General features: G+C 52.6%; 2 protein-coding genes and 1 long non-coding RNA gene across 4 annotated transcripts; 2 read left to right on the top strand and 1 right to left on the bottom strand.

Moving 5' to 3' along the window:
• Nucleotides 1-29,861: 29,861 nt before the first annotated feature.
• LOC147650280 (maestro heat-like repeat-containing protein family member 7) lies at nt 29,862-36,128 on the bottom strand. Of its 2 annotated transcripts, XM_086852769.1 has the most exons (15): nt 34,927-35,483; nt 34,596-34,660; nt 34,338-34,487; nt 34,016-34,164; nt 33,584-33,731; nt 33,154-33,341; nt 32,927-33,064; nt 32,541-32,655; nt 32,250-32,387; nt 31,871-32,047; nt 31,591-31,746; nt 31,331-31,432; nt 30,836-30,938; nt 30,516-30,572; nt 29,862-30,222 (listed from the first exon to the last, which is right to left on the bottom strand). In XM_086852769.1, the coding sequence occupies exons 1-15, from the start codon at nt 35,063-35,065 to the stop codon at nt 30,032-30,034; spliced, it is 2,016 nt and encodes a 671-aa protein (XP_086708895.1). In that variant the 5' UTR covers nt 35,066-35,483; the 3' UTR covers nt 29,862-30,031. The 2 variants fall into 2 exon arrangements, with proteins under 2 accessions (XP_086708895.1, XP_086708894.1); XM_086852768.1 differs by having other exon boundaries at nt 32,250-32,655; nt 34,927-36,128.
• Nucleotides 36,129-57,536: 21,408 nt separating this feature from the next.
• Nucleotides 57,537-58,839, top strand: LOC147650279 (uncharacterized). Its single transcript, XR_015277150.1, has 3 exons — nt 57,537-57,665; nt 57,844-58,098; nt 58,705-58,839. It is a non-coding gene; the product is annotated as an uncharacterized LOC147650279 (long non-coding RNA).
• A 275-nt stretch (nt 58,840-59,114) lies between these two features.
• On the top strand, nt 59,115-65,028 carry LOC147650278 (uncharacterized). Its single transcript, XM_086853498.1, has 6 exons — nt 59,115-59,260; nt 59,715-59,995; nt 61,993-62,152; nt 62,726-63,029; nt 63,643-63,775; nt 64,717-65,028. The coding sequence occupies exons 1-6, from the start codon at nt 59,219-59,221 to the stop codon at nt 64,745-64,747; spliced, it is 951 nt and encodes a 316-aa protein (XP_086709624.1). The 5' UTR covers nt 59,115-59,218; the 3' UTR covers nt 64,748-65,028.
• The last annotated feature ends 3,881 nt before the right edge of the window (nt 65,029-68,909 follow it).

Genomic DNA, 68,909 nt, shown 5'->3' with positions numbered 1-68,909 from the left:
AACGTCTCTTCCATGTTGACCAAACCTCTTCCCCTTGGAGCCTGGTTAGTCAGAAGAAAATTCTTCCTCTTCCCTAATGTCTTCATTGCAGGACTTTGTTAGGTTTGTATTCACTTTCCCAGCTCAAATAGAAGCTAGGCCATGAAGGCAGGAACTCCCTGTTCATTCAGGAACAAAAGCAGAGTGGGCACATTCTGGGCTGTGACTGCAGGGGGAACAAACAGCCAAGTTGTTTAGACAATCCTCATCGGACAGAGCTGTTTTCTCAGAGGTGGTTCAAGTCCTAGGAGTTTATAAAATGTGATACCATTAGTAATGAGTTGCATGCTTCCTTTCTAGGCTGATTCTGTCTCTGGAGGAAAAGAGCATGGATCTCAGAATGCTGGAACAAAGGAACCAGGTGCTGAACAATGAGCTGTCTCAGTTTCATTCTGCTCTTCAGCAGGCCGAACAACTCTCTTCAATTTGTGCAGGACAACTGAAGCAGCTCAACACCCAGGTAAGCTGGGCACTCCATCCTCTTCTCCAGGGACAGATAACACCACCTTTGGCATGCTAGTCCCAACCTCTTTCCCCTCCCAGCAGCATCCACATGTTCTTCCCAGGCCTGCTGCTGCTGCTGCACCCTCAGGCCAAGGCTGGATCTGGTGTCTGCTGCCAAAGTTTTCCCCCATTCTTTCCTGGGTCCCAGCAGGAAATGTGGGAGGAGAAGCAGCAGCACACTCCTCTGGAGCTTCTCTGTCCCTCTGTTAGCAGTGCTGTCCCTGACAGGATTGGTGCCTGTGCCAGGCACTGAGCAATGTGGGGACACAGACGTGGCTATGGCAGGCTGGGCAGGGCACTTCCACCACAGCCAGTTCAGCCTGTGTTCAGAGCTGCAGCCTCAAGGGTGCCCCTTGCCTCCCTTTCCCTGTTTTCTCTACCTTTGTCTCCACTGGAATCCTTGGTTCCACTGGAATGCCCTGGAATCCTGCACAGGCATCCCAGCTGCTTTGTCTCTCTTGGATTGCTCACTCTGCACAAGGCCAAGAGCAAACACACTTTGCTATTCCTCCGAACCTTGCCCCTGCCATTCCTGCTTTTTTCTCTGCTTGGAAGATTCCTTCACTTCTGTCAGCTTTGGAAGATTTTGTGGGCTTAAGACCAGGCAAACCCAGTCAGGCAGAGAAGACAGTGCTGTTGTCACTTTGCAGAGCCTCCCTCATCTCAAGGAGGACATTCATCTCCTCTCTGATGCCTTGGAGTTCTTCCTTGTGCCTTCTATGCACTGTAAGCATTTCATTGTGAGCTTCCTGCAGCTCAGCTTGCAGCTTTGCCTTGATGGTCTGGCTACAAAATGCAGAGTGACTTCCTGGGACCTGCCCTCAGGCTCAGATTTTTGCACTTGCTGTCTCCAAATCCCATTCCTTCAGCCACTTCTTGTGGCTTCTCAATGCAGCTCTGCTTGCACTGCAAGCCCTCCTTCCTGTGGCTGAGCTCTGGAGCTTACCAGGCTCTGTGCTCCCACAGCCTGAGGCAGCCCTTGCCTCCTCACTCCCAGGAGCTGCCTTTTGTGCCCTTGTCCCTGCCCTGCACTCCATCCCCTGCCTACTCAGACTTACCTGTCCCTTCTCTTGCTGCTCTTTCACCGCCTGCCTGAGCTGCTGGACCTGCTGGCACGCTTGGCTGAGCTGTCCCCGAGTTTGGAGCAGTGTCTCTGTTAAAGCCCTCTTCTCATTCTGCTCTTCCTGCAGCACCTGCACAGAAGCAAGGAGCAGAGGGTTTCACACTTGTCTGCAACATCTGTGTGGCAAGAGGCAAAGACGGATGGGCTCACGCGCCCTCAGAACACTTGGCTGCTGCTCCCCTGGGCCACTGTCTGCCCCGGGGAGCCACAGCTGCCCAGGAAGTGACTTAAAACACAGCCCAGAAGACATCTCTGGGTTCCTCTTCAGAAATACTCCAGATGAGTCGTTAAATAGATTTTTCTCATCCTTGTCAGCATTTCTGCTTCACACTCCCTGTGCCCACAAAAGTCCTATGTCGTGGTTTTAATCCAATTACTATGAAAATTACTTATTTCTTGTTGTGAGATATGGATTAGAACAAGAGCATAACAGGCATAAAACTTAAAAGGAAAAAAAAAAAAAAGTTTTTTGACAAACTACAATAATAAGAACACCAGAATAAACTTCCAGAAAAACCTTTTCATCCCCTATTCACCCACTATTCCCTTGTTCACATGACAACAGAGACAAAAACTTTGGAACTTTGATGGTTAAAACAGTCCCATTTCTTGCTACAGTCTTTTCACCAGTCGTAGTAGAGAAACAGAAGTTTCTTCCTGTTAATTTATGGAGTTTCTCACAAGAAAACTATTTTTGTTATAGTTTTCCATTGCCCTAATGTTAGCTGCCCAGAGCTGCTATTATTAGAGCTCACTCCTCCCATTTTCACATCACTCTGAAGTGTGTATGGGCCATGAGTCTAGGGATAGCATTTTTAAGGATAAGTTATTCAAAGGCAAAAAAGTCTTCTTCATCTGTTTCTGTGAGCTTCACTAGAAAACAGTTTTCTCATTGCCTCTCAAGGCTTCAAATCTCCCAGCACTTCACTATACCATAATTACTCTACTTTTTACTCCAATTTACACTTTGAACCCTATTATTCCTCCCTAGATACTGTATCATGAATTAAAGGAGTTCTTTTCAGGACTTCATTGTCCATCTCCATAGTTTTAACAGAAAGATATTTCAGCTTAATGAAAGCATCTTCTTAATTCTCTACCTCTTCTGAAGCTTCTTTTCTTTCCTGTCACTGGTAGTTTATAAAGTCTCTTTTCATGTTGATCACTCTCTTTTTCTCTCTCTGGATAAAAAGATTAATTCGCAAGTCTCATCTGGGTAATGAAAGAGTTAAAATCTTGCCCAGGCTTTTGTAGATGGTTCGGTGATCTCTGCCGAACAGGAGCTGGAGCCGTCTGCGATGGGAAGTTCTTCATAGCTGCTCTGGAGAGTGTGGTCGCTGTCTCTGCTTGCTGCAGGTCCAGAGCCTCTCTCCTTCTTCACTCAGCAGTTTCTAGTGAATTTAGTTACAGTAAAACCTGCAGCCGAGCCAGAGATCGGCCTGGCCCGGCCCGGGCCCGAGGAAAACCTTCCCCAGGCCCCCCATCTCCCGGGCAGGAGACGCGGCAGGCCCGGCCCCGGCCCCGCCCGGCCGCATGGCCTGGGCAGGGAACGGGAGGCCTGGAGCTCCGCCACCCTTCCAGCCAGGAAACAAAGAGAACCCAGAGAGCTCTGCTTTTACACTTTAAGGTAGGGTTCACAAGTTGATCCCACTTTTCAATGGCCTAAACTGCTGTCAATTCTCAGCAATGACCGATAATTGGTCAGGAGAAAAGACTCCAGGCAGTTCCCAGCAACTCCAACTCCCTTAAAGGTAAAGTAACTCCATGACACCCAGCTTGAGGAAATGAATGCAGAAGGAGGTGCAGAGTTGTTCAGAGAAGGTTTGGTGAAGATAAAACTAAGATAAAAAAGAGATTTGCTGCTTCTTTCTACCAAACTTCCAGTGTTTGGTGTGTTTGCAAAGCCCCTGCTTTGGTCAAGTGGCACATGACCATTTTCTCTCTCTCAAGATGGGTGCACAGGGGAAAGAGGTGCCTGTGTGGAAAATCTTGACATTTCCTGCAAAACAGTGAATTGCCTGGGTGTAAAAATAAACATCATAAACATAAACATAATATTATAATAGTTAATAATAATAACACTAATACTAATACTAATACTATGACTAATACTAATACTAATACTAATACTAATAATGATGGCAGGGTGGAGGCAAGGGCAGCCCTGCCCTGGGGAATCAGCTCCTAAATGCCCTGGATGCAGGTGTTTGGGGAAGGCTGGGGGGTCTGCAGTTTGGCCCTGTGGGACAGAGGGATGGAGTTCCCATGCCTGGGCAGTCCAGGGGAGGATGATCCAGAGCCTCATGGCTCTTGTCAAGTCTCTGTGTGAGGCAGATTTTCCCCAAGACCTCACTCCAGCCTTCCAGAAAGCAAATAGTTCTGTGTTCTGCTTCCCCAAACCTGTGTCTCCTCATCTGCTCCACCCTCTGAGTGCACTCACAGCCTGGCCAAAAAGAATTAAAAGTTTTTTGTGGCTGGCAATTCAAAAACTATGAAAGCTCACAGACAAATTCTGTGGGGTTGGTTGGAAAGACAGAGTGAGTTTTGGAGGGTCTTTGTTCTCTTTGCTCTTCATCTGCACAAGTCTTCACACTTTCCATTACAAGTCCCAGCCAGAGCTCCTGCTGGGGGAAGGAAAAGCTCCATAGCCATGAAGTGGAGCATTCCCTTCATTCCAGCAGCCCCTCATTGACCAGGAACTCCACAGGTCACCGTGAGGCAGTTCATTGCCAGATTTCACCAGGAGTAATTCATAACCAGGAAAAGGCATCCCTGGGACTCCCAGAACTCCTGAATAGTTCATTATCCAAGGCACAATGCCTTCTGAGCATCCTCCTAGCAGGGAGGCTCCCATGTGGATACACCAAAATCCTCTCCAGCATTCCCCAGCAAGGAATCCCTCAGCTGGCATCTGCTCATTGCTGCAATAGCTGAAATTTAATTTGATCGTAATAATTAAACCTCCAAATAACAGCTTTCACATGCCAGCTGAACCATTAAATTCCAGGAGTGGATGCAAGCCTTTTTGCAGTGAGTGGAGTTTACTCATGTGGAAATTTCCTGGTGTGCTACTGGACTTGTTATTGATGCAAATTTTGTGGCACTGAATAAAAATGTTTCTTTTCCCTTTCAGACGACGATAGAATCCGTGAGTTGTTTGGTTGGGTTGGTTTGGGTATTTTTAATGCACTTGGCACAAAGAAACTCCTCGTTGTTTGAGCTGTGCCTCAGTGCTGATGCACAGGACCTTTTCCAGAGCTGGTTTTAGAACTGGAGTCACTTTGCAGCAGCCTCAGCTGGAATCTGTGGGGGTAAAAATCAACAGTGGTGCCTCCAGAACCCCTCTGAGAGTCTTCTGCAGGGCCTTGTCCTGAGCCTCACCCTCCAGGACACACAAGCCAAGAAATGCAGTGGGACCACCATGGCACCAGCACTCCCTGATAGACTCAACCACAGGAAATTACACCAGAGGGTGTGAAATATCAGATTTTCTCTTGTCCCTTGCTCTACTCAGTGCCCGTGGCTGTACAACACAGCCAAACATCCATCCCTGAGCTTGGCTCAGGAATCCTGGCAGCTTTGGAAAAAACCACTTTGCCACCACACGTGTAAGGCCAGCAGAAAGGCTTCCCCCGAGCAGCTCCTCCTGGATTCCAACCACAGACCTCTTCTTAAACCTAAATAATTTAAAAGGCACAAGCAAGACCTCTCTAGCTGCTCCCCCACCCATATCTGAGTATCTTTACTCACCGAAAAAGTGCACTCATGAAATTGTAATGTACATGTTAATTAATGTACATATTTTCTCTGTAAATTTTGCACAGCTGTAAGTGGCCAAATAAATAATGAATGTCGTGGAATAATTTATGTGAGCTCTGTTTCTTACTGTACATGTTTTAATTACCGATATGGACGCATCTCGATGAATTATTGAAAGTCAAAGAATAAATAATATTAAAATTAAAAAGTACACGAGAAGCAAAGTTCAAATAGATATTTAATTCTACTAACACGTTGTGATGTAATCCTTGCCCCATAATTGGCAGCAGGAGAGGAAATGTTCCTCCTGGCCAGCTTGAGCTCCATTTCTTCTGGGGTTTTTTGTGCCTTTCAGTGTTGAAATTCATCAGCTGAAGCTACAGAGATGCTTTTCACCATTGGACCTTCAGAAGGAACTATGTTAGTTACATTAATTATGTCAATTCTTCCCTGTGAGGCTGCTGAGGCCCTGGCACAGGTTTCCTGTGGCTGCCCCTGGATGCCTGGAAATGTCCAAGGCCAGGCTGGATGGGGCTTGGAGCAGCCTGGGATAGGGGAAGGTGTCCAGGCTCCTTTGTGATGCCCCTGCACCAACTCAGGCAATATCAGCAGCTTGTCACACTCAGATCCTCCAGCAGAGAATCCCACAGCACTCAGGGGTTAATTGGGGAAGCTCCAAAATTCCCACGTGGAGCTACAAATTGTCATCCAACTTTTACACAGTCAGCCAAAGGCCAGGGCTGTTCTGGGCCTCCAAATGCAGCTGTTGCACACTGTGAGCTGGTTTTGCAGCTGGGACCAGAGGTGAGGAACAGCTGGGGGAAGTGGCCAGTAATTAACGCTGCTGGTCATTAGCATGCTTGATTACTTACTGCTTATGCACTGCAGAGTAATTGTGTGCAATTTGCTGTCAACTGTGGGTTCCTCAAAGGTGCTGCCTTTGCAAGAACTGCCCTGGATGCTTTGCCCAGGGAGATGTTGGCAAAACTTGGGCAGAAGCTGTGCCTAAGGGGCTCCCTCAGGAGGTGTTGGACACACACTGATGTTTCCTGAGTGGATGGGCGCAGCCACTGCCCTCAGCCCAGCAGGAATCCTCCAGCCAGAACTGCTGCTGGCCTGTCCATCCTCCCCTCACTCAGTGCACCAGGATGGGTGTCACTGCTGGACACAAAATGAGTCACAGGGACACAGCTCGAGGTGTGGTGCAACAGAGTCCTTTATTCTCTCAGTATTTATAAGTTTTTGACCACCACCAGAGAATGGATAGTCAGGTCACCACCTTCCCAACCACACTGGCTGTGAGAGGTGTCCATCAAAAAGGCAAATGCTGGCTTGGAGATGCCAAGTCCAGATCCCTGCACTTGTGGGTGCATCCATGGGGATCAGGAGCTGCTTGCCCAGAAGGAGCTGGCCACCAAGCCCAGTCTCTTCTGAGGGACAAAATTCCCTCTCCCTGCTCACGGAGCCATCCCAGCCCAGCACAGGATGGGAGGCACAAACACCAGGGCAATGAGACAGACTGGAAGTGACATTCTTAAATGGTGTCACTTCCAATTAGTCTTTGTGCCTGCAGAACGAGAAGAACTATTTTTAAGTTATGTTGGAGATTTGTTTTCGAGCTTTTCCAAGGTATAGCAAGCATTTTTCTCTCCAAGATGTCACAGCTTGCGCTTTTGATCCTTTTTATGACTTGTCTTTGCTTCTTTTCCTTTTTTCTCTCTCCTGTCATATCCCAAACATTCACCAATTTTCCCCACAAAGACAGTATCCACTTGTGCTTTTTTATAAAGGGGTTTTCTATGGAAGTTCTCAGTGAACAATTAATTCTTTGGCCAGCTCTGCAAATGGAAAATACTTGATTGAAGAGCAGCAATATGTGGACAACTCAAGAAACACACAAAATATCTTTAAGACAAATTAATTTTCAAACAAAGATGCAAAAATAAATTGCAATTTGCAAATACACTGAAGGTAAAATTCCCCCCCAGAATGGGTTGGGTTGGAAGGGACCTTAGAGATCATCTCATTCCTCCCCCAGCCATGGGCAGGGACACCTCCCACTATCCCAGGCTGCTCCAAACCCTGTCCAGACTGGCCTTGGCCACTTCCAGGGATCCAGGGGCAGCCCCAGCTGCTCTGGGCACCCTGTGCCAGGGCCTGCCCACCCTCACAGGGGAGAATTTCTTGTGTATTTCTGACTTAAATTTCCCCTCTTTCAGTTTGATCCCATTCCCCCTTGTCCTGTCACTGCAGCTCCTGAGGAAGGGTCACTCTCCCACTTCCCTGCAGCCCCTTCACACCCTGGGAAGGAGCTCTGAGGTCTCCTCACAACCTTCTCTTCTCCAGGTTCAGCTTTCCCAGCCTGTCCCCACAGGGAAGGAGCTCCAGTTCCCTTGCCAGCATCTCCTCCTGGTTCCTCGTGGGACACAACTGATGGAACTGCTCAGGCTGAGCTCGTGGGCAAGATCCCAGCAGCCCCAAACCTGGACAACCCCAGACACTGCAATTTAGACCCAAAATGCTCGGGATGGTGAGGCTGAACATGAGGCAGCACAGCCCACATCTCAGTCAATATCCAGCATTTTATTCTGGCCTAGATCCTCCACTGCTGACATCCCCTTTCTCACGTGTCCACCTGCAGGACTGAACAAATCCTCTCTCCTGGCTGAGATTTCCTTGGCTTCCCCAGAGGGGAAGGAGATGGAAAACCAAAGCCCTGGAGAAGAGGGAGGTGGGAAACCATCCCTTTTTCACCACCTGGGAGCAACACAAAATTCTGCTGTTCCAAACAACACCTGGGGCTGTTTGCTGAAAAGGACGAGCACAACTCAGGGGCTGCTTAGCTCCAGACCAAAAATAAAGTCAAAAAAGCAAAGTCAAAATCCTTTCCAGGCTGTCCCCTGCCCCCTGGCCAGCCAGGTGACTGTCACTCAATACTGAATTTGTGCATCTCACAGGAACTTTGCCTCAAATGATAAATCAAGCAGGTTTTTTTAAAGCCCCACCTTATCACAGTCTCTCCTCCGGCACTTCCATGGGAAGGAATAATTATTTTGTGCTCACTGCATGTATAATGAATTTTCAGGCATACTTGTTTGATCTATCGCCTTGAAAATAAAAAATCCCATTAGTCTAACAAGCTCACCAATTATTTCCTGGGATCACTGAGCCTATTCCAGCAGAGAAAGTTGCATAAAATTGAAAGTGAACAGGGAACAGTGCAATATGTTGTTTTACAGGGTAAAACATTCTAAAGCAGTGTTTCACATTGTGTTTGGGGGCAGAGGAAAGAGAACTAGAAAGAGCAGCGAGCTTGGGTCTGCCTTAGCTGCGTGGAAATACCTGGGCAGGGAAGAAACATTTAAAGTTGCCTGAATTTAGATATTAACTACTCTTGTAGTTAACTGCTCTGTCCAAGCCAGCTTTTGCAGGTTCCATGTTTTAAAAAAAGGCTTTTCCAGGACACCCATTCTCACTCATTTCAGATATTGAAACCCAGGCTGGTGAATGGCACTCCAGAAAAATCAGTTTCTCTCTCTCAGCTCCAAAGAAAGCCTGAATAACTTGCTCAGACACTGGAGGTACACAAAGTTGGATGATGCAGATTTCCTCTCCCCACCCAACCTCCCTCAGTCCCCATGAGCTCCTGGGGGCTGTGGGGACACCACTGAGCTCTCTCCAACCTCCAAATTAGTCCTGCTGCCCTCTGGGGTCACCACCTCTCTCCACTGCCGTGGCCAAAATAAAAAATAATTCAAATTGCTCCCAGGAGCTGCCTCAGCTTCAGCTGGAAGCTGAACCCAGCACACAAAGGGATTCATTCACTGAAGCCAGCAAGGGGCCAAATCCAAGGCAAAGATTCCCAAGTAAGTCTGCAGCTTGGAATAAGCTGGGGGTTGGCATGGACAGGACACAGCTTCAGTTTGAGCATCTGTGTCAAAGCAGCAGTAAAACCCCCAAAGTTGGTTATTGCTGGGGGTTTCCATCAGGATTACACCCAAATCTTGCTCCACATTTGGCAGCTCACAGATCAACACACTGAGGAAGCACCAGGAAAGAGGCTGGACGTGGCAGGGGTGGCTGCAGGGTTTCATCAGCCCTTTCCCTGCCACTCTGAGTGTTGGAAGGAGAACATATCTGAATTCAAAGCACAATTTAAATCTTGTTTGCTCTTTAGGGATGTTGAGAGATGTTTTTGCTGTGGTTCTGGAGGGGCGGCAGCAGCAAAGGCAGGCAGTGATTAGAGAAATGCCTAAAATTAACAATGTTATACACACTGGCATTCCTGACTTCCAGCACTCCACACTGCACCCAGAAAGGTGGAAGTGGCTGCTCAAACACCCATGAAAATTACAAATTAGACAGAGCATGAAAACAGAACCATTTTGTGCTGGGGGATGGGGTCAGCAGCAAAAATGGACCTTCATGGACAGAGAGGATGATTTGACTTAATCTAACAGGATAATTGCAGGCCTGAAGAGTTTGGGGACTGAGAATGAAGAGTTTTGAGGGTTCCATGGCACCAAACCAAGCCCAGGGTTGTCCCCAAGATGCCAGCCCAGCCCTGGGAGAAGCCAGGGCCAGAGGCTGCAGGATCTTGTCTGGGTTCACCCAAACTGCTCCCTTCTCTTTCAGCACCAGCACATCCCCTTTTCCTGGGCCTTGGAGTATCCATCTGTGTTCCTGCCCCTCACCCTGTGCCTCCCTGCAGGTCACAGCTGCTCTTCTGCTCCTTGCAGCCTCCTCCTCCTCCTCCTCCTCCTCCTCACAGCACTGACACGGAGAGGTGTCCCCAGGTGGAACAGGACGTGCTGAAGTGCTCTGGCTGAACAGATCCCACCAGGAATCAGGGGCTGCAGAGCAACACCAGCACAAATGGGCTCTCTGGGGGCTGGTGCCATCCCTGCCCAGGTAAATGACCATGTGCAGAGTCAGACAAGTGTATTTCTATTACAAAAGGCTAAAAAACCTACCACCACCAAAAATCCCACACATTTTCTCCCTGTTCCTGTCTCTGGAAAAAGATCCACAGCTAAAAACAGAACAAGGGAGTCTTCAAAACAACCAGGAATGATGAAAGAAAGGGCACAAGTGGAGTAACTGAGGCATGAAAATGGAGTTTTAGCTTGTCACATTCAGTACTGCCTAGAGGGCCCTGGAAATACTGAACCCCCTGTCACCTATGTAAACTTTAGAGATCCATCCCAGCAGGGCCATGAGCCACTTCTGGCTAAGCTGAGGTCTGTCAAGCGCTCCTCAGGCACACAGGAGGACACCAGTGAAGGGTTTGGGCACCTCTGGTCACATCTGCTGAGGTGCAGGGTGCCCCACTCTTCCCAGCTGATTCCCAGCACCAGCAGCACATCACAACCTCCCAGCTCCGAGCCACAGGTGAGCAGGGCTGGAGTCTGCCTGCTCCAAGGAAAGGTTTTTCCCAGCTGCAGGAGACCCCAAGCCCAGCCTGTGTTTGCCAGCCCTCCTGGCCGTGAGTGAAGTGCTTTCCCTGGGGGAGCAGCACAGTTTGATTCTCCCTCCAGCTGCCTTGGCTGTCTCTTACTGACCCCTTCAGCCGCAGGGCTCTTCCTGGAGCACGTCCTGTGCATCAGGATTGTCTCCCCACACCTCCTGGCCAGCACTCCTCAAAGCCTGGCCACCCAGCAGCTCTCCTGTCCTCCAGGACACAGCCTGCTGGGAACTGAGGGAGCTTCACCTGCTCACGTGGGATGGTCCAAATGGGATTTGTCCTGGACCCAAATCAGCCCAGGACTTTGCCCACATGGAAATTTCACTCCTTTGCAAAACAGAAGCACACTCTGACACTGAAGAGAAAATTTTGGCAGCCAAGCCTGCTTCTGCCAGGGATTAGCACTGGAGACCCTCGCACTGGGGATGGACACCTCCTTCATCCAGGAGCTTCAGATCAGGCCTCACCAGGGTCCAGAAGGTCACACAAGGACAAAACACTGAAGTGGAAGCAGAATTCCTGGGCACAGCCCTTCCCTGGGGACCCTGGGGGTGCTGGCTCAATAAAGCAGAAGGATTTTGGAAAAGTCTGCTACTGGCCCTGAAACTGGGCTGGCTGCTAAGGCTGGGAGCAGAGCAGGGTCACCAAGAAAAGGGGGCTGGAATGTTCTGAGGCAGGAAACTGCTCAGTGAAGCTGGGACAGGGAGGTGGGACACAGCCTGACACAGCCTGACACAGCCACGCAGCTCCTCTGCCCCAGGCAAGGGCTACACAGGGAATTTGGGAATTGCACACCGTGTGATCCCGCTGTGATGCTCCCAGGAGCCTCAGCCTGGGCTCCAAAGGAAAACTGCTGCTCCTGAGGAGCTCTTCAAGGACAGTCAGCAGTGGATGAAGGAGGCTCAGAGAACAGAGGGCAGCTGAGAGGCAGGGCCAGGGCTGGGGCTCATGGTGTGTCCTCAGAAAAAAAGGGAGACAAGATTTTCTCTCAGAGCTCAGGACCACTGGGAGCCTCTAAGGCATCACTTTTTAGGGACATCACAGAGAAGGAAAGGAACAGAGCTCTGGAAATTGGTCCACTTGGTCTTCACTTAAAAAAACAACACTGACAATAACTGGGGCTGAAGAGGAAAAATTATCACAGAAATGTTTGGGGTGGAAGGGACCTTAAAGTTCGTATTGTTCCTCCCCCAGCCATGGCAGGGACACCTTCCACTGTCCCAGGCTGCTCCAAGCCCCGTCCAGCCTGGCCTTGGACACTTCCAGGGATCCAGGGGCAGCCCCAGCTGCTCTGGGCACCCTGTGCCAGGGCCTGCCCACCCTGCCAAGGAACAATTCCTGCCCAATACCCCATCCAACCCACTCTCTGGCACTGGGAGCCATTCCCTGTGTCCTGTCCCTCCATCCCTTGTCCCCAGTCCCTCTCCAGCTCTCCTGGAGCCCCTTTAAGCACTGGAAGGGGCTCTGAGCTCTCCCTGGATCCTTCTCTTCATTTCTCCTGGCCCAAGCAGTTGCTCTGCCCACAGAAACTCCCAGAGCTCCTGCCTGGTCTCCAAGAAACACAGCTTTTCACCTTTCTTTCCCCTTTCAAAGCCTGTTTATCATTTGCTGTCTATTAGGCTGTCTTCCATCATCCAGCTTTATTCCTGCCTGTGAGTCCAGCTGGAAATCTCCACATTTACTCTTGCCCACCCAAGACCAGAACCCCAAAACCAGAGAGCCCAGCCCAGCCCTCCCGAGCTCTGCAGCAGACTTGGTTTAAATGCCAAGGTGAGGCTGTTGAATTCCGTCCCAGTTTCAGATATATTATCCCAAACCCAAAAGGTTTCTTGAATAAAACATGAAAATCCAGAATGCCATCTGTGCAATATCATTGGGCTAATTAAGTTGATATTAAATACAATTTGTTTTACCCAACTCCTACATTTTTCATTTTAAGCGAGTTACAGAATATTCTGGGTGAAATAAGTGTTAGAGAAACTGGTACTGGAAGCTCCAGCAGCTGAGCTGGAAACACCTGGGCTGCACATGAAGGGGGAGTCTCAGCAGAATCTTCCTGGAGCTCTTGTTAGCAAAAGAAAAATGACAAAGCATCCCTGGTAAAAGTGACCCTGCCCCCGTGGGGCTCTGTTTGGGAAGAGCCCTTTGGAGCCAAAAGAAAATGATGTTTTTCCAGGAGCAGCCCTGGGGTCTGACTGAGGGAAAGCTGCCTCAGCATTCCCACCAGCCTGTCCAGCCTCTGCCACTTTCCTGGGGGAAAAAATAAATAAATCTTGTAATCCAGAGGCAGAGCAAGCAGCCCTGGGCAGGTGACCCCAGCAGCTCTGCCCTGTGCCTTGCAAACCTCAATGAGAAACATCTCCATGGGCTGCCCAGCCACCCCCCAGCCCCATGGGGAGAGGTGCCAGCCCCCAAATCCACGCTGTCCCCAGATCCACGCTGTCCCCAGATCCACGCTGTCCCCAGATCCATGCTGTCCCCAGATCCACGCTGTCCCCAGATCCATGCTGTCCCCAGATCCATGCTGTCCCCAGATCCATGCTGCCCTGGGGAATTCCGTGCCAGGAGGGCACCAAGGGATGGCTGGGAGCTGCTGAGAGGGGACAGGACTGGTGGAATAACAATCTGTTGGTTTAAGGACCTGCACACATACCCAGAGCTGTGCAAAGGCAATTCCTACAGCCTGGGCCAGCAGCAGGAGGTCTGAGTGCCCCCAGGTCACCTTTCCAGGGCCAGCCAGCCCATCCAGACACCAGCTGCCCTTTCAGGAGAGGGAATATATCAATCATGCCCTTTGCTCTGACACAGGGGATGTGACATTCCTGCAAAGCACTCGCAGGTGAAGAGACTCTGGAAGCAACAGGCTGGAAAATCCTGCTTCTGCCAGAGACACCAACCCCTGCCCCTCTCACAGCTCTCTGGGGGACAGAGATCTGCACCTCTCCATCAGCAGGGACACATGGAACACCTGCCCTAGCAGTCTCCATCCTCCCACTTCCCAGCCTGCATCCACAGGACTCATTGAAACACGTGCAGGAGATGCAGCAGTGCAACTGCCTGCTGCTTAACTTGAGGTGAGCAGTGGGATTTGCATCAAATGTATCCCAGTAAACCCCTGCCACAGGCTAAGGCTGCAGGCAGCCCTGAGCAGATGGTGATTTTCCCAGTGCCACCTCTGTATCCCAAGGGCCACACAATGGGTGTATCACATATCCCAAGGGTATCACAATGGATGTGCTCAGTGCAGGGAATGCCTGCAGGATGCAGCTCTCCTGCTAAAATCCAGGACAGCTCTAGGAAATACTGGACAAGCCAGAGTGCTGTGCTCTCACAACTTCATGGGAGGATGGAATTTTCCATGGTTTTGGACAAACACTGAAAATGATGAGAACTCAATATTCCCCACCTAAAAAAAACCCAACCAAACAAAAACCCCTCACCCAAAAACAACAACAACAACAACAACAACAACAACAATTCAGCTCTGCAGAACAAGTTGATTTGTTACAGCAATGGCAATTACTGTACACATTCCTGTGCACAGGCAGGTTCTGAGCAGGGTGAGTTTAACCTGCAGTGCTGCAGGACCTGCAGGAAAAGCCTCCCTGGTTATGCAGGGCTGGGACACACCTCCTCACCTTCTTCTTGTGGATCTAACAGGATTCAGGCTCCCAGCTGCCATCCCAGCCCCAGCTCTGTGTGCTGAGCCCATCCCAAGGATCCAGCCGGGATGTGATGGAGCCCAGCAGAGCCAGGAGGCAGCAGCACCTCTGGAGGCAGCGCCAGCTGTGCTGCCCTGCACGTGTCCCCAGGCTGTGCCCGGCTCCAGGGCACACAGCAGAGCTCCTGGAGCCACCACAGCTCCGTGGCACCGGTGTCTGCCCGGCTCTGCCGCGTGGGATCGCTGACAGGGACAGCAGGAAGGGTCCCTGCTCCTCGGCCACCACCCCTGCACAGTGGCTGGGAAGGGACCTGGGCTGCTGGACACGAGCCCAGGTGGGCAAGGAGAACAATCCTGGCTTGTATCCAAAACAGAGTGAGCAGGAGCAGCAGGACAGTGATTGTCCCCTGTGCTGGCACTGCTGGGGCACCCCCAGAGCTGGGCCCAGTTCTGGGCCCCTCACGAGAAAGGCACCGAGGGGCTGGAATGTCCAGAGGTGGGAATGGAGCTGGGGAAGGGTCTGGAGCCCCAGGAGGGGCTGAGGGAGCTGGAAAGGGACTCAGCCTGGAGCAAAGGAGGCTCAGGGGGCCCTTCTGGCTCTGCACAATCCCTGCCAGGAGGGGACAGCCGGGGAGGTCGGGCTCTGCTCCCAGGGAACAGCGACAGGAGGAGAGGGAATGGCCTCAGGCTGGGCCAGGGGAGGCTCAGGGGGGAGATCTGGAAGGATTTCTTCATGGAAGAAATTGATTTCTTCATTGTCAGGCACTGGCAGGGGCTGCCCAGGGCAGTGGTGGAGTCCCCATCCCTGGAGGTGTCCAAGGAAGGTCTGGATGTGGCACTCAGAGCTCTGGGCTGGGGACAAGGTGGGCATTGGGCACAGGTTGGGCTCAGTGACCTTGGGGATCTTTTCCAGCCTCAGTGATCCTGGGATTCTGTGAAGGGGTGCTCACGTCAGGTACCTCAAACACAACCAGTGTTGGTTTCACCTGTGCTTTCCCTCCCTCCCAACACACCTCTGCTCCGGTGGCCTCTGGGAAGAGCAGGGATGTGCCTCAACTCCAGCAAATCCCAGCTGTCAAATGGATCTGGGGCAGCAGGGAGGCGGCACAAAGAGAACCCCAAGTCCAGCCACTCACAGCCAGGCCTGCCATGACTGCAGCTGGTGAGATGGGCACTCCTGGACACACAGCAGCCACTGGGACACTCCTCACCCCTCCATCCTACACAGAACTCCAAGTTCTTGCTGTCAAAGGGCTTTCTTTGCTATGGATAGAGGGGAAAAATGCAGAAAAACAATAAAAGAATAAAAGCCAACCTGAGGATGTCCAAGCAAGGGTTGATCTGACTGAGGCTCAGGACACTCTTGTCCCCCATGATTCCTCCCAAAACCTGCTGAGCTTTAAAAAGGACACTGAAATAGGCTCAGTTTTGTGCCAAAGTCTCTCACAGCCTCTCCAGCACCAAGTTTTAGTGGATCAGCCATCAGGATCCCCACCAGGCTGAGTGAGAACTCCTGCATTCCCTGGCACCCTGAATTCCAAGGCCAAAGCCAAACAAAACAAGCAGAGCAAACCCTGCTCCTTCCCCTTCCCCCTCCCAGCCAGGTGGGCAAGGCAAACCATTCCTGCTGAAATACAGCTCTCAATTGGAAAGGGCCCCAAGATTGTGTCCCCTGAACGAGAAAGCTGACAAGAGGGGGAAAATATTATTAAAAATAAAATACATCAATCACTCCACAAATTATACTCCAATATGTCCTTCAGGCAGGAAGGTCCCTGCTTGGTGCTCTATTCTCTTTCTTTGGGATTTGCTTTCTTTAGGGAACACATGGATTGCAGCAGCTGAGTGGATCATTTAAGTGGATCCTGCATATAACAGACACAAAATGTGTGTGGGGCATCGCTGTGAGGTGTTCTGGGAGGGATGGGATCGTTCCAGAGCATCTCTGGGCTCATTTCTGCAGCACAACACACTGAGAACACCAGCAAGGGCTGGGGAGCACTGGGAGAAACCCCTGAGCCACTTTCCTTCCTCCTCCCTCCCTGCAGAGGATGCTCCTTCCTCATCCTCTGAGCCACAGGGCTTTTCCCTCCATTGTCATTCCTTCTCTTCAGCTGCATCCCAGTGCTTGTGTTTGGATTTGATACTGGGAATGAAAAATCAAAGCTTTCCTGGTGTTCCAGGAAAGGGATCCTCACAGGGATCAGCCAGGTCTGACACAGCATCCTCGAGTTAAAGCTCCAAATAAGATCTGTTCTTACCTCTTGTCGTGGTTTTAAACCACTAACTAAGAAAATTACTTACTTCTTGCTGTGAGATATGGATTAGAATAAGAGCAAAACAGGCATACAACTTAAAAGGGGGAAAAAAAAAAGAAAGTTTATTGACAAACCACAATAATAAGAACACCAGAATAAACTTCCAGAAAAACCTTTCCATCCCCTATCTACCCACTATTCCCTTGTTCACATGACAACAGAGACAAAAACTCTGGAACTCTGATGGTTAAAACAGTCCCAATTCTTGCTAGTCTTTTTACCAATCTTTATAGAGAAACAGAAGTTTCTTCCTGTTAATTTATGGAGTTTCTCACAAGAAAACTATTTTTGTTATAGTTTTCTATTGCCCTAATGTTAGCTGTCCAGAGATGCTATTATTAGAGTTCACTCCTCCCATTCTCACATCACTCTGAGGTGTGTATGGGCTATGCGTCTAGAGATAGCATTTTTAAGGATAAGTTATTCAAAGGCAAAAAAAGAAAAAAAAAGTCTTCTTCATCTGTTTCTGTGAGCTTCACCAGAAAACAGTTTTCTCATGGCCTCTCAGGGCTTCAAATCTCTCAACAGTTTTCTCATGGCCTCTCAAGGCTTTTAATCTCCCAGTACTTCACTATACTATAATTACTCTTTACTCAAATTTACACTTTGAACACTATTCCTCTCTAGATCCTATATCATGAATTAAAGGAGTTCTTTTCAGGACTTCATTGTCCATCTCCATAGTTTTAACAGGGAGATATTTCAGCTTAATTAAAGCATCTTCTTAATTCTCTACCTTCCTTGAAGCTTCTTTTCTTTCCTGCCACTGGTAGTTTATAAAGTCTCTTTTCATGTTGATCACTCTCTTTTTCTCTCTCTGGATAAAAAGATTAATCCGCAAGTCTCATCTGGGTAATGAAAGAGTTAAAATCTTGCCCAGGCTTTTGTAGATGGTTCGGTGATCTCTGCCGAACAGGAGCTGGAGCCGTCTGCGATGGGAAGTTCTTCATAGCTGCTCTGGAGAGTGTGGTCGCTGTCTCTGCTTGCTGCAGGTCCAGAGCCTCTCTCCTTCTTCACTCAGCAGTTTCTAGTGAATTTAGTTACAGCAAAACCTGCAGCCGAGCCAGAGATCGGCCTGGCCCGGCCCGGGCCCGAGGAAAACCTTCCCCAGGCCCCCCATCTCCCGGGCAGGAGACGCGGCAGGCCCGGCCCCGGCCCCGCCCGGCCGCATGGCCTGGGCAGGGACGGGAGGCCTGGAGCTCCGCCACCCTTCCAGCCAGGAAACAAAGAGAACCCAGAGAGCTCTGCTTTTACACTTTAAGGTAGGGTTCACAAGTTGATCCCACTTTTCAATGGCCTAAACTGCTGTCATTCCCAGCAATGACCGATAATTGGTCAGGAGAAAAGACTCCAAACACTTCCCAGCAACTCCAACTCCCTTAAAGGTAAAGTAACTCCATGACACCTCTGCTTTTCACATCCAGGTAACTTTTCCTTTTCCATTTCCAACTTTTACTATTTAAAGGTGAAACCTTCTGTGGTTTGTGTCTGCCTGAACTGTTTGAGAAGGAAAATGGTTTGAAGAATATTGTGTCTTTTTTGGGGTTTTTTTGGGAATTGAAAGATGCTTTCCCCAGTGATTTGAAAGGAAAATAAGCATAGATGCATTTTTCAGAACTGGAATAACACCAGTTTAAAAAAAAAACCAAAAAAAGCACAATCAACAGTTTCAAGTGAAACACTTGAAAATCAGATTAATAAATCAGGTCACTTCTGAGCAGGAGCAGCTGATCTCTGTCCCTTCAGTCAGCTTCTGTGTGATGCTTTTCTTTGCTTCTTTCTGTAGAGGAGCCAAACTAATTCCTTTCCCCTCCACTCCCCTTCTGGCACCGGTGGAAAATCTTCTCCCATCCCTGCTGGAGTGCTCTGCAGGAGGCTGGTGTGGCTTTGTCAGGGGTAAAAGCAGTCTGAGGAAGGTGCAAAGTGGGAGCCTGGGAAAGGATGGAAGGTCTGCAGCCTCTGTGCTGTGTAAAATGCTGCAAAAACTGCCCTGAAGACTGACCAAAGCCCCCCTCCCCTCTGTTAAACACAGATTTCTGTCAGGAATGAGGGCTCTGCCCTCAGCTCAGCACTTGGGGACTCCCCATGGAGCCACCCCAAGCATGCAGAGGGCACTGGCACTCCATGGGATGAGGTTTGTGTGGATACAGACCCCAACAACAGCAACCAGAGCTCCCTTCTTGGGTTCCATAAAGCAGATTTAGCTCCTAACCCATCTCTAATATGTCTGCTCCTCGTAGCCAGATGAATAAGGAACAAATATAAATCACAAGGAATTTATCTGATGATGGCAAGGAGAGAAAGGGATGAATAATTTATTTGACGGATATTATTCATCCATCCATGGAGCCAGCCAAGTAATGAAAACATTTATTCACAAATCACTCTGTTGACAATCGAAAACTTTGTACAAGAAGTAATTCATATGTATGATTTGACTCCTGGAAAACCCAAACTAGAGAGCTGACCTTGCTGAGGAGCAGGAAGTGCTAAAGCTGGGCTTATCTTAGACCCACCCCACGATTTCCATCTCTTTCCCACCTCTGGGACTACACAAAACAGATTTCCAGCTCTGAACTATGGAAAACCTGACTTTCACCCACAGCCGCCACCAAAAATCATTAAAACATGGCACATGACTTTCCCATGAAGGCAGAGATGCTCTTCCCACCAACCAAGCCCCACTCCAGAGTGCAGGAGCTCCCTCCATAAATAAACCACTAGAAAAGCCTAAAAATAACTGTTTATTTTTCTTCCAGAGGACATTCAGCTGCTTTCCAAGCTCTGGGCAGTTTATTCCATTATCAGAACTCCTTCCTCCATCCCATCTTAGAGCTTCCAGACTGTTTAAATAACCCAAAGTGTTCATATTCCCTCTAAGTAACAGGAACAACAGTCAAGCCAAGTCAGAGCTGCTACAGATGGAAATATGCTATTTATGGCCCCCTGAATTTCAGTCACTAGTATATGGCCTCAGCTCCTCTAAAAAGGATCACAAATCTACACAAAGTCCCCACGTGCAGCTCTGTGCTTTTGGGTCCTCCAAGATATTTAAAATCCCGTGGAGATGGAGTGCTCCCTATTGACCATCCAAACACAAAGAAACACACATTATCCCAACATGACTATGGAATAAATCACCATCTGCTTCCAAGAAGGTGAGGAGGAAGAATTCCTGCAGCCACAGCTCTGGAGCTGGTGAAGCAGAAAACTCGTCATGGTTCAATTAATCTCACAAAAAGAATCAAAATCATGGCTGCCTCTCTGAAATAGATGCAAATCTCCATTCCCCTCTGGTGAGTGAGGCAGGGCTGGCAATCCTGTCTGAGCAGGTTGCTTATGAGATTTTAGTGCTTGTGGGAAAGCACAAGGGCACAATCCTGGGCATCTGGCATTTGCAAGGTGCTGTCTCCTCCCAGCTGAGGGCAGGAGAATGAACAGAAAAGCTCAGGCAGGGCAGACAGCTGGGGGCTCTTTGTAACAGACCCTGAAGACCTAAATTTGGGGGGAGAAAGGTGGGAGGGATTAGAGAAGCCTAGGATGATTTAGGACACAGAACCAAGCTTCACACTTAATTCCCAGCAAAAGCTCAATAAAGGCAGATGTGCTCACAATTAAGAAACTGCTCTTGGAATCTCAGACTGGTTTGGGTTGGGAGGGACCTTAAAGGTCACCCAGTCCCACCCCTGCCATGGCAGGGACACCTTCCACTGTCCCAGCTGCTCCAAGCCCTGTCCAGACTGGCCTTGGACACTTCCAGGGATCCAGGGGCAGCCCCAGCTGCTCTGGGCACCCTGTGCCAGGGCCTGCCCACCCAGAGTAAAAGATTTCTTTGCCATTATCCAATCTAAGTTTGTCCTCCTTCAGTTTAGAACCATTCCCCTTGTCCTGACACTGTCTGCCCATATGAAAAGCCTCTCTTCCTCTGTTTCATAGGCCACTTCAGGCATGGGAAGTGGCTCTGAGGACTCCCCAAAACCTTCTCTTCTCCAGGCTGAACCTCCCCAGCTCTCCAGGTCTGTCTCTACACATCAGAGGTGCTCCAGCCCTCCCTCATCCCTACCTCCACCTGCAGCAGGATGGGATCTGAGCAGCAGGACCTCAGCCAAAGTCCCAGCCCAGGCACTCAGCTTTTGGTCCAAATTCAAAAACCCCTCTGTCTCTTGCTCCCCAGCAGCCAAAGGGAGATCACCCGGAGGGACCATCCCCTGCTCAGAGCCAGCTCCAGGGGTGACCAGCCCTCACCCCAAAGAGCAGCTCCCTCCTCCCCCATCCTCAGCCAGGGCATAGTTCCCATGAAAGTTTTCAGTGGCCCACAAAAACAGCCACAAAATCAGCAAAGTTTCATCTAAAAAATAACCCAGAGCTGGGCTTGGAGCCTTCCCTGGAAGCAGAGCTTTGGTTGAGACACAATTCCCTGTGGAATTCCCATGGGGAGTCTCTGATCAATTAGAGAACAAAAGCTGCTTTATCCAGCCCTGCTCTCCTGCTGAGGGGCCATACTGAATACCAGACAGTATCTCCTTAAACCAGAGAGATTCCCCATTCCAGCAGCAGATATCTGGGCAGCCTCTGTACAGCGCAACACCTTTCCCTAATATATCATGCTTCCATTTCTAGAGCCCTTCAGTAGCACTGTACTCAGAAGAGCTACAAAAATAATCACAGTCAATATTCTGGAGTCTTAACAGAGGCTTTAGTACCATTTATAAGTGGAATTTGTAGTAAACCACTCCTGCCTGGAGAGCAGGATCTCACTGAGAGCCCAAGAACTTCAGAAGTATTGAAAAGCTCCACCACAACCATTCACCTGCTGCATTTTAAATTTTGAATTTTCATTCATTCTCCCCTAATTACCAAACCCAGCCCTTCCTCTTAGCTCCAATTAAACCTCCATAGGCGTCTTCTAAGCCAGATTTAAGGGAAATTTGAACCACAAGAATTTGCCAGCAAATTTTATTTAAAGAAGCAGAGAAGTCTCTACCCTCAAGTAAATGTCTCCAGATTCAGCCAGCAGCAGGAGAGCTGAGGGCAAGGTCTGCTAGCACTTCTCTGTCCTCATTCCCAGGAGGATGGGATGGGATGCTCCTGCCTCAAGCATGGGGCTGACCAAAGGGATGGAAGAGGAAAAGAGGAGTTGGTATTTCACATTTTTGAGACTTTTTTTTTTGTTTGTTTTGCAGGCAGCCAAGCCAGCCTGGAGGCACCAAACAACATCAGCTAAAGGCATCCTGAGGGTTTTGCTGGGATGGGCAGGGTGGTCACTGATGTGCAGGTCACGTCCAGCAGCTCCCTGTGTCCAGTGCTGGGCAGGAGCAGGAGCTGGGCACTGAGGAGAGCCAGCTGTCCTGGAGCTCCATCTAGTGCAAGGCACCCTGGATTTATCCTGTCTCCACAACTGGGGAAGCTCCTGGAGCCACAGGATTTCCAGAGACTTTGCGCTTCACGATTCCCCCCATTTGCAGCTGTTGCTGCTGCTGGTGACACCATAAAAACACAGTTCAGGTGCATTTACAGCCAGGAAGGTACCAAAAGGACAGGGATTCTCTCTTCTTTTAAATCCTCTGGTTAGTTTTCAACTTGGAAGTACTTGGGGCTGCAAAAAGTGTTGTTCACAAGCTCTGCAACCTCTGAAAGAGCAGAGCAGCAGCAGGGCTCAGGTGGCTCAAACACAGCTCTGGTTTTCAGAAGGATTCCGACTTTTCACGTCTTGACTCCTCCATTGTCTTTGAAAGCCTCCACCACACCAGAAGGGCTCAGAGCTTCAGAAAAAGGTGGTTTCCCCTGAAAATCTTGCTGGGAGCTGCCGGCAAACAGGGAACCACACCATGAGCGTGAGAGGGTGAGCTCCTGGTTTTATTTTAAACACCAGTATCAAAAAGGGGGGAGAAAACATAAAAATAAAGAGGCCTATTTGGAAAAACAGAAATGTTAATTTTCAAAGGAATTACAGAAAAAATGGGGTAAGATCCTTCTCATTGCTTTTTCGCCAGATACACTGAGCTGGACACAGAGACTGAGGATTTCTCTCCCCAGTGAAAATCCTTTTCCTAAAGCCCCTCTGCCATCCATGGCCACCACAACAGCCCCAGATCCCAGTGTTCCCTCCTCCTGCACAGCTGCTCCTCAGGGAAGCCAAGACTTTGTGCACCTCATTATATTTTTAACCACACCCGCTATTCAGGCACTTTCAACTCCTGAGAGGGAGGGGAGATTTAAACAAAGAGAGATGTGTAAATACCTGAATAAAGACATGAATGATTAAGAGAAATAACTGTCAATAACTGTTAATTGTTTCCATGCCAATTGCCAAGATGCAGTAGAGGCTACAAGGGATTTCCAGCTATTAACAGGTGAGGAGGCAGTGGTGTTCAATGAAGGTCAAAGAGTGATTTATACAATGTGCTACAACACTTCTGCTCACTTTTTTATTAAATGTCTCTGCAGTGCTATTCCCTGGGAATTCCTGTTTTACACAACTTAAAACTGCTCAGCTTTCCATGAAATCACAGGATCATTAAGGTTGGAAAAGCCCTCTAAGATCATCAAGTCCAATTTTTAACCAAACACCAGCATTCCCACTAAACTGTATTGCCACGTGCCACGAATACTTGGCTTTTGAACACTTCCAGGGATGGTGACAACAACATCTGTGGCCAAAATGTGATGGTTTGGAGCCAACAGTGGGATATCCCCTAATGCACAACTCCTGCTGGAGAAATCTCAGGGAAACTCCATGCTGCCAGGCTTGGGAGTTTGAAAACTCTCAAAACCAAAAAAGAAATCAAAGCACAAATGTGTTTGTTCCTTGGAATAAAATACCTGTGGTTTCCCATGCTGGCTGCAGCCCCCCAATCCCAGGGGATTCTCCGTTTTGTGTGGGCCCATCAGCTGCTGGTTTAATTTGGCCGTGAGTTCCACATGTCTCACAAAACCCTCTTTAAACAACTTCCAGAAATGCTTTTATTCCGAGGATGTTCTGACTTGAATGCATCTGATTCATCCCCCACCCCCGAAAATGACCCTTTTACAGCACAGCCTGAGCAGCTGAAGGGAAGCAGAGTTGTTCTCTCCCTGCTATCACAATCAAGTTGTTTGGTATAAAATGTGGCTGAGGAGTGAATCCATAATGTTCCTGGCCATGTAAGGAAACTGCTATTACCAGGAGGAAAATGCAGGTAGTAACTCTGCGGGTTTTTCTCCACTGGAACTGTAATTAATGTGGATGCTGTGCACTAAGTACAGGGAGAAATACAGACTTCAGAGCAGTGAAAATGCATCTCATTAACACCGGAACTACTGTATCGTCCAAATGCATTATGTTCAGCAAGGAAAAGCTGGGTAATTGAATTCCCACCAAAGCACAGTTCATCTGCATCAAACAGCACCATGCTCATCGTGCAGCTCCTTCGGGCTGCTGCTGGAAATGAGGATTAATTAGGATACCTGCTCGTTACTCACAGAGCAGGCACACACACTGTGGTCAGGCTTGGGGCTGTAGTGAGAGGCTCTGCTCAAACCCCAGCCAGGCAGAGCAAGGCAACTCCAAAACTTTGGATCTTCTTGCACTCAAGATGCACCAAGAGTCAACATTTTTTTTTTGTCCGTGAAGAAAAAGCTGGCAAAAAACCCCAACAATTCACAGGAAGACACCTCTGCTGCATAAATATTTCAGTAATAACTAATAAGTGATTTATGGAATTGGTTTTGAATTATTCTAGGCTGGATTGGCTTGAGTGGCAGGGATGTGCATAAATCATTCCATGCACAGCACCTCCCAATCCCAACATGCGGCTAATGAACCCTCCGGAGCCAAACACACTCCTCCTTCAGGAAGAACCCACTGATCTGCAGCATTTTAATGGGTAAATTATTATTAATTTAAATAAATACATGAAAAACTCCCAAATACATCAGAGGAGAGAGTTTGGGAAGGGGAAGGAGGCATCCAGACAGAAACAGCAGAGAGGGTTTGGAGGTTTGGAGCTGGAAATCTGTGCTTTGAGCAGTCTTTCAGTCAGATCCAAGTGGGACTAATCCATCCCTTTGCTGCAGAACCTCCCATCCATGAGCCCCAGCACTGGGGTGTGTAAGGGCAGCAGGAGCTCGTTAAATGCATTTTAACTCATTATCATCATGTATTCTCCCTTTTCCTCCCCTGTCACATGTTCACCAGAGCCCCAGCACACGGCTCTCTGGTATCCCACCGACACAACTTCCAGGCTGAGAAACCCCTGCAAAGCCAAACCCCAGAGTTATTCTGGGCACAGGCATCTTGGGCTAAAGCAGCACACGGAGAGGAGGTCACCCCATCTCATCTTGGGGTCCTGGTATGATTTTCCTCCACATTCACCCCAGACCCTGATCCCCCCCAAAGCCCCCCACAGTGAGAAGGGGCCAGCCCCCTCAGCATGCCCTTTGGGTGTCATTTTGGGCTGTAGGGGAGGCAGTGGGAGCAATCCATCACCCTCAACCTTTGGAAAACCAGTGACTGCTGGGATATCATTTTAAGCTGCCACTTGGGTGAATTTTACTCCCTAGAGGTGCAAAGGATGCTGAGCTCTGGCTCATTCTGGCTCCCTAAGGTGGGACATGATCCCATCACTCCCAAGACCTCACTGTGCTCACCAGTGCCTCAGCTCCCATGCAGCCTGGCACACCCCATTACTTCAGTGCTTCAAATCCCATTATTCAGCTCTAAGGAGGAAATCATTTTAATTAAGGAAATTAAAAATGTATTTGCTTTGGAATTTTAAGTAGGTGTTAATTTGAAGGGATGAAAAAGAGCCGTGCAGCCTGCTTGTGTGAGGAGCAGCAGGGGATGGGGATGGAGGAGGGGAAGGGCCCTCTGCAGCACCTGGGGTCCCTGGGGAGCAGGGGCAGGGCACTAAGGCAGGAGCAGCAAAAGGCAGAGCCACCTCCCAGCTAAGGAGGGCTCCTGCTGATTCCATTCCTGCAGGAGAGTGGAGCCAGGTGGGAGTCAGGCTTTTCTCCCAACAAGTGACAAAAGGAGTAGGGCCTCCAGTTACACCAGGGGAAGTTTAGGTTGGATGTTAGGGAAAATTTCTTCATGGAAAGGGCTGTCAAACACTGGAACAGCTGCCCAGGGCAGTGGTGGATCCTCCATCCCTGGAGGAATTTCAAACCCCTGTTGATGTGGCACTTGGGAACATGGTTTAGTTTAGCAGTGCTGGGAGAACAGCTGGCAGTCAATGATCATAGAGCACTTTTCCAACCTTAATGATTCCACAGATCTATGAAATACTGTAGGAGACGCTTTCTGGGGACAGTCAGAGACACGGCAAAGACCTCTATAATCGAGTTAAGTGTTAGAAGTTTATTTCAGGGCGTGGGGTAGAGAGAGAGAGAGAGAGCCTGCTATGAGCCAACAGATAGAGCTCAAGGCGGGCTCAGGGAGAGCAATACAAAAGAGGGTAAGATACGAATACATGAGTTTAAGACTAAAGATTTCTACGAAAGAGAGTTACAGAACATAACAGAAGTGAGAGAGCCAGAAAAAGAGAGAGCGCGAGAGAGCGCGAGAGAGAGCGAGAGAGAGAGAGAGCGAGAGAGAGAGAGAGAGAGAGAGAGAGAGAGAGAGAGAGAGAAAGCGAGCTCTTCTATACCACTACTTATATAACCTATACCTTTGAATATTCTATTCCTTTACTAACCAATCTTTCTAAGTATACTAATATAGTAACATTTGTGTACAACCTATAGAAATCGCTATTTTTGCATATTTTTAGTTATCTCAGGGTCCTTCAGACCTTTCCTTATAAGGCTGGGATGAGGGGTCTCAGCTTGGTTTTATTGCAGGAAAGAATGTGTTCTGGCATACCAGCCCGGTTTCTTTGAATTATTCAAATCGTGCTATCATTTGTATTTCTTCCTTAGCCTTTCTGGCTACAAAGCCATATTTATAATTTCTTTCTAATTCTACCTTCCCAACAAAATACAGCAAAAAAGGTGTTGGAAAATCCTTCAGAGAAGCTCTGAAGCCGTGAGGCCACAAGGAGGGACAAGAATATTGCCAAGCTGGCCCTGGTCCCTGTTACCGCTGAAGATCAATAGATCACGCGGACACAGGTTGAGGTGTGGTGAAGAAAGAGCAGAGTTTATTTTTCCTCCCAGGATTTATAGGCTTCTTACCATGGCCAGGCATTGGATGCTCAGGATAACACTTTCTCACTGCACTGGCCATGAGAAATGCCCATCAGAAGACGTGTAACAGAAAGAATGTACACATATCTATGTTTACAGTTACTGTCCTGGGAAAGTCCTTAGAAAACTATGTTAGCAAGCTCAGAAGCTGAGTTTTCAGGGCGACAGGTCCCCATGGGCTGCAGTGTCCTCTCATGTCCCCTGGTCCCCAAGGGCTGAGGTTCACCTGGAGGTGCCAGGTCCTGCTTCCATTCCCTCCTTCACTTGTTGCTAGTCTCCAACACCACAAGACTCCATCAGTAGTGTCCCAGGCTTTCCACAGGTGCCACCAACCCACTGGGAGCTCAGCTGAGTGCCAGTGCCACGGGGGGGCGGGGGGTGGCTTTTGGCCAGAAGGAAGGAGATGCTTCTCACTTTGTGTCCTTGCAGCAGAGACAGCCCAGAGAAGGCTGCAATGCAAGGCTCAGCTTAATGCAGCAGGGTAAGAGTCCTACCAAAAACAGCAGCTAATAAGTTAAGTAATACCCAGTGTTATTAATGCTGCAGCTCTGCCATCACCCATGTATTTATAATAACAGTGTTCCCACTGTACTAGCATTAATCATAATGGATTTACTAAGAAATTAAGGGGGAAGGGATATTATCTCTCTCGGGAACGGCACTTGACAGCAGCCCTATTTACTGTGTGGATTTGGATTGGTTTAATTCTCAATGTCTCGCTCATTAATCTGCTTTTCCAACAGCCCCTCACAAACACCCCTCTGGGAGCACAACCACAGGAGGAGGGAGGCAGGACAAGCACAGCCAGCTGAGGGGGGCTCAGGCAGAGCAGCCCCAGGGAATCCTGGCACAGGGTCAGCACAACCACCAGGGCTGTCTCATGGGGTGTGAGGGCACGGTCCTCTCCTGCCTTGGTGGGCAGTGTGCACGTCTGGGCATCACCCTCTTCTCCAGCCAATCTGCTATTCTCAGCTCCATGCTTAAAAACTCCTTAGCTTTACCTGGTGAGCAAGGAATAGTCAGCATCTCTTCCCAACATTTATAACAAGAGCTCAAAGGTTTTATTGAAACTTGTTTTCCCATATGCCTTTCTCTTCATCAGGCTTCTGGCTCGGGACACTTGGACCAAGAGCAGCTTGTCCAAGCCAGGGAATGCAGTGAGACACCCACAAAGCTCAGGCCCACCAGCCTAACCAGAACCCATTGAGCTTTCACCAATGGGTTTTTACCAATCAGACAGCTTTTCACTGTCTGATGAAAATGAAAGATTAATGTATGTCCTGAAAGTCAGATGATCTGAGTAAAATTAAATCCTGATGAAAATCAAAGCTTGGTAAAAATTAAAGCCTGAAGTCCAAAGTGATCCAGTGATTTTTACCAGGAGTACGGCTTTCCTTGGTTGGTTTATAGCTGTGAGGAAAGACAGAGACATTTTATCACAGCTTGCATTAAACCCCTCTGATGCCTTGCCTGGGAGAGTGGAAGTGGCCTGGAAGCTGTGCACCTGTCAGCAGGAAAACAAGCTGGAGGAAAAAGGCTCCCAAATCCCAGAAAGCCCTGGAGCCTCCTGGGCTGGTGTCCCCATCAGGGGCAGCTGGCTGTCCTCAGCCAAGGAAACACTGGGATTCCACTGGATTTATTGTACCTATCCATTGCATCACACAAAGGATCTGAGGACACCTGGCTAATTTTTTCACCCCAAGTTCTTGATACACAAATAAACACACTTCCCCCTTTTCTTTGTCCATTTAATATTTTTTTCTTTCTATTTTCTGCTTGAGGAGAGGGCTGGGCTGAGATTCATGAGTGTTCAGGAACACCCCCATGTCCAGCCCCCAGCCAGGGAGGCCGCAGTGAAGCCTCCTCAAGGTCTTCTCTCCTCCTGGCTGAGCAGCCCCAGCTCTCTCAGCCTTTCCTCAGAGCAGAGGGGCTCCAGCCTGCGGCATCTCTGGGGCCTCCACTGCCTTGCCTCCAACAGCTCCAGCTCCTTCTGTGCTCAGGACCCCAGAGCTGGGGCAGGGGTGAGCCCGGGAGGGGCTGCAGCTTCATGGGCACCAGCAGGGAATTATGTGTTATCCCTGGAGAGGAACTAAATGCACTCTGGTGTTGAGGGATAAAATGAAAGGAATCAAGCCTGCCCTGGGCAGGGTTGCCACCAGCACCAGCATTTCCTTGTGCAGTCTGAAGGGATCTGTCAGGGGCAGATCCCAGGGCTCCCCTTGCTCCGGCCCCCAGCCCAAAGCAGCTGCAAGGATGGCAGGGCTGGGCTGCGGGTCCGTGCCCAGCTCAGTTCGGAGCTCCCTGTGCCACCACAAGCACAGGCTCCAAAGCAAACCCTGCCCATGGGGACACTGCAGCCGTGCAACACTGGCACCCTGCAGCTGAGGCCGAGCCTGCAGCACCTTGGGGTACCCACACAGCCCAGACTGTCCCCAAGGCTTCCTGGAGCCTGAGCCCAGGCTCAGAGGCCCCAGGGCTCCCTTCTGGGGAGCTCCGGAGGAAACGAATAGAGAGAGCCTCGGAGCCCTCAGCAATCCCGCCAGGAACCCACAGGCTGCAGGACACAGACGGCGCTTCCTGCCTGGGAGAAGCCTCGTGCCCATCTCCAGGCACCACAATCACAGCGATCCCCACAGCTCCAGCCCCTGCCCAGCTCCTCTGTGGGCAGTGTTAAGGCTTCAGGAGAAGCACCAAAGGCCGAGGGCCTTCTGGCCATTTTCCCTTCCCCACTGCACGCCTGGGCAGCTTGCTGAGCACAAGCACCCTTTTCCCCTCTCCCCCTATGCCCTGCGCACACTGGGCACCAGAGAAAGCACCTGAGACACTGGGTATGAGAACACATTCTATATTTCTATATATAATTCTGTATCTATATTCTATATATTTCTAATTCTATATTTCTATATTAAAGAAGAACAAAGAAGAAGGAAAAAAAAAACCATCTTAAAGAAAATTCCTGCCCGGCTCAGATGGCCCCGGCAGACAGAGAGCCTCTCAATTTAGCTCTCCTCAGAGCTCCAGCAGCACAGCCAGCCACGGGCCCACAGACAAGGGCGGTTCTTGCGTGCCCTGCGGAATCCATCTTGCCACTTCTGCAAGATGGAGCCTGGAGCTGCCCGGAGGACAAAGGCTGTTTCCAGAGCCAGCCTTCTGATGGCAGGGCTGATGTCCTGTGCCTTGTCATCAAGGGCTGCAAGAGAGAGGAACAGATCTCCATGGTCAGATCTGGATCTGCAGGGACCCAAGGAGAGCCCCGTGCAAGGGCCAACCCAGGTGGCTCTGGCCATGGCCAGGAGGGAGCAGGGACCAAAGGGATCAGCCCAAAGCCACTGGACACTATTGGCACTCGTGCCCCTGAAATCTCTGTGTGTGCCCTGGCCACACCAGGCCTGGTCCGCACAGGGAGCAGAGCCCTCGGCAGCCGGGGCAGGGATTGCAGCTCCCCTTGGCAGCCGGGGCTGGCAGCCCGCTGCCCTCACTCACCCTGACAGATGCTCTGGAGCTCTCGTTTGTTCCCCCGGAGGTGCCACCCGGCCATCCCTGGGAACACAGAGCCTGTCAGGGTCCCAGCAGCACAGCTCCCTGCCAGCGGCGCTGCCAGCCCTGGGGCCACACGGCCTCCTGCCCCGGCAGGGCTCAGCCCCGGCCCTTGCCGCATCCTGACTCAGCCCAAGGGCCCGGCTGCCAGAGGCCGGCAGCAGCAGCCCCGAGGGCAGCCGGGGCTCCAGGGCCGGGGCAGCAGCCGGAGTTGGGGCCGAGCTGCGGCAGGGCAGGGAGGGAGCCCAGCCCGGTTCGTGGCTCACCAATGAACCTGATGGCCGCCGCTCGCAGGGACTCCTGTGGGCTGTCCAGGTACAGCAGGGCCCGGTGCAGGTGCTCAGCCGCTCGGCTCCTGTCCTGTGCCAGCTGCAGAGAGCGGCGGGAGGGAAGGGTTGGTGCGGGCTCTGCCCCTCGGCCGGGCACTGCTGCCTGCGGCCAGCCCCGGCCTCCCGTGCCCGCCCAGCCCTGAGGCACCGGGCAGCAGCCGCTGGCGCCGGGCTCTGGAGGGGGCAGAGGGCCGGCTGCTGCCCGGGGAGCCGCACTGCTGCCCTGCCCGACAGAGCAGCTGTGCCGGGGCTCCATGGGCACACGGCTCGGGGCCACAGGGGGCTGGAGTAGAGCCCGCGGGGCCCAGGGAAGGGAGCAGCGTGTGGGGCACAGGCTGGCGGCCCTGGGTGCGGCACTGGGCACGGCACAGCTGCCAGCCGCACACACTGAGCTTCTCCAGCCTGGGGCTGGGGCTTCCAGCCCGCCCTTACCAAGCCCTCGCCGAACCTCCAGGTCTGATCCACCCGCAGCATCTGCTGGAGATCCTTCCTCTTCAGGAATCGGGCGGAACAGAGCAGCGTTTCCCGGGAGGCCTGGAGAGCAGCAGAGACCCAGAGATGGCACCACAGCCCAGGGCACAGGACCCACGTCCCTGGACCAAGACCGGGAGGGAGCTGCAGCCTGCGAGGCAGCAGAGCAGGAGGCAGCCGAGCGCCCTGCCAGGGAGCCACGGCAGCTGCCGAGTCCTCACATCAACCACGCGCTGGTTCTCGTCATGGCAGTGCAAGGAGAGTGGGAGCAGGCTCTGCTGCACGTGGGACTTCAGGGCCTTTTTCCCCTCCTTTGGTACTAAATCCATCATCTCTTGGAAGATGAACATGGAGCACAGCTGCACCTGGCTATCGTCCTGTACGAAAGGAAGAAATAAAGACCTCAGCATCAGCTGCTTCAGGCCCACCTGGGCACAGGCCTGCAAATGCCCAGGGCACAATGCCCAGGCAGCAGCCATGGCTGGAGACACAGAGCCTTACATTGTCAAAGAGCGGCAGGAGCGCCTCAGCCAGCTGCAGGCCGAGGGGGATGGTTATCGGGCCACCATTGTACAGGAACAAACGGCTGAGGAGAGCGATGCTCATCCCAAGCACATGGCTGTCATTTTCCCACAGGAGCTCCACGAGCCTTTCATGCAGGCTCCACATTCTTTTGGCCTGTGTGGAACACAAGTATGTGAAATGCCACCCTGCTGCCACAGGGCCCAGAGGCCAAAGGCCTGTGCCAAAGGCCTGGGGCAGGAGGCAAGAGGCAGGAGGCAGGAGAGCTGGCAGCAGCTGCCTCAGTGCCCAAAGGCCAACCAAGCGCAAGCCACTGCCTTCCCCAGCCCCACGCCAGCAGCCGCTGCCCCCTTCTCACCATGGAGGAATTCTTGCCGAGCACCACAAGGCCTCTGAGTGCCAAGCGACGCCTCTCCCTGCACTCGCTCTGCAGTTTGCTTGATGCGATCTCCAGGACGCTGTCACGGTATTCACTCGAGTCCAGGCACTCCAACATCTGAAGGGCACAGGCCGGTGATGGGGCAGCAGCGCACAGGGCTGGGCCCAGGCAGCAGCACAGGGCGTGGGCACCGTCCCGGGCGGCTGCGGCACCGAGAGGGCAGAGAGCTGGGAGACAGCTCAGCGAGACAGCGCTGCCCTTCAGGCTCACCTCCACAAGGAACGCCATGGCGGCCAAATCCCCGTGTGCCGTGTCTTTGCTGAGCAGCCCGAGCAGGTAGAATGCAATCGCAGAACACAAGGGCAGGGACACGTGACGCATTGCTCTGACGGGAGGAAAAAGGAACCAAGACCCTGAGCCAGCGGGACAAACCTCTCCATGGACTGACTCCCAGGAGGAGCTTGGCCCTTCTCCACCACCCTGCAAGGGGACCCAGGCCCTTTGGGAAGCAGCTGCTCTTGGGCACCCTCCTCTCCCAGGCTTGTGCAGTGTCCTTGGCCATCCCTTGGTGACAATGCCCTCTGGGGCCCATGACCACGGGGACTGTGTGGGGCACCCCAGGCACGGGGCACAAGCGCTGTTTGGTGGCAGCTCACCTGGCCAGCACACCCACAGCACAGTGGTGCGTGCCAGCACACAGCAGCGTGTCCCAGCCACACTCGTCTTCCACTGCCGCCACCACATCCTCATAGTGCAGTCGGCAGAGCAGGGTCTTCAGGGTCTGCACTGCAAACCTGTGTGCACAGCAAAGCCCAGGTGATGCTGGGAGCACGGGCTGCTGCCCTGGGGACATGGCAGGGACAGGAGGACTGGCATGGAGCACCTGTTGGGGCTGATGGCAAGGCCGTGTTGCTGCTGGCATCTCTTCCAGAAGGTATCGACCTTCTCTGGCAGATCCAATGTGCTGAAGAGCACTTGCAAGAGCAGATGCACCAAGAGGCGGGGGAAATACACTGTCACTGCATGTGGGACACAGGGCAGCTGGAGTATCTTCCATATCACCACAGTTGCCTGCGAAGGACAGAGCAGCCTGAGTCAGTGCTCAGTGCTCAGGTGTCCATGTGGCAGGGCCCGAGCGTGGCAGGGAGAGGCCAGTGGAGATGTAGGGACAGCAGCCGGCCTGGTGGCCCTGGAGCTGCTCCTAGGCCAGGTTTGAGCCCAGTGCCTGAGGCAGGGAGATGCCATGGGAGGAGGGAGGATGGAGACCTGAGGGAGAGGTCACCTTGGGTCAAAGGTCAGTTGCAGAAACTCACAGCCAGGGCAAGGACAGCCGTGTGGTCCCCGTCGGAGGTGCACATGCTGAGCTCTGGCCAGGTGCCCAGCACATCCAGGAGTATCAGCATGGCCGGCTCTGCAGCCCTGCACGAGCACATGATGCTCTTCCACATGGTGGTAGCAGCTCTGTGGGGACAGAGTTCTGTGTCAGGGGGGTCTGGGACACATCCCCGTGGCCTGGGCAGCAGCAGGGAGCTGAGCTGGCTGCCAGCCCTGCCTCTGCCCACTGCCCCTCTGTGGCAGCCCAGCCCTGTGGGGACTGGCCCCTGAGGGCAGCAGGCTCAGGGGCTGCTGTGCCAGGGCTGACAAAGGGAGGAGCCACAGGGCCCTGGAATCCTCTGTTTGTCAGACACCTGGGCCAGGCTGTGCAGGGGGATGCCCTGAGCCCTCTGGGCACGTGGGCCCTGTACCTGTCACACCATGGGGCCACACGCAGGAGAGCCATCACCACGTCAGCAGGCTGTGCCTCTGTCAGATCCAGAAGGGGCCTGCACAGATTGTACTCAGGAAACTCATTAGCCTTGAGCCACTGGTGGATGAACCTCACCATGGGGAGCACCTGGAGAAGGCACAGGGAAACTTGGAAAGCTGCCAGCAGGAGTAATGTGCCCAGCTTCCCAGAGAAGTGCTTCCCTTCCCACCGCACTGCCACGGCCTCAAAGGCTCGCAGTGAGCAGCTGGCGTGGCCAAGCAATTCCTGGGAGGATCGAAGCCAGGCCACAGGCTGCTTACTTGCTTTGGATTGGAAGGACCCTCCTCCACAAGCATGTCCAGCAGGGCAGCACTGGCCTTGGTTTTGAAGATGGGAGAGTATGCTCTGACCACAGTGCCCATGGCACTGGTCTCTTCCTCCCGAATTCTCTTCATGAATTTGCAAATCATCTGCAGCAGAAGGGCAAGAAATGAGGGACATTGTATGGATGCTCCAAGCGTGGTGCTGGGCTGAGCAGGGACAGCAGGCCCAGCCCAGGGGGGGATGGCTGCAGGTACCTGCGCTGTTGTGCGGAAGAGGCCACGGCTGCGTTCCTGCTCTCGAGTGCGCTCCATGGCTGCTCCTGGCAAAGAGCGAGCGCAGCTTGAGCTGAGGGGCTGCGGGAGAGGCCGGAGAACACAGCCCAGCCCTGCACTCCCCAGGCAGGGACAGCCCCAGGAGGCCCCAGGGCACAGAGTACAGCTCCAGGGCGTCTGCCCCAGCCCCACTTCTGTCCTGTCCATGGGCGTGTCCCCGGGGGATGGGATGGGATGGGATGGGATGGGATGGGATGGGATGGGATGGGATGGGGCAAGGCCAAGCTCCTGCAGGCCCAGGTCTGCCGCTCACCCTGCTGCGGTGGCTGGAATTGCTCCAGCTCTCCATGCTGCTGTGCTGGGGCAGTCCCAGGGCCTTCTTTCTCCTCCTTCACCCAGGTCATCTTGGGGACACTCGGAGGTCTCTGCTCAACATCACTGCCTGGATTCATGGCTACTTGCAGCAGAGGTGGCTCAGAAAAGGTCTGAGTTGGCAAGTCCTGCAGCTGTGCCTGGAAGGCACCTGCAGGAGTGAAGTCTTGGCAAGGCTGCAGGACAGCCAGTCCTGCACTTGGGTCTCAGGGGCTCGTGCCACAAGGACAGGAGACTCGTCGTCAAGGACCGTGGTGAGGAAATGCCACGGTCTGGGCTCGAGCACACCTGAGAAGTGTGGTGCTTCACCTCACCAGAAGTGAAGCCTCGGGAAGGCTGCAGGTCACCGAGTGCTGTGGTCTGGCCTCGAGGTGACCTGCAGGAGTAACGCCTCAGAAAGGCTCTGGGTCAGCAAGGAATGAGTGCGCCGTGCGGGGGCTCCTCACAGCACCACTCTGTCCCGTCCTGCCCTGTCACGTGCACCAGGCACTGTGGTGTGGCTGTGTCACCGCCAACACTAATGTCACCCCATGTCACAAAGGGCCCTTGGACACCCTGTCCCGTTCCATTCCACGGTTACCATGCTGCACCGTGTCACCAAGGGCCGTTGCACACGCTGCCCCCTGCCCTGGGGCTCCACCCAGCCCGGCCAAAGTGGCCCAGCTTGGAAGCAATGCCTTGGCCCAAGTGTCTCAGACAGCCCAACAGGATCTTTAGGAACAGCTCAAACCATCAGCAAAGGCTGCCCTGCTCTGTGGGCTCAGGGCAGCAGAAGGAGCCCCCTGGGCTGCCGAGGCAGCCGTGGCGGGAAGGGCGCGGGGCCCTCCACAGAAGCTGTCACGGCCTCCTTGGGACATGTCCCGCCTGGTGGCCATCCTAAACGTGGCGGTGTGACACAGACCAGGAACGTGTGGGCCAGGGCCCGAGTGCTGTTCTGACCCCACTGAAATCAGCAGGGGTGTCAGAATCCTTGCCAAAGCAGGCCTGCCACCCCCCGAGCCCTGGCAGCGCTGGTGCCCATCTCCTGCCCCAGAGACCTGTGCCCTGGGGGGGCTTCTGTGCCAGAGGGCAGCCAAAGCCAACGTGCATTGGGGGCTCTGCTCCATCCTACAGGGACTGTTGGCCAGAGCACCTGGAACAACTGGTGGCAACACTTGGGATGTGTCAGATGATGTTGCTCCTTCCTGGAATGTTGTTTTTCATGGAAGGGATTAGCAGTAGCACAAAAACACCAACAGCTACTGAATTTCGCTGGACAAAGAGACTCCACAGAGATGCTGTCTTGTATCCTTGTGCCTTTCTGTCTTTCTTGCATTTTGGAAGAAAAAGAATTGGCCCAGCCTCTGCTGCAGTTGCTGTGTGTCTGCCTGTGGCAGCTCATGTGCAAACACAGCTGGCGGCCTGCTGAGCACGGCAATGGACGGCCACAAACAGGGAGGTCCCCAGTGAACATCGAGGCAGACACCTGGGGAAGTGCAGAGCATAGGGATAACTGTGGGAACAGAAGCTGGTCTGTGTCTCTGATCATGGTGCTGATGCCCTAAAGCTGGGCAAGAAAACAGTACTCCATGGTATAAAGGCCTATAGAGCAGGTATTTATTTATTTGATGCCGGGAGGGAGTGGCATAGCTTCAGCACAAACTCACTCCTCCATTCTTCACACAGTACTACCTTTTATACATTTTTTTAACTTAATGTTCACATTATACTTTCCAAACCTTCATATTGCAACCTATTTCATAATCACATGCTAAATTTGCTGATTTCCAAAAAATTCTGCATTCACATACCCTTTTACAAAGTAATTAATTCTTTCTGCATCCAGCTTTTTGCATAGCTGAAGCATTATCTCACTGCCTCGGCACCAGCGTGCCTGGTGTCCAGCCTAGTGTCAAACTAGGACACTGCAATAAAATGGAACAAGGCAGTGTTGGTACCTCCAACACAACAGTGGCAGTAGAAAGCAGGGCTGTTGTTATCTCAAGCCAACCATTTGTGTATCCACTGGAGTCACAGAAGCACCTGGGCATTTCTGCAGCTCATTTAGGATCCAACTGGGAGGCTCCAACCAAAGCAGCAGGGCTGCAGTTGATTTGTGCCCTGCGCTAGGAACATGTGAAGCCACGGATGGCTGCTGAGGAGACGGGGCTGTGATGCTCGCGTGCAGCCAAGAGAGCAAGAGCAGCACCTTTCCAGGGTGTGAAGGGGCTACAGAGAAGTGGGAGAGTGACTCTTTGTCAGGAACTGTAGTGACAGGACAAGGGGAAATGGGTTCCAATGGGGAATAGGAGTGGATTTGATGTTAGGAAAATATTCTTTGGTGTCAGGGGGGTGAGGCCCTGGCCAGGCTGTGCAGAGAGGCATTAAAGGACAGGCTGAACAGGGCCCTGAGCAACCTGGGGAGGTGGGAGGTTACTCAGGGCTGAACAAGAGGACCTATAGGGTCCCACCCAAGCCAAACCATTCCAGGATTCCATCATTCCAGGCCCTAATGGAAGTGGTCCCAGGACTCCTGTAACATCACTGCCCCCAGAGTTGTGATGTCTCAGCCCGTGTTCCAGCAGCAGAAACGCAAGCAGGGCAGGATCCCCTCGCTTGGCTTTTGTCTCTTGAACAATCTGAGCACTGGCAATGCAAAGCAGAGGAGGGCCAGAGCTTTTGGGGGCTCCAAGCCCTTAATATCAGCCCCTGCAGCTGAAAAAGCTGCTCCCCAGATGCTGGCTCCAGCAATTCCCAAGGCCATAAAGGCCTTCAGAGCCTGAATGTGGATTTTGCATCCGTGTAGCTTGGTGCCAGCTCTCAGCCCAGGAGTTCCTGTGGCTGCAGCAGGAAGGGTGGCAGAAGGTTTCCTGCCTGCTTTGCATTGCTGCAGGGGCTGCTCCTGTCAGAGCCCCCTCTCTGCTGGTGACAGCTTTGCTCTTGGGGACACCGCTCTGCAGCAGCCCAGGAACACGAGCGGTGCCCAGTGCCGGGAGCGCCACCAGTGGTTCCCCCCTGTGCACGGGGACCCCAGCCCCAAGGTGGCTGTGCCAGCACCCCCAGGGACCTCCAGCCTCAGGAACCCAGGGCAAGGGGAAACCACAGCTGTGCAAATGCTGCCTGTGCCCAAAGCAAATGCAAAGACAGACAGCCTGTGACAAACAAGGACAATTTATTTACACAACAGCACCACCACCACCAATGAACTACAGAATGTATTTACGTTATAAGAATCTTCATAGCAACAATCTATAAAATGTATTTACAATGAAAGGACCTCTATAGCAATTGCAATCTAAGAAATGTATTTACATTAGAACCTAACTGCAGCCTATAGAACATATATACTGAAGGGACTGTGTCCATCATCTCTGTTATTCCTGCAAGAGAAGGAGGCATCTTGGCCACTCCAGCCCAGCCCTGAGGGCTGTTCCTGTGCACGCTCTGGTGCAGTTTCTGCTCTGTCCAGAGCCGATTCAGCAGCAGCGACTCAGCAGCGCTGCTCTAGAGACATCACCACCCTCCCCATGGAGGCAGAAGCTGTGCAGACACAGAGCTCTGTGTCAGGGGAGCCTCGGTCTCAGCACCGTGGCCTGGGCAGGCGCGGGGGCCCGGGCTGGCCGCCAGCCCTGCCTCTGCCCGCTGCCCTGGCAGCACCCAGTGGCTGTGCCCTGCCAGGGCCTCCTTGCCCTCCTTGTCCCCAGCCAGCCCAGCCTGGGCACCTCGGGGCTGCTGAGGCCCAGCCTCGAGGGCTTCTGCTGCAGGCATGGCAGTCTCTCAGGGGAAGCACCAGAGCAGCGGGTGACAGGAACAAGGTGACTGCCCGGGGGCTGCTTGTGGCCTCTGACACCCAATTCCTCAGTGCTTCCACCACCCCGGCCCCTCAGGGGCCTCCTGTGCCCTTGGAGCCTCCTGCCACCTCCTCCCTCACACCTGCCCCTTGTGCCTTCCCACTGCCTTGTCCCATCAAGGCCTCTGTAGCACCGCATTCCTTCCAGGCGTCCCTCCACCCCAGCCCCTCTGGTCTCCCCCAGCCCGGCCAACCTGCCCGGCAGCGGCGCAGCCCCGATGGAGCTCCAGAGGAACCGGATTGAGAGAGCCTCAGAGCCCTCAGCAATCCCGCCAGCAACCCACGGGCTGCAGGACACAGACGGCGCTTCCTGGCTGGGAGAAGCCTCGTGCCCATCTCCAGGCACCACAATCACAGCGATCCCCACAGCTCCAGCCCCTGCCCAGCTCCTCTGTGGGCAGCGTTAAGGCTTCAGCAGAAGCACCAAAGGCCGAGGGCCTTCTGGCCATTTTCCCTTCTCCACTGCACTCCTGGGCAGCTTGCTGAGCACAAGCACCCTTTTCCCCTCTCCCCCTATGCCCTGCGCACACTGGGCACCAGAGAAAGCACCTGAGACACTGGGTATGAGAGCACATTCTATATTTCTATATATAATTCTATATCTATATTCTATGTATTTCTATATTTCTATATTTCTATATTAAAGAAGAACTAAGAAAAAGGAAAAAGAAACCATCTTAAAGAAAAATCCTGCCCGGCTCAGATGGCCCCGGCAGACAGAGAGCCTTTCAATTCAGCTCTCCTCAGAGCTCCAGCAGCACAGCCAGCCACGGGCCCACAGACAAGGGCGGTTCTTGCGTGCCCTGCGGAATCCATCTTGCCACTTCTGCAAGATGGAGCCTGGAGCTGCCCGGAGGACAAAGGCTGTTTCCAGAGCCAGCCTTCTGATGGCAGGGCTGATGTCCTGTGCCTTGTCATCAAGGGCTGCAAGAGAGAGGAACAGAGCCATGGTCAGATCTGGATCTGCAGGGACCCAAGGAGAGCCCCGTGCAAGGGCCAACGCAGGTGGCTCTGGCCATGGCCAGGAGGGAGCAGGGACCAAAGGGATCAGCCCAAAGCCACTGGACACTATTGGCACTCGTGCCCCTGAAATCTCTGTGTGTGCCCTGGCCACACCAGGCCTGGTCCGCACAGGGAGCAGAGCCCTCGGCAGCCGGGGCAGGGATTGCACCTCCCCTTGGCAGCCGGGGCTGGCAGCCCGCTGCCCTCACTCACCCTGACAGATGCTCTGGAGCTCTCGTTTGTTCCCCCGGAGGTGCCACCCGGCCATCCCTGGGAACACAGAGCCTGTCAGGGTCCCAGCAGCACAGCTCCCTGCCAGCGGCGCTGCCAGCCCTGGGGCCACACGGCCTCCTGCCCCGGCAGGGCTCAGCCCCGGCCCTTGCCGCATCCTGACTCAGCCCAAGGGCCCGGCTGCCAGAGGCCGGCAGCAGCAGCCCCGAGGGCAGCCGGGGCTCCAGGGCCGGGGCAGCAGCCGGGGCTGGGGCCGAGCTGCGGCGGGGCAGGGAGGGAGCCCAGCCCGGTTCGTGGCTCACCAATGAACCTGATGGCCGCCGTTCGCAGGGACTCCTGTGGGCTGTCCAGGTACAGCAGGGCCCGGTGCAGGTGCTCAGCCGCTCGGCTCCTGTCCTGTGCCAGCTGCAGAGAGCGGCGGGAGGGAAGGGTTGGTGCGGGCTCTGCCCCTCGGCCGGGCACTGCTGCCTGCGGCCAGCCCCGGCCTCCCGTGCCCGCCCAGCCCTGAGGCACCGGGCAGCAGCCGCTGGCGCCGGGCTCTGGAGGGGGCAGAGGGCCGGCTGCTGCCCGGGGAGCCGCGCTGCTGCCCTGCCCGACACAGCAGCTGTGCCGGGGCTCCATGGGCACACGGCTCGGGGCCACAGGGGGCTGGAGTAGAGCCCGCGGGGCCCAGGGAAGGGAGCAGCGTGTGGGGCACAGGCTGGCGGCCCTGGGTGCGGCACTGGGCACGGCACAGCTGCCAGCCGCACACACTGAGCTTCTCCAGCCTGGGGCTGGGGCTTCCAGCCCGCCCTTACCAAGCCCTCGCCGAACCTCCAGGTCTGATCCACCCGCAGCATCTGCTGGAGATCCTTCCTCTTCAGGAATCGGGCGGAACAGAGCAGCGTTTCCCGGGAGGCCTGGAGAGCAGCAGAGACCCAGAGATGGCACCACAGCCCAGGGCACAGGACCCACGTCCCTGGACCAAGACCAGGAGGGAGCTGCAGCCTGCGAGGCAGCAGAGCAGGAGGCAGCCGAGCGCCCTGCCAGGGAGCCACGGCAGCTGCCGAGTCCTCACATCAACCACGCGCTGGTTCTCGTCATGGCAGTGCAAGGAGAGTGGGAGCCATCTCTTGTAACTCTGCATGGTGTCTTTCTTCAAAAAAGGTTTTTTGAAGAGGGGAGAACAATTTTCAAGATGAAGTTGCAGGGAAGCTCCCTGCTGAAAAATGTGAAGCTTCATCCATCCCACAAACCCCAGCTTCAAAAGACAACAGCACTGGCTTTCTGCACTCCAGAAACCATGTCCTGTCTGGGAATTTAAGAGGAGGCTCAGCAGCTGCAAGAATCACAGCCTCATGGAATCATTTCTGTTGGGAAAAACCTTCACAAGCATTGAGCCCAAGCACTCACAAAAGGAGGTGTCACCTTCCCCTCCCTGATGCCCCAGCCACAAGCACTGAAGGACCAGGGGCCTGTTCCATTGGCTTCCAGCCCAAACCTAATCCCTGTGTCAATCATGGAAGCACAGCAAGAAAGGACCCAAGTTCCCGCTCCTGCAGCCAGCGGCACTGATGGCATCTGCTCCATGTTGGCATCTGCTGCATGATGGCATCTGCTCCGTGGCAGGAGGGACTCAGGGATGATCCTGCCCTGGGCTGTCACACTTTGGGTGGGCACTGCCCAACCTGCTCTGGAACTCCTCTTGCACCCTCACTGGAGCCATGGCTGCATTTACTGTCCCAGCACCAGCCTGAATTCAGAAGCATATTGTCCCCTACCAGGTCTTGCAGGAGCTTGTTTATTTCCCTTTGCTTTGCGGTTCCTGGAAGCCTGAGCATTTCTTGACTCTGCTTTTCTGCCTGCATGAGCTGCTGAGCTGTCTCTTCCAGTTCCTTTCTCCTGAGAGCTCCCTCTGCTTCCAGCTCTTGTTGCAGGAATTTCACTTGTCCTGCAAACATCACCAACAGCAGGAGTCAGAGTCTTTGCTGACTTTACTGACCTCAGGCCCTTTCAGGACCTCCAGCCCCACCACTCCTCAGAAGCCCTGTGGACAGAGGTGGCTTTACAGGGTGCTTAGCTTTTCTCGGCAGGGGCGGCACCACAAACAAAGCACACGAGGTCCTCACCTTCTACCACTGCCTTGGCCTGCGTGACTCTGAGCACTTGAGCCTCCAGATGGTTCCTGCTCATCTCCAGCTGAGATATCTGCTGCTGAGCAGCAGACAGGCTGGATTCCAGGCTCTCCTTTTGCTGACCTACAAATTGCAAATACAGAGAGACATGAGCTGCTTGCTCCTGACACCCACAGCTGGTTATTCCAGGACAACGAGGCTCAAGATCCCCACACATCAGTATGGAAAATGGATCACATGGAAACTCTTCCAGAGAAGGCACTTTTGTGCCATTTCCATAGCAAAGCAGGGCCCTCTGAGGGAGTGCCCTGGCCTTCCTTATGGCCTGGCACAGCACACACAGCCCAGCCCAACTTGACCTCAACAGCCAAAGCTTCACTTGCTGTTCCTGATCTATGACACTGGGGAGCTGTGCCCGGACAGGATGGGCTGATGAGCAAAGTCTCAGCCTCTGCTCACAGCCCTTCTGTCATCAGCACTTGCAAGCTGCTCTGCAGGGGGACAGGACAGACTCTTGTCCTGCCCAACTCCTGACATTTTAATACTCTTGAAAATGGACAGAAAGGTACATCATTTTCCAGACACCGTGTATTTAAGAGACTTCAGAACTACTTGGCATGATGCAGAAAAATCTCAAGGTCGTGGTAGCACTTGTGAAAAATACCAACACCCTAAATGCAGAGACTGCTGTTTAAACTCTTGCAAGGTCAAGGAGTAGGCTTGCCACCATTATTTTAGTATTGTTGGCTAAACAGGCAGTAGCCCAATTGGCTTGTCCTTCTTTACAGAGTGAGAGGGACTGTGTAAATGGACTTTGATTGGCTTGGCAGGTGGATGCCCATCAACAATTAGAAAGAATCCCCAGAGGTCGTTGAGGATTCCAAAGGGCTTTCCCTGCTGCTTTCTAACCAGCCCTAGCACCTGGCCCACACTTCTCAAGAGTAGGCTTGGAAGCAGAAAGCCTCAAGATTTTCAGCAGGAGCCTCTGGCTTCACCCAGAATCGCAGTGCACTACTCCCAACATCCCCAGGTAAGAGCCTGGAATGCTCAAGATGGAGCTTCAGTTCTGAAGATCAAGATCATGTCAAGCTACTTGGTAACAAACGAGGGATGTTCAATGCCCAGCATAAGGAACCAAACCTAAGAGAAACTTGAGGTTTCACTCAACCTCTGCATGCTTTAACTACTACTCAATTCAGGGCTGGGTGGCTTGCTTTTGACTTCCCACAGGAATGTGCTTGGCAGCACAAACAGGAGCCCAAGGCTGACGAGAGCTTTATTGGCTTTAGATGTCAGAAAAATAACCTTCATATTGTGACTTTTTTTTTTTTTGAGACACTACCATTTTATGTCCGTGGAATGTAAAAACATCTGAAAGGCTCTGCTCCCTGCCTTTACCTGGTCTCTGCCATCTGCTTGCAAAGCTCTTGCCTCTGCTGCTCCATAGCTGCCAGTCGTCCCTTAAAGACAGCCTTCTCCTGGCCCAGCAGCTCCTTCTCTCTGTGCACCTGGGCCAGTGGTTGCCCTTGGCCAGAGGATTGCTGGCACAGCTGCTCCAGGGCCCTGCTCAATGACTCTTGCTCCTGGGAAACCTGGAAACAGGACAAGGTACACCTTGAGCCCTTCCTCAATGATGGTGTGTGCCATTTTGAGGCAGCTGTCCACAGCAGTGTCCCTGTCTTCTTCTGCCAGAAACAGCATCTGGGCTGATGTGGCTGGCACAACTCCCACTCCCACAGGTGCTGCCTAGCAATGAGGTGTCCAGAGCCATGGTGACATCATCCCTCCTTTGCTCCAGCAGATCCCTCTGAAGCTGCAATTCCTCCAGTGTCTGCCTCTTGACTTCCAGCTTGCTCTGCAATGAGGGGTCTTCTCCCTCCAGTGCAGCCTCCACTGTACAAGAAGGGCCAAGACAAGTTTTCAAGGGAAAGCCAGTCTCATTTCCAAAACCAACCTCCATCCTGTCCTGCTGCTGGGCCTTTTCCACCTGGGGTGACGTTTCCTTCTGCTGCTCGGTGTTCCTTTGACGCAGCCACAAGGCTCCTGGCTCTGGGATTCCCATGCATTGCTGCAGCTTTTCCCGGGACTTCTAAATGTTTTCACAGCAACTGCAGAGACAAGGCTCAGTCAGAAGAACAAAGAGGCCTCAAGAGTCACCGATCCCATTTCTAGCACTCCAGGCTGGAGCAGGGGGCAGTGGGCTAAGGAAGACCTTGCTCTTTCCCTCCCTAGGAAATCCTCCAGAGGCAAAGGGAAAGGAAGGCAGGATTTTGCCTTCCTTCAGTGAGAAGCAGTGACTGGGCAGGGGCACGCAAAGAACAGAATTCAGGGAAGCGGTATGGTGAGAAGAAGGAGTCTTCTATTCCAACATGGCTGTGCATCTCCCACACAGCCTTAGGAGTCACAGTAGAGCATGAAAAACTCTGACAGGACGATGCTCAAGAGCCACACATGGTAGGGCAGGTGATTTCTTCACCCAGGAACCTCTGAACTCCCAGACCTGGAAGCAGATTGCATCTGGAATGCAAGAGAAGGAGGAGGAGGAGGAGGAGGAAATGTTCACCCTCTGATTTCTTCTATCAGATCCTCCATCTGCTGATAGCGGCTTGTGACCGTTTGGGTTTCCTCGTCCATTTGACCAATATGTTCCTGCAAGCGCCCACAATTCCCTGAGACTTCCCGAAGCAATGCAAAGGGATCCTGTTTATCCGTGGATGTCAGAGTTGAGAGGATGCTGCCAGGATTGTCAGTGCAGACGATGGAATGGGCCATGCTGTCACTGTCGTCTGTCAGTGCCTGAAAGCCCACATCCAGCTGTTAGTCAGGCATTCTCTTCCTATTCCAAAGGACCACTGAGATGCCTCTTCTGATCCCACAAGAACCAGTGTCCATTCAGTTTCAAAATCCCAGCCAGCTCAGCACAGTTTACTCACCTCAGGGGCTCGGGACGATTGTCCCTGGTGAGAAAGACCTCGAGCTCCCTGGAAGAGCACAGGGAAGAGCACACTCAGACTTCCCTGGGCATCCTATGCCAGGGCCCCAGCACCCTGACAGGGCAGAATTCCCTGCAAATATCCCATCCATCCCTGCCCTGTCTTAGTGGGAAGCCATTTTCCCTCATCCTGTCCTTGCAGGCCCCTGCCTTAAGTCGCTGTCCAGCTCTCTTGCAGGCCCTTCCTTCATGCATTGATAGGGGCTCTAAGATCACCCTGGAACCTTCTCCCACCTGGACAACCCCAACTCTTGCCTCCTTTGCCCTTGGCACAGGTGCTCCAGCCCTTGGAGCATCTTCCTGTTATCCCCATGGCCTCCCCTAGGCCACTGGGGATCATCTCAGAAATGTCTGAGAGAAACCCCGGTTTGCCTCTGGGAAGCGCTGAGGCTGCACTGTAAATTAGGCTGAGGGGAAGGTGATGACCCTTGTTTGTGCCCATGGCCCCTCCCGTTGGACAAGGATGGAGGAGGAGATGTGGCTGTGCTCTGGGATGGCCAGGTGCCCCCCATTCCCTCCCAGGCCTGTCCCCACAGCAAGCACCAAAGCTGCTGGAGCTCTGGAACAGCAACTGTTAAACCCTTGCTATTCCCAGAGGGAAGCCTTCCCTGAGGCACAGCCCAGGCCCACCCAGGCCCCTGCAGGGCTTGGCACAAGGAGAGCAGTGGCTTTCTCACTCATCCGTCGCGTGTCCATCCGCTCCTTGGCACAAACAGTGTCCAAAGTGCAGTGTCCAAAGGCCCTTGGCCTTCGCAGGGTTTAACCCCAGTGTCCAAAGGCCCTTGGCCTTTGCCGGGTCCTAACCCAAATATTCAAACGTTCTTGGCCTTTGCAGGGTCACTAGCACACGATCAAAGTGCTGTTGGCCGTCACAAGGCCCAAGCCCAAGCTGGGCAGCTGGGCAGGGACCTGGCTCATAACATGAGTTCCAAGTTGCTGCTCCAGGCAGCACCAGTTTTAAGGCTCAGCATTCTCAAGGCCCACATGCTCTTCTGGGATGCGATTAGTTCCTGAGTCACAGGAATTCTCCTGTCTTCTCTGACCAAGGGGAGATGTAAGAAAAATCCTAAAAAGGTTCTTGGTGTTTATAAATATTCATGGAAAGTGAAGCTTTGCCTTTAGGACAGCCACCTGAGGAGGAAAAATGGTGTTTCAGGGACTTTTCAAATTCCTACACAGAAATGCCTAGAGCTGCAGTGTTTAAGGCTCACTGTTGTAGTATGTTTATTCAGTTCTGTTAAAATTGTTAGTATTTCATCTGTTTGATATGTTCCTGGTTGTCTCCCATTTACTGCTTTGGTTGGTTCCATTTGTCTGTTATGTAAACCCCTCCCAGTTTTTCTGAATGTTCCCTGTCAATCACCTTTACCCTGCCCCAGCTCCCCATCCATCCCTGTAAACCCCACCTCTCCTTCCAGCTCCTTCCATGTATGTCATCCCTTCCTCAAAACACTATTGGTTGTTATGTTGTATTCCCGCCTTCTTTGTATCCCCATTGGTCCCTGGTATTGTAACCTCCTCCCCTTACCCCTCCCTCCGCGAGCTCCCATTGGACCCTGGGCACTGTGGAGCCAGCCCAGAGCTCCGGGGCGGCCAAGAGCAGCGTCAGCTCATAAAATGGATTAAGAATCCTGAGACAGCCACAAGTGCATGTTTTTCCTGCTCTGCTTTCTGTTTGCGCATATATTACTAGGTCTTCTAGGCAGAAGAAAAGCCCTGCTGCTTACATCAAAGATTCCTCACTAGGAACAGACCTTCAAGAACCAAATGGGTCTGCTTGGAAGAGCTTTGGCAGGTGTTTTTTGCCCTCATCTTTGATAGTGTTTGTCTGTGTCCTAGGGAGGATTTCTGTGCCCCAGTTGACAGGAACTGCCTTCTGAGCAGGGCACAAATCCTCTGTGCACAAGAGCTGCACCTGCCTTCTCCAGGGCCTGTCTCTCCAGAGACTGATGGCCCAAGGATGTCCCTGCCAAGTTAAGATTCAGAGACTGATGCAGCTTCAAGTCTCTGCTTCCACAAGAGCAGCTTTGGGCTCCTTGAGCACAGCTGCAAAGGAGCAGGACAGCTCCTGGTGAAGGTCTGACAGCTCCTGGCTGGTCCTTGAACAGCTCTCAATGTAGTTCTGCTGGTGGTGCTGTCGGTCTCGGGCCAGCTGTGACTGCAGCAGGGACACCTGAAAGAGGCACAAGGCCCGGCTCAGACAAGCCCACGCTGGCAGCAGCATCCACAGCCCCACGGTACCGGCTGTCAGGGCAGACACAGCCTCCAACTGCAGCCCTCACCAACACTCTGCCCTCGGGGAAGGGGAAAGGAACAGGCTCCCAGACTGGCCCTGAACAGAGCTCAGATGATCAACAAGTCCAGTCCAAGGCTGCCAAACCCTTCCCACGTACATCCCTCAGCCCCCACAGGTCTAGCAGAGCGAGTTCCAACAGCAGTGAGGAACCCAACTCTCATTTCCAAAGGACACATTTGGGCCACTGACCCCTTGCTCCACAGACTGTGCATCAGCAGGAGGGCTACTGCTGCTCCCCTGAGCTGCTGGAGCTTCTTTCAGAAGTTGACCTATTTTGCTGCTCGGACTTGGAAACACTGAACGTAAAGGACTCTGGGGGGAACACTCTCCTAAAAGTTCTGATTCTTCTTCCTTCACGTTCCACCTGCACATTGGATGGGAGAAAGGTCACAGAAACCTGTCAGCAAACATGGAGCAAAAGAACCTCTGGACATCAATGCAAGATCTCTGCTCTGAGAGCCTGAATTGCACCAGACAACACTGGGGGCAAAAAGCTCTCGCTGGGGGCTGCGCAAGAGAGGCCAGGGTGTGTCCAGGGACACGGGGCCAGGGAGGGAGACAGTGCAGTGAAGGCACCTTTGAGAAAGCCATGGGCTGCCGCAAGAGACAGAACAAACAAAAGGCTGTGCCTGCAGCAGGGACAGGGAGAGGCAAGGAAACAAGCAGGGCACTGCAAAGCACTGCCTGGGCAAACGTGCTGTGCTCCAGAGGAGCCTGAGGCTCCGTGGAGGCACAGAAAGCCCATTTTACGTGCTCAAAAGTTCTCCTGGGCTCAGTGGTTCATTCAGGCATCATCTACTGATGCAAGCGGTTGCTGAGGTTCCAGCCTGCTCTGTGAGACAAGTAACAGCTGCTCCTCTTGTGCTCCAACAGCCTGCTGGGGATTCAGAGGGGAGATGATTGCCTTATTTCAAACACCACAAGAGCTGTCCCTCAGAAATCTCCATCTTGGCAAGCATCCTCGAGGCACCAGCAGTGCAGCTGCTGCTGCTCAGATCTCTTGGTACAAAACTCTGCTGGGTTTAGTCCATCGCCCTGCTCACCTGCTCCATTCCTTCCCACACCAAATCCAAATCCCCACGTGTTGCCATGATCTTGTGTGAGCACAGGAGAAGCAGCTCCCCATGCCCAGCATTTGGCCTGCAGCTGATCTGAACAGCAAACTCCAGAGCTGTAGCAGTCATTCTGGGCATGCCAGGAAACAATCTGGCAGTCAATGGTCTCTGGCTGGGGCCAGGCAGACAGACAAGGCTGCCTGCCGCAGCCTGGGCTGCTTTGGCCAAGCAGGCCTGGACTCACAGGGATATAGAGTCCCACTTCTTTATGGGAAATATCACTGGAATCCTTCAGGGACATTGGAGTGGACTGAAGGTCAGTGCCTGTGCCTACCTGGAGATGAGACTGGCCCATGCAGTTGTCAGGAGATTTTCTCTGCAGGATTACAAAGTTTTTCTTCAGGGTCCCTTTGGCCATTTCGCTCTTCCTCAGTGCAGCACTCAGGAGTTGAGCATTCTCTGTCCCTTTGATTTCTTCTCTTCCTCTCTTCTTCAAGGCAGCAGCAGTCCCATGGTCCAACTCTTCTTGCATGTCTTCCCTCTCCACTTCCAATTCCTGGGTTATCTTCTTCCCTCTTTGGATGTCAGGTGCACCCATGTCCTTTTCCAGGTCTCTCAGCTGCTGGTGGTACAATTCCCGTTCATGCTGCCAAAACAGGGAGAAGAAGACTCACTCATTGCCTCCCTTGGTTTGCTTCTCATACCAGATCTGGACTCCTGCTGCAGGGGCAGGCACGTGCTGCCCCCCTCTCTCTCTGCCTCTCGGGCTGCTGCAGACCTTGGCTGGGCCCCCCTTGACGCTGCCTCTTTCCCAGCTCGCTCAGCCCATCCCAGCTTCCTTTCTGCCCGTCCCCGACCTCTGGCAGCTCCACTCCCGTGTTCCTTTGGGCACGAGCTGCCAGAACTGCAGCCAGGATTTCAAGTCAATGCTAAGCAGGATTTAGGCAGTGCCATGAGGATGTGCTCTCCATCAGGAAGGAGGAGCAAACACCCTCAGCATTTCATTCCAAGGCCTTGGGGCAACAGGAGTGGTTTTCCAACACTCCTGTGTAAAGTTTCCATGGCAGCATCCCCGAGAGACCCACCGCCCTCTCTTGCAGCACCAATGGCCAGATCAGTCATTCCCTGCTGCCACTCAGGACGAGTTCTCCCCTTGCAGGCACACGTCCTGATCTGCATCAGCACCTGGCTTTCCTCTCTTCTCTCCCCACTGCCTGCTCTCACACGGCCAAGGCCAAACACCTTTCAATTAACAGCAACCTAGGTCTTCTCATCCCTCCTGCCAGCTCCAGATATTTAGAAATCTGAACATGGATTTGGACACCAGAAATTGCCCAAACCATGCAATGTCAATGGAGACAGTGTGGACATGGAGAACTAAAGCTTCCAGGGCACAGAACTCCAGCATGGAGGAAAATCAGCAGCCTCAGTGCTAACTGGCTTTGGCATGACTACAACATCATTTCCTCCTTGTTCAGAAGAATGCAATTAGGAAAGTTAAACTGGAAAAAGGTGCTCCTTAGAACTGGTAACACAAGGTGCAAACATAGCTAGGAAATGGCCCTTTGTGGCATCTGCCATTCTCACCAGCACATCCTGCCTTTCCTTCTCCTGACTCTCCAGTTTCCTCTGCAGTGATGCCACCTCTGACGAACAGTCACAGCCTCTTCCTTCAAGGCAGTTTCTAGAGAGGTCTTCTGCTGTTCTGCCCTCCATATTGCTGCAGGAGGGAAGGGGAAAGAGAAGGGAGAAAGCAAAGCAAAGTAAACTGATGGGCACCCTGCAGAGACAACAGCACTGTCTTCTCTGCCTGCTGTGGTTTGCCAGGCCTTAAGCCCACAAGAGCTTCCAAAAGTGAGAGAAATGAAGGAAATTTCCAGGCAGAGAAAAAAGCAGGAATGGCAGGGGCAAGGTTCAGAGGAATAGCAAAGTGTGTTTGCTCTTGGCCTTGTGCTGAGTGAGCAATCCAAGAGAGACAAAGCAGCTGGGATGCCTGTGCAGCCCTGCTCCAGAGAGGCCAATAGCCTGGAGGCTTTGACAGGGCCTGAAATTTGGGGGAATTGAGCTGAGGCATCCAGCTTCAGCTGCTTAGCACAGACACAGCACCTGAAAGGCACCAGCTGTGTATGGGATCAGCCACAGCAGAGCCAGTTGGCACCGCCAGCCACAGCATCATCCTTGAGATAAACTTTGACTGGCGCCTGGATGGATAAGTCTCGTGCTGGTTGTTTTTCCTGTCTGCCATCTCTGGGCAAAGGCCTTTACCTCTGCATGGGATCAGAGATCCCCGCTGGTGGAACAGGATGGGGCAATGGATGGGAGAGAAGTTGTACCTTGCTGAGTTTCCTCCAACAGTGTCTGCAGCTCCTGATTGCAGGCCTTGATTTGGTTGTTGTCAGCCTGAGCCATCCTCAGCTCCATCTCCATGGCCTCACAGTGTGTGGCCATGGCCTCTGCTCTTTCCTCAGAGCTCTGGAGCCTCAGACGCAGCTCAGACACCTCAGCCTGCAGCACATGCACAGCGTCCCTCAAGCTCTGTTCTCCTGCTTGGGACTTTGCCAGCTCCTGCAGCAGCTCCTTCTCTTGAGTGTCCTGCTGAGCTGCCTTCTCTGTCACTGCATCCTGCAGGGCCTGGATCTGGAAGATGGATGCAGAGAGCCTCAGGGACTGGGCTGCTCCTGAGGCAGCAGAGCGGGCAGTAGGGAGAGCATTGAAGGAGAAATGACTTCAGGTAGAAATACACCAGAAACAGAAGGTGCAGAACCAGGAATCCAGTAGAGACAAAGGTAGAGAAAACAGGGGAAGGGAGGCAAGGGGCACCCTTGAGGCTGCAGCTCTGAACACGGGCTGAACTGGCTGTGGTGGAAGTGCCCTGCCCAGCCTGCCATAGCCACGTCTGTGTCCCCACATTGCTCAGTGCCTGGCACAGGCACCAATCCTGTCAGGGACAGCACTGCTAACAGAGGGACAGAGAAGCTCCAGAGGAGTGTGCTGCTGCTTCTGCTCCCAGATTTCCTGCTGGGACCCAGGAAAGAATGGGGGAAAACTTTGGCAGCAGACACCAGATCCAGCCTTGGCCTGAGGGTGCAGCAGCAGCAGCAGGCCTGGGAAGAACATGTGGATGCTGCTGGGAGGGGAAAGAGGTTGGGACTAGCATGCCAAAGGTGGTGTTGTGTGTCCCTGGAGAAGAGGATGGAGTGCACAGCTTACCTGGGTGTTGAGCTGCTGCAGTTGTCCTGCACAAATTGAAGAGAGTTGTTCGGCCTGCTGAAGAGCAGAATGAAACTGAGACAGCTCATTGTTCAGCACCTGGTTCCTTTGTTCCAGCATTCTGAGATCCATGCTCTTTTCCTCCAGAGACAGAATCAGCCTAGATAGGAAGCATGCAACTCATTACTATATGCGATCACATTTTATAAATTCTTAAGATTTGCTCCACCTCGGAGAAAACTGCTCTGTCCGATGAGGCTCTGCAAACTGATGCTGCCTGGTGCAGGAACTTGGAACTCATGAGCTGGGTCCCTGCCCAGCTGCCCAGCAGGGTTGTGGGGACATGGGGGAGGCAGGGCTGGTGCCTGGGCCAGCAGGGAGCAGGGATGAGGCGAGAGCCGGGGAGGGCCTCTCCAACAGTCCCTGCAATGTTGGGACTCAGACCGTGGCAACCGTCAACAGTCCATGAAATGTTGGGGATTGCACCCTGGAAACAATCAACAGCTCTTGGCTATTTGGGTTTGGACCATGGAGCTGTCAACAGCTTGTGACCATTGGGGCTTGGACCTTGCAACGGCCAACAGCACTTTGATCGTGTTTGATCGCTATTGACCCTGCAAAGGCCAAGAACCTTTGGAGATTGGGGTTTGGACCCTGCAAAGGACAAGGGCCTTTAGATACTGGGGCTTGGACCCTGCAAAGTCAAACTCCATTGGACACTGAGGTTTAGAATTTGCAAATGCCAAGGCCCTTTAGGCACTGAGCGTTAAACCCTGAGAAGGCCAAGGTTGTTTGAACATAAAGGGTTAAACCCTGCGAAGGCCAAGGGCCTTTGGACACTGCACTTTGGACACTGTTTGTGCCAAGGAGCGGATGGACACGCGACGGGTGAGTGAGAAAGCCACTGCTCTCCTTGTGCCAAGCCCTGCAGGGGCCTGGGTGGGCCTGGGCTGTGCCTCAGGGAAGGCTTCCCTCTGGGAATAGCAAGGGTTTAACAGTTGCTGTTCCAGAGCTCCAGCAGCTTTGGTGCTTGCTGTGGGGACAGGCCTGGGAGGGAATGGGGGGCACCTGGCCATCCCAGAGCACAGCCACATCTCCTCCTCCATCCTTGTCCAACGGGAGGGGCCATGGGCACAAACAAGGGTCATCACCTTCCCCTCAGCCTAATTTACAGTGCAGCCTCAGCGCTTCCCAGAGGCAAACCGGGGTTTCTCTCAGACATTTCTGAGATGATCCCCAGTGGCCTAGGGGAGGCCATGGGGATAACAGGAAGATGCTCCAAGGGCTGGAGCACCTGTGCCAAGGGCAAAGGAGGCAAGAGTTGGGGTTGTCCAGGTGGGAGAAGGTTCCAGGGTGATCTTAGAGCCCCTATCAATGCATGAAGGAAGGGCCTGCAAGAGAGCTGGACAGCGACTTAAGGCAGGGGCCTGCAAGGACAGGACGAGGGAAAATGGCTTCCCACTGAGACAGGGCAGGGATGGATGGGCTATTTGCAGGGAATTCTGCCCTGTCAGGGTGCTGGGGACCTGGGGCCCTGGCATAGGATGCCCAGGGAAGCTGTGGCTGCCACTGGATCCCTGGGAGTGTTCAAGGCCAGGTTGGATGGGTCTCTGGGCAACTCCTGTTTTGGTGTCCTTAGAAATGATGAGACACATTCCAGCATGTTTGTTTGTGCTGCTGTCAAACTAGTGGGCTGAAAATATTCCCAAGGAGGGGAGGAAGAGCTCAGCTGGAATTGCTGCGCTCTGGGACAGGCTGGGAAGCACTTAGATGCGACTGGGCAGGCATGCAGTCTGAGTGTGCTCTTCCCTGTGCTCTTCCAGGGAGCTCGAGGTCTTTCTCACCAGGGACAGTCTTCCCGAGCCCCTGAGGTGAGTAAACTGTGCTGAGCTGGCTGGGATTTTGAAACTGAATGGACAGTGGTTCTTGTGGGATCAGAAGAGGCATCTCAGTGGTCCTTTGGAATAGGAAGAGAATGCCTGACTAACAGCTGGATGTGGGCTTTCAGGCACTGACAGACGACAGTGACAGCATGGCCCATTCCATCGTCTGCACTGACAATCCTGGCAGCATCCTCTCAACTCTGACATCCACGGATAAACAGGATCCCTTTGCATTGCTTTGGGAAGTCTCAGGGAATTGTGGGCACTTGCAGGAACATATTGGTCAAATGGACGAGGAAACTCAAACAGTCACAAGCCGCTATCAGCAGATGGAGGATCTGATAGAAGAAATCAGAGGGTGAACATTTCCTCCTCCTCCTCCTCCTCCTCCTCTTGCATTCCAGATGCAATCTGCTTCCAGGTCTGGGAGTTCAGAGGTTCCTGGGTGAAGAAATCACCTGCCCTACCTTGAGCATCGTCCTGTCAGAGTTTTTCATGCTCTACTGTGACTCCTAAGGCTGTGTGGGAGATGCACAGCCATGTTGGAATAGAAGACTCCTTCTTCTCACCATACCGCTTCCCTGAATTCTGTTCTTTGCGTGCCTCTGCCCAGCCACGGCTTCTCACTGAAGGAAGGCAAAATCCTGCCTTCCTTTCCCTTTGCCTCTGGAGGATTTCCTTGGTAGGGAAAGAGCAAGGTCTTCCTTAGCCCACTGCCCCCTGCTCCAGCCTGGAGTGCTGGAAATGGGATTGGTGACTCTTGAGGCCTCTTTGTTCTTCTGACTGAGCCTTGTCTCTGCAGTTGCTGCAAAAATGTTGAGAAGTCCAGGGAAAAGCTGCAGCAATGCATGGGAATCCCAGAGCCAGGAGCCTTGTGGCTGCATCAAAGGAACACCGAGCAGCAGAAGGAAACGTCACCCCAGGTGGAAAAGGACCAGTAGCAGGACAGGACGGAGGTTGGTTTTGGAAATGAGACTGGTTTTCCCTTGAAAACTTGTCTTGGCCCTTCTTGTACAGTGGAGGCTGCACTGGAGGGAGAAGACCCCTCATTGCAGAGCGAGCTGGAAGTCAAGAGGCAGACACTGGAGGAATTGCAGCTTCAGAGGGATCTGCTGGAGCAAAAGAGGGATGATGTCACCATGGCTCTGGACACCTCATTGCTAGGCAGCACCTGTGGGAGTGGGAGTTGTGCCAGCCAGATCAGCCCAGATGCTGTTTCTGGCAGAAGAAGACAGGGACACTGCTGTGGACAGCTGCCTCAAAATGGCATACGCATTTTTTAGCCAGGGATATGGGTGTTTGTCAGCAATGTGTTGCATGCTTCTGCAAAATTTGTTGCTTTGGGCAGCCACAGAGCCTCTAAAACAGGGAATGGAGCTGGGGAAAGGTCTGGAGCACAGGTTTGACAAGGAGCAGCTGAGGGAGCTGGTGGGGCTCAGCCTGGAGAAAAGGAGGCTCAGGGGGCACCTTCTTGCTCTCTACAGCTTCCTGTGACAGGAAGGTGCAGCAGCTGAGGGTTGGGCTCTGCTCCCAGGGAGCAAGGGACAGGACACGAGGAAACGGCTCCAAGCTGTGCCAGGAGAGGTTTGGATTGGGCGTTACAGGATAGCTGCAAGAGAAGGGTTTGTTTCTGATGGTCCCTCTCAGACAGTCTCCGTTCTGGGGTATGTGGTAGGTTTAGCAAATACACAGCAGAGATTTTGCTTTTGAAGAAAAGAGCTCAAAAACACGGTTTGGTCATCTGGCTTGACTAGCAGCAAGGGCCATTAGACACCTTCTTTGTGTAAGACAAGTCAGTGGTATTGTTGGTGTGAATTGCTGCACCAAGACATCTGCATTGGCCACATCAGCCAGACTTCCATCAGTCACTAAATGTCTGCTCACCACAAGAGCCATTTCCCTGCCAAGCATCCCCTCGTTGCAGAGAGCTGCTCTGAACATGTGGAGAGGTGACACTTTGATGGGGGTTTTGTTCTAGAAGAGGAAGTCCTGTGTATTTTCCCTTCCTTCAGGGAGCAAAATTGCTTTCCCCAACCTTCCTGAAAATATCCAGGGCTTCAAAAGATCCTGATAGAAATTTTGTTTGCCAAGTGTCATTTGAGGAAGATGCAGTGTTTTTGGGTGACAACATGGAGTTTGGAGTAGGGATGTTTGTTGGCAAGGAGCTGTCAAGTCCCAGGCAAGGCAGCAGGGCCTGACACAGCAGCTCCAAGGTAACAGTGGCAGAGGCTTTTGCAGCCCAGGGTATCAGAGCTGCATAGGGCAGTGCTGTGAACCTTGGAGGCCAGAGCACAGGTGCTCCTTGTCCTCTGGCTGCCTGCGAGGTGGCACTGGCTGGCTCTGCACAGGGCTCCTGAGGAAGGGCTCAAGCTGTACCTTGTCCTGTTTCCAGGTTTCCCAGGAGCAAGAGTCATCGAGCAGGGCTCTGGAGCAGCTGCGCCAGCAATCCTCTGGCCAAGGGCACGCACTGGCCCAGGTGTGCAGAGAGAAGGAGCTGCTGGGCCAGGAGAAGGCTGCCCTTAAGGGAGGAATGGATAACATGGAATGGCACCGACAAGAGCTTTGCAAGCAGCTGGCAGAGACCAGGTAATGGCAGGGAGCAGAGCCTTTCAGATGTTTTTACATTCCATGGAAAGAAAATGGAAATGTCTCCAAAAAAAGAGAAATATGCCACAATGTGAAGGTTATTTTTCTGACATCTAAAGCCAATAAAGCTCTCATGAGCCTTGGGCTCCTGTTTGTGCTGCCAAGCACATTCCTGTGGGAAGTCAAAAGCAAGCCACCTAGTCCTGAATTGAGTAGTAGTTAAAGCATGCAGAGGTTGAGTGAAACCTCAAGTTTCTCTTGCATTTGGTTCCTTTTTGTGAGCATCCCTGGTTCACTGAACATCCCTCATTCCTTACCAAGTACCTTCACAAGATCCTGATCTTCAGAACTGAAGCTGCATCTTCAGCATTCCAGGCTCTTACCTGGGGACATTGGGAGTGTTTTGTTCTAGAAGGGGAAGTCCTGTATGTTTTCCCTTGTTGCTTGCTGCCATTGTGGGTGAAGCCAGAGGCTCCTGCTGAAAGTCTTGAGGCTTTCTGCTTCCAAGCCCGCTCTTGAGAAGTGTGGGCCAGGTGCTAGAGGTGGTTAGAAAGCAGCAGGGAAAACCCTTTGGAATCCTCAACGACCTCTGGGGATTCTTGCTAATTGTTGATGGGCATCCACCTGCCAAACCCACCGAGGTCCCTTTGCATGGTCCCTCTCACTCTGTAAAGAAGTACAAGCCAATTGGGCTACTGCCTGTTTAGCCAACAATACTAAAATAAAGGTGGCAAGCCTACTCCTTGACCTTGCAAGAGTTTAAACAGCAGTCTCTGCATTCAGGTAGTTTTTGTTCAGACAAAAGGGTGTTGGTATTTTTTACAAGTGCTGCCATGACCATGAGATTTTACTGCATCATGCCAAGTAGTTCTGAAGTCTCTTAAATACATGGTGTCTGGAAAATGATGTAACTTTATGTCCATTTTCAAGAGCATTAAAAAGTCAGGAGTCAGCCAGAGCAAGAGTCTGTTCTGTCCCCCTGCAGAGCAGCTTGCAAGTGCTGATGACAGAAGGGCTGTGAGCAGAGGCTGAGACTTTGCTCGTCAGCCCATCCTGTCCGGGCACAGCTCCCCAGTGTCATAGGTCAGGAACAGCAAGTGAAGCTTTGGCTGTTGAGGTCAAGTTGGGCTGGGCTGTGTGTGCTGTGCCAGGCCATAAGGAAGGCCAGGGCACTCCCTCAGAGGGCCCTGCTTTGCTATGGAAATGGCACAAAAGTGCCTTCTCTGGAAGAGTTTCCATGTGATCCATTTTCCATACTGATGTGTGGGGATCTTGAGCCTCGTTGTCCTGGAATAACCAGCTGTGGGTGTCAGGAGCAAGCAGCTCATGTCTCTCTGTATTTGCAACTTGTAGGTCAGCAAAAGGAGAGCCTGGAATCCAGCCTGTCTGCTGCTCAGCAGCAGATATCTCAGCTGGAGATGAGCAGGAACCATGTGGAGGCTCAAGTGCTCAGAGTCACACAGGCCAAGGCAGTGGTAGAAGGTGAGGACCTCGTGTGCTTTGTTTGTGGTGCCGCCCCTGCCGAGAAAAGCTAAGCACCCTGTAAAGCCACCTCTGTCCACAGGGCTTCTGAGGAGTGGTGGGGCTGGGGGCACTGAAAGGGCCTGAGGTCAGTAAAGTCAGTAAAGACTCTGACTCCTGCTGTTGGTGATGTTTGCAGGACAAGTGAAATTCCTGCAACAAGAGCTGGAAGCAGAGGGAGCTGTCAGGACATTGTTTCTGGAGTGCAGAAACCTCCCCTCCTCAGGCAAGTGAACGTGAAAGGCACCGTGCTGAGATGCTGGAACAATGGCAAGAAGAGAAGGCAAAGAGAGAGCGGGAACACGAGAAGGTGCTGCTTGAGCTGAGGCAGAAATTTGCCACCCTGCAGGCCCAACAAGATGAACAAATTAGATTTGAAAAAGCCAAGCGACAGGTAATGGTTCTGAAGGGAGAACTGGTGTGATTTTTTGCAAGGCTGGAGCTGTGGAGATAGCAGGCTATGGGGGCTGTGTGGAGCATGTCCTCCATGTCCTCTCCATTGAATTTGGGCAGGTGAAAGGTGATCGGGTCTGTCTTTGGGACCAGGAATGAGCCCTCTCACAGGAAGCCAGGCAGAAACATCAGCTTTAAGTTGAGATTTTTGTGCTGCTCTTGTGTTCTGTTTTTCTAAGACATACCTCAGAGTTTCTTCACTGTTCTCTTACCACTCCCCTTCTGGTGTGTGCTGGTAGGTGTTCAGTGCCAAAGTGAGATTGTAGGACTTTTGTGGGCACAGGGAGTGTGAAGCAGAAATGCTGACAAGGATGAGAAAAATCTATTTAACGACTCATCTGGAGTATTTCTGAAGAGGAACCCAGAGATGTCTTCTTGGCTGTGTTTTAAGTCACTTCCTGGGCAGCTGTGGCTCCCCGGGGCAGACAGTGGCCCAGGGGAGCAGCAGCCAAGTGCTCTGAGGGCGCGTGAGCCCATCCGTCTTTGCCTCTTGCCACACAGATGTTGCAGGCAAGTGTGAAACCCTCTGCTCTTTGCTTCTGTGCAGGTGCTGCAGGAAGAGCAGAATGAGAAGAGGGCTTTAACAGAGACACTGCTCCAAACTCGGGGACAGCTCAGCCAAGCGTGCCAGCAGGTCCAGCAGCTCAGGCAGGCGGTGAAAGAGCAGCAAGAGAAGGGACAGGTAAGTCTGAGTAGGCAGGGAATGGAGTGCAGGGCAGGGACAGGGGCACAAAAGGCAGCTCCTGGGAGTGAGGGGCAAGGGCTGCCTCAGGCTGTGGGAGCACAGAGCCTGGTAAGCTCCAGAGCTCAGGCCCAGGAAGGAGGGCTTGCAGTGCAAGCAGAGCTGGGTTGAGAAGCCACAAGAAGTGGCTGAAGGAATGGGGTTTGGAGACAGCAAGTGCAAAAATCTGAGCCTGAGGGCAGGTCCCAGGAAGTCACTCTGCATTTTGTAGCCAGACCATCAAGGCAAAGCTGCAAGCTGAGCTGCAGGAAGCTCACAATGAAATGCTGGTAGTGCAGAGGAGGCACAAGGAAGAACTTCAGGGCATCAGAGAGAGGAGATGAATGTCCTCCTTGAGCAGAGGGATGCTCTACAAAAGCAAGTGAGTGAAACAGCAGTGGCCCTGCAGTCAGCCAGGGAGGACTCTGTGGCCTTCTTGCTTTTCCATGGCAGAGCAGCAGCTGATGGAGTGATCCCTGGGGCTGCCTCATGCTGTGGGGGCTCCATGGCAGCTGCTCTGAAGGACACTCAGTGCTCTGCTGAATCTCAGCTGCTGTCCCCTGGACAGCTGGGCCAGTCCTCTGGGCTGTTGGCCAGCAACCATCAGCATGGACTCCTGCTGGCCTCTTCTTGCTAGCCTTGGTTTGGGAGGTGCTTTTTCAGGTGGGCCACTTAGAGATTTAACCTTAAGTTGTCCATCTCTATTGGGAATCTGCCAGTCCCAGGACAGGGAGAAAGGGAAAGTTTTCCTTTCTCATTCCTAAGTGCCTCTGCTGTGGCTGACAGTGGCAGGCTGTGGCTGTCGCCTCTGACTGCTTTGTTCTGTTTGACTGGAGGTGGAAGAGTTGACATCTCAGCTGGCAGCCTCCCGAGAGTTCCTGGAAAGCAGAGTCCAGAGAGCCCAGCAAGATGTGAGCGAGGCCCAGGCACAGTCAAGGCAGAAGCAATTGGAGGCTGAACACATCCAGAAGAGGCTGGAGGAGGCAGAACATCAGAAGAAGGAGCTCCAAGTGAAGCTGCAGAAACTGGAGAGGGAATGGAGTGAATGCAAAGAAGTGGCACTGGAAAATTTTGAATTGCAGGCTTCCGTGAATGTCCTAGAGAGGGAAAGAGACAGGTAAATGAAAGCCTGTGGGACTCTGCAATGTGGTGAATGCATTCCCTCTTTGCCATCTTTGCACCTACCTGGGGCTCTGGCAGCATTTCCTAAGTGGCAGATTCTGAACTCTCCATGAAGACACATCTCATTATCTGTATGTTGTGTTCATTCTCTAATATTTTAAGCCTTCACTTGGAGTTTTTCTGAAGACAAAGGCTTTTGGGGTAGCTCTTTCCCTCTAGGGAGTGTTGTGCTGTTAGGTTAGGTTAGGTTAGGTTAGGTTAGGTTAGGTTAGGTTAGGTTAGGTGGGTGTGTTAACAGTGCTGGAGCTGCAGTGTAAGGAGCTGGATACATCCATCAGCTCCACCTTGGCTGCTGTAACTTGAAGCCTTTGGGATCTGATCAGCCTGGCATCTGATGCCTTTGCTGGGCAGAACCTTCTTAAGGCCCTGAGTGCTGATCAAGCCCAGATTGCCCTGGGAGGCACCCAAGAAACAAGAATGTTTCTTGAAAGAAATTGGCCAGGAGACAAGACTCCTGTTTGATGCCTTTAATTAGGATTCAGCTCTTGGGGTGGGGGGCCCGAGGGCTTGTTTGCACCATGGCCGTTCCCACACTGGCAGCTCCAAGGAGGAGGCACAATTCAGCTTTGCAGCACACACTGCAGAGCTGGGGCTTCCATCCTCATGAGAGTAGCCAGAAGGCCTGTTGTTCTGGCTCGTTGTCTAGGGGTGTCAGTCCTTTCCAGTCCTCTTAGGTCATGGTGATGCAGGAAGATGGTTTCTAAGCAGGCTTAGGTGATGCAGGGAGATGATCTCAGCTTGCTAGAATATGTTTCCTTGTCCTTTTATTCCTCTGTTAGCTCATTGTTTTGGTGTCTTGCATGCCTTAGTTTGCGTATTACTTGGTTGCACAGCTTCCTGGGAGTTTCTTTGTTCTAGTGTGGCACAGCAACCATGGGAGTTGTCTCCTTCTGTGGCATACCTTTCTAATGGGTTGCTTTTGTTAGTTTAATTTAGCCCCCATGGGAGCAGCTCTGTTACAGTAGTAGCAGGGAAGGAAGGGAAAGGTACAGGAATATCTCATAAGAACCTTTAAAACACTTCAGAAGCTGGTACGTAATTAACATTACTAATAACCATCGGAGTAAACAAGGGGTACAAGGTTTACAAATGGGATAAGAACATTAACTGTATGTAACTAAACACAGTATTTTAACTGGGGTGGATTTCTTGAGAGATTTTATTCATGATATCTCCGGTGCATTGCTCCTGATAAAATGCCCCCCCCCCCCCGCCCCGGTGCCTGGAGGGGCTCAAGCAGGGTCCCTGCCACCCTCCACACTCACAGGTGTTACTGACTGTGCAAAGAATGCAAGAAACCAGAGCAAGGTTAGGGGGGCTCCTCCAGCTGATCAAGTCAAGCCAGTCTTCAGTGCCACAGGATTCTTCTTCCAAGAAGAAGACAAAGGAAAGGCAGAGCACTCTTGCTTGCCTGGAGGTTTCTGCATCTTCCATCAGCTTGAGCTCCAAGCCTCTGTTGCCACTTCTGCCTTGGGCCTTTGTTCCTCCAGCTGAAAGTAGGATGGGTGCTGGTAAATCTCAGGGAACTTGCCAGACGTCCCCTGGCTGTAGGGTGCTGCTCCTCCCACCTGGACATACAAGATGGGGGAAGGAAACGTCTCTTCCATGTTGACCAAACCTCTTCCCCTTGGAGCCTGGTTAGTCAGAAGAAAATTCTTCCTCTTCCCTAATGTCTTCATTGCAGGACTTTGTTAGGTTTGTATTCACTTTCCCAGCTCAAATAGAAGGTAGGCCATGAAGGCAGGAACTCCCTGTTCTTTCAGGAACAAAAGCAGAGTGGGCACATGCTGGGCTGTGACTGCAGGGGGAACAAACAGCCAAGTTGTTTAGACATTCCTCATTGGACAGAGCAGTTTTCTCTGAGGTGGTGCAAGTCCTAGGAGTTTATAAAATGTGATACCATTAGTAATGAGTTGCATGCTTCCCTTCTAGGCTGATTCTGTCTCTGGAGGAAAAGAGCATGGATCTCAGAATGCTGGAACAAAGGAACCAGGTGCTGAACAATGAGCTGTCTCAGTTTCATTCTGCTCTTCAGCAGGCCGAACAACTCTCTTCAATTTGTGCAGGACAACTGCAGCAGCTCAACACCCAGGTAAGCTGGGCACTCCATCCTCTTCTCCAGGGACACACAACACCACCTTTGGCATGCTAGTCCCAACCTCTTTCCCCTCCCAGCAGCATCCACATGTTCTTCCCAGGCCTGCTGCTGCTGCTGCACCCTCAGGCCAAGGCTGGATCTGGTGTCTGCTGCCAAAGTTTTCCCCCATTCTTTCCTGGGTCCCAGCAGGAAATCTGGGAGCAGAAGCAGCAGCACACTCCTCTGGAGCTTCTCTGTCCCTCTGTTAGCAGTGCTGTCCCTGACAGGATTGGTGCCTGTGCCAGGCACTGAGCAATGTGGGGACACAGACGTGGCTATGGCAGGCTGGGCAGGGCACTTCCACCACAGCCAGTTCAGCCCGTGTTCAGAGCTGCAGCCTCAAGGGTGCCCCTTGCCTCCCTTCCCCTGTTTTCTCTACCTTTGTCTCTACTGGATTCCTGGTTCTGCACCTTCTGTTTCTGGTGTATTTCTGCCTGAAGTCTTTTCTCCTTCAATGCTCTCCCTACTGCCCGCTCTGCTGCCTCAGGAGCAGCCCAGTCCCTGAGGCTCTCTGCATCCATCTTCCAGATCCAGGCCCTGCAGGATGCAGTGACAGAGAAGGCAGCTCAGCAGGACACTCGAGAGAAGGAGCTGCTGCAGGAGCTGGAAAAGTCCCGAGCAGGAGAACAGAGCTTGAGGGACGCTGTGCATGTGCTGCAGGTTGAGATGTCTGAGCTGCGTCTGAGGCTCCAGAGCTCTGAGGAAAGAGCAGAGGCCATGGCCACACATTGTGAGGCCATGGAGATGGAGCTGAGGATGGCTCAGGCTGACAACAACCAAATCAAGGCCTGCAATCAGGAGCTGCAGACACTGTTGGAGGAAACTCAGCAAGGTACAACTTCTCTCCCATCCATTGCCCCATCCTGTTCCACCAGCGGGGATCTCTGATCCCATGCAGAGGTAAAGGCCTTTGCCCAGAGATGGCAGACAGGAAAAACAACCAGCACGAGACTTATCCATCCAGGCGCCAGTCAAAGTTTATCTCAAGGATGATGCTGTGGCTGGCGGTGCCAACTGGCTCTGCTGTGGCTGATCCCATACACAGCTGGTGCCTTTCAGGTGCTGTGTCTGTGCTAAGCAGCTGAAGCTGGATGCCTCAGCTCAATTCCCCCAAATTTCAGGCCCTGTCAAAGCCTCCAGGCTATTGGCCTCTCTGGAGCAGGGCTGCACAGGCATCCCAGCTGCTTTGTCTCTCTTGGATTGCTCACTCAGCACAAGGCCAAGAGCAAACACACTTTGCTATTCCTCTGAACCTTGCCCCTGCCATTCCTGCTTTTTTCTCTGCCTGGAAATTTCCTTCATTTCTCTCACTTTTGGAAGCTCTTGTGGGCTTAAGGCCTGGCAAACCACAGCAGGCAGAGAAGACAGTGCTGTTGTCTCTGCAGGGTGCCCATCAGTTTACTTTGCTTTGCTTTCTCCCTTCTCTTTCCCCTTCCCTCCTGCAGCAATATGGAGGGCAGAACAGCAGAAGACCTCTCTAGAAACTGCCTTGAAGGAAGAGGCTGTGACTGTTCGTCAGAGGTGGCATCACTGCAGAGGAAACTGGAGAGTCAGGAGAAGGAAAGGCAGGATGTGCTGGTGAGAATGGCAGATGCCACAAAGGGCCATTTCCTAGCTATGTTTGCACCTTGTGTTACCAGTTCTAAGGAGCACCTTTTTCCAGTTTAACTTTCCTAATTGCATTCTTCTGAACAAGGAGGAAATGATGTTGTAGTCATGCCAAAGCCAGTTAGCACTGAGGCTGCTGATTTTCCTCCATGCTGGAGTTCTGTGCCCTGGAAGCTTTAGTTCTCCATGTCCACACTGTCTCCATTGACATTGCATGGTTTGGGCAATTTCTGGTGTCCAAATCCATGTTCAGATTTCTAAATATCTGGAGCTGGCAGGAGGGATGAGAAGACCTAGGTTGCTGTTAATTGAAAGGTGTTTGGCCTTGGCCGTGTGAGAGCAGGCAGTGGGGAGAGAAGAGAGGAAAGCCAGGTGCTGATGAAGATCAGGACGTGTGCCTGCAAGGGGAGAACTCGTCCTGAGTGGCAGCAGGGAATGACTGATCTGGCCATTGGTGCTGCAAGAGAGGGCAGTGGGGCTCTCGGGGACGCTGCCATGGAAAGTCTACACAGGAGTGTTGGAAAACCACTCCTGTTGCCCCAAGGCCTTGGAATGAAATGCTGAGGGTGTTTGCTCCTCCTTCCTGATGGAGAGCACATCCTCATGGCACTGCCTAAATCCTGCTTAGCATTGACTTGAAATCCTGGCTGCAGTTCTGGCAGCTCGTGCCCAAAGGAACACGGGAGTGGAGCTGCCAGAGGTCGGGGACGGGCAGAAAGGAAGCTGGGATGGGCTGAGCGAGCTGGGAAAGAGGCAGCGTCAAGGGGGGCCCAGCCAAGGTCTGCAGCAGCCCGAGAGGCAGAGAGAGAGGGGGGCAGCACGTGCCTGCCCCTGCAGCAGGAGTCCAGATCTGGTATGAGAAGCAAACCAAGGGAGGCAATGAGTGAGTCTTCTTCTCCCTGTTTTGGCAGCATGAACGGGAATTGTACCACCAGCAGCTGAGAGACCTGGAAAAGGACATGGGTGCACCTGACATCCAAAGAGGGAAGAAGATAACCCAGGAATTGGAAGTGGAGAGGGAAGACATGCAAGAAGAGTTGGACCATGGGACTGCTGCTGCCTTGAAGAAGAGAGGAAGAGAAGAAATCAAAGGGACAGAGAATGCTCAACTCCTGAGTGCTGCACTGAGGAAGAGCGAAATGGCCAAAGGGACTCTGAAGAAAAACTTTGTAATCCTGCAGAGAAAATCTCCTGACAACTGCATGGGCCAGTCTCATCTCCAGGTAGGCACAGGCACTGACCTTCAGTCCACTCCAATGTCCCTGAAGGATTCCAGTGATACTTCCCATAAAGAAGTGGGACTCTATATCCCTGTGAGTCCAGGCCTGCTTGGCCAAAGCAGCCCAGGCTGCGGCAGGCAGCCTTGTCTGTCTGCCTGGCCCCAGCCAGAGACCATTGACTGGCAGATTGTTTCCTGGCATGCCCAGAATGACTGCTACAGCTCTGGAGTTTGCTGTTCAGATCAGCTGCAGGCCAAATGCTGGGCATGGGGAGCTGCTTCTCCTGTGCTCACACAAGATCATGGCAACACGTGGGGATTTGGATTTCCTGTGGGAGGGAATGGAGCAGGTGAGCAGGGCGATGGACTAAACCCAGCAGAGTTTTGTACCAAGAGATCTGAGCAGCAGCAGCTGCACTGCTGGTGCCTCGAGGATGCTTGCCAAGATGGAGATTTCTGAGGGACAGCTCTTGTGGTGTTTGAAATAAGGCAATCATCTCCCCTCTGAATCCCCAGCAGGCTGTTGGAGCACAAGAGGAGCAGCTGTTACTTGTCTCACAGAGCAGGCTGGAACCTCAGCAACCGCTTGCATCAGTAGATGATGCCTGAATGAACCACTGAGCCCAGGAGAACTTTTGAGCACGTAAAATGGGCTTTCTGTGCCTCCACGGAGCCTCAGGCTCCTCTGGAGCACAGCACGTTTGCCCAGGCAGTGCTTTGCAGTGCCCTGCTTGTTTCCTTGCCTCTCCCTGTCCCTGCTGCAGTCACAGCTGGCCCAAGACCGACAGCACCACCAGCAGAACTACATTGAGAGCTGTTCAAGGACCAGCCAGGAGCTGTCAGACCTTCACCAGGAGCTGTCCTGCTCCTTTGCAGCTGTGCTCAAGGAGCCCAAAGCTGCTCTTGTGGAAGCAGAGACTTGAAGCTGCATCAGTCTCTGAATCTTAACTTGGCAGGGACATCCTTGGGCCATCGGTCTCTGGAGAGACAGGCCCTGGAGAAGGCAGGTGCAGCTCTTGTGCACAGAGGATTTGTGCCCTGCTCAGAAGGCAGTTCCTGTCAACTGGGGCACAGAAATCCTCCCTAGGACACAGACAAACACTATCAAAGATGAGGGCAAAAAACACCTGCCAAAGCTCTTCCAAGCAGACCCATTTGGTTCTTGAAGGTCTGTTCCTAGTGAGGAATCTTTGATGTAAGCAGCAGGGCTTTTCTTCTGCCTAGAAGACCTAGTAATATATGCGCAAACAGAAAGCAGAGCAGGAAAAACATGCACTTGTGGCTGTCTCAGGATTCTTAATCCATTTTATGAGCTGACGCTGCTCTTGGCCGCCCCGGAGCTCTGGGCTGGCTCCACAGTGCCCAGGGTCCAATGGGAGCTCGCGGAGGGAGGGGTAAGGGGAGGAGGTTACAATACCAGGGACCAATGGGGATACAAAGAAGGCGGGAATACAACATAACAACCAATAGTGTTTTGAGGAAGGGATGACATACATGGAAGGAGCTGGAAGGAGAGGTGGGGTTTACAGGGATGGATGGGGAGCTGGGGCAGGGTAAAGGTGATTGACGGGGAACATTCAGAAAAACTGGGAGGGGTTTACATAACAGACAAATGGAACCAACCAAAGCAGTAAATGGGAGACAACCAGGAACATATCAAACAGACGAAATACTAACAATTTTAACAGAACTGAATAAACATACTACAACAATGAGCCTTAAACACTGCAGCTCTAGGCATTTCTGTGTAGGAATTTGAAAAGTCCCTGAAACACCATTTTTCCTCCTCAGGTGGCTGTCCTAAAGGCAAAGCTTTACTTTCCATGAATATTTATAAACACCAAGAACCTTTTTAGGATTTTTCTTACATCTCCCCTTGGTCAGAGAAGACAGGAGAATTCCTGTGACTCAGGAACTAATCGCATCCCAGAAGAGCATGTGGGTCTTGAGAATGCTGAGCCTTAAAACTGGTGCTGCCTGGAGCAGCAACTTGGAACTCATGTTATGAGCCAGGTCCCTGCCCAGCTGCCCAGCTTGGGCTTGGACCTTGTGACGGCCAACAGCACTTTGATCGTGTGCTAGTGACCCTGCAAAGGCCAAGAACGTTTGAATATTTGGGTTAGGACCCGGCAAAGGCCAAGGGCCTTTGGACACTGGGGTTAAACCCTGCGAAGGCCAAGGGCCTTTGGACACTGCACTTTGGACACTGTTTGTGCCAAGGAGCGGATGGACACGCGACGGGTGAGTGAGAAAGCCACTGCTCTCCTTGTGCCAAGCCCTGCAGGGGCCTGGGTGGGCCTGGGCTGTGCCTCAGGGAAGGCTTCCCTCTGGGAATAGCAAGGGTTTAACAGTTGCTGTTCCAGAGCTCCAGCAGCTTTGGTGCTTGCTGTGGGGACAGGCCTGGGAGGGAATGGGGGGCACCTGGCCATCCCAGAGCACAGCCACATCTCCTCCTCCATCCTTGTCCAACGGGAGGGGCCATGGGCACAAACAAGGGTCATCGCCTTCCCCTCAGCCTAATTTACAGTGCAGCCTCAGTGCTTCCCAGAGGCAAACCGGGGTTTCTCTCAGACATTTCTGAGATGATCCCCAGTGGCCTAGGGGAGGCCATGGGGATAACAGGAAGATGCTTCAAGGGCTGGAGCACCTGTGCCAAGGGCAAAGGAGGCAAGAGTTGGGGTTGTCCAGGTGGGAGAAGGTTCCAGGGTGATCTTAGAGCCCCTATCAATGCATGAAGGAAGGGCCTGCAAGAGAGCTGGACAGCGACTTAAGGCAGGGGCCTGCAAGGACAGGACGAGGGAAAATGGCTTCCCACTGAGACAGGGCAGGGATGGATGGGATATTTGCAGGGAATTCTGTCCTGTCAGGGTGCTGGGGACCTGGGGCCCTGGCATAGGATGCCCAGGGAAGCTGTGGCTGCCACTGGATCCCTGGGAGTGTTCAAGGCCAGGTTGGATGGGTCTCTGGGCAACTCCTGTTTTGGTGTCCTTAGAAATGATGAGACACATTCCAGCATGTTTGTTTGTGCTGCTGTCAAACTAGTGGGCTGAAAATATTCCCAAGGAGGGGAGGAAGAGCTCAGCTGGAATTGCTGCGCTCTGGGACAGGCTGGGAAGCACTTAGATGTGACTGGGCAGGCATGCAGTCTGAGTGTGCTCTTCCCTGTGCTCTTCCAGGGAGCTTGAGGTCTTTCTCACCAGGGACAATCTTCCCGAGCCCCTGAGGTGAGTAAACTGTGCTGAGCTGGCTGGGATTTTGAAACTGAATGGACAGTGGTTCTTGTGGGATCAGAAGAGGCATCTCAGTGGTCCTTTGGAATAGGAAGAGAATGCCTGACTAACAGCTGGATGTGGGCTTTCAGGCACTGACAGACGACAGTGACAGCATGGCCCATTCCATCGTCTGCACTGACAATCCTGGCAGCATCCTCTCAACTCTGACATCCACGGATAAACAGGATCCCTTTGCATTGCTTTGGGAAGTCTCAGGGAATTGTGGGCGCTTGCAGGAACATATTGGTCAAATGGACGAGGAAACCCAAACGGTCACAAGCCGCTATCAGCAGATGGAGGATCTGATAGAAGAAATCAGAGGGTGAACATTTCCTCCTCCTCCTCCTCCTCCTCCTCCTCTTGCATTCCAGATGCAATCTGCTTCCAGGTGTGGGAGTTCAGAGGTTCCTGGGTGAAGAAATCACCTGCCCTACCATGTGTGGCTCTTGAGCATCGTCCTGTCAGGGTTTTTCATGCTCTACTGTGACTCCTAAGGCTGTGTGGGAGATGCACAGCCATGTTGGAATAGAAGACTCCTTCTTCTCACCATACCGCTTCCCTGAATTCTGTTCTTTGCGTGCCTCTGCCCAGCCACTGCTTCTCACTGAAGGAA

Source organism: Cyanistes caeruleus, chromosome 16 (genome assembly GCF_971803275.1).
Source record: "Cyanistes caeruleus chromosome 16, bCyaCae1.hap1.1, whole genome shotgun sequence".
Classification (NCBI taxonomy): Eukaryota; Metazoa; Chordata; class Aves; order Passeriformes; family Paridae; genus Cyanistes; species Cyanistes caeruleus.
Note: the sequence above shows the minus strand (reverse complement) of the source record. Positions and strands in the feature narration are given on the sequence as shown.

What these genes read in the sequence shown, in the direction of transcription:
- LOC147650280 (XM_086852768.1), bottom strand. Translation starts at nt 35,065, where the DNA reads ATGAATCCAGGCAGTGATGTTGAGCAGAGACCTCCGAGTGTCCCCAAG. An exon ending in GTCCTTCCAATCCAAAGCAA is followed by an intron (nt 34,165 to 34,337) that starts GTAAGCAGCCTG and finishes TGCCTTCTCCAG; the next exon opens with GTGCTCCCCATGGTGAGGTT. An exon ending in GGCGGCCATCAGGTTCATTG is followed by an intron (nt 30,573 to 30,835) that starts GTGAGCCACGAA and finishes CTGTGTTCCCAG; the next exon opens with GGATGGCCGGGTGGCACCTC.
- LOC147650278 (XM_086853498.1), top strand. Translation starts at nt 59,219, where the DNA reads ATGAATGTCCTCCTTGAGCAGAGGGATGCTCTACAAAAGCAA. An exon ending in GGGATGCTCTACAAAAGCAA is followed by an intron (nt 59,261 to 59,714) that starts GTGAGTGAAACA and finishes GTTTGACTGGAG; the next exon opens with GTGGAAGAGTTGACATCTCA. An exon ending in CTAGAGAGGGAAAGAGACAG is followed by an intron (nt 59,996 to 61,992) that starts GTAAATGAAAGC and finishes CTTCCCTTCTAG; the next exon opens with GCTGATTCTGTCTCTGGAGG.